Below are 72,089 nucleotides of genomic sequence, written 5' to 3'. Positions count from 1 at the left end.
GGCCGCACGCGAGTTACAGGGCTCCCGGCGCTCTCGGAGCCGGGTTGTAAGGGCGCCGCCATTGCGCTTCAAGTTGCGCATGCGCAGTAGGTCCCCGGCGGCCCGACAGACTCGCGCATGCGCAGGGCTAGCCGGGAAGGCAGGGACAGAGCAGGAGAACTTGAGGCGGCCATTAGGCGTTCGCGCATGCGCGGGAGAAGCGTGCACGCGGCCCCAATGGTATAGCAGCCCCCTGGGAACTACAATTCCCAGGAGGCATAGGGAGACAGGCACCAGGTGCCTGATAGTGGCCAATAGGGCTGGAGGAAGCTCAGCCCGGGAAAAGAGATATATTTCCCGGGCTTTGCATGAGTCAGTTGGAGCAGCGGAGCAGAAGGGGAAGGAAGGATGCAGGGAGTGAGTGCAGCTCCTGCATCCAGATAGGTACCCACACTCCAGGTAGGCCCCAACTCCCCACCAGGTTAGTGGGTAATTTATAAGGGACGGCCTTAGATAGGGAAGGTCACCCTTAGGTGTGTGTTGGGTGCAGGTTTGGCAGTGCCACAGCGGGTAGTGCTGTGAGCACTGACAAATAGGCACCGGGTGTACAGCGGATGCTGAGTGTGTGCAGTGGGTTATTGCTGGGGTTCCAGGCTGCGGTGTATGAGTGTTGCATGTTGACGCTGCATGTAATGAGTGCAGTGTGTGTGCAGCGTGTGTTACTGTCTGCAGGCTGACTGTGAGAGCTGTGTGTCGGCTGCAGGCGCGTTAGGATTAGTGAGTTAGCTAGTGGTTAGTGAGGTTTCTGGACTTGGGGTAGTAGGGGAGGGGGGTAGGTTATTAACCCCCGCAGGCCCTAGGAGTTTTCTCCAAGTCACCTCAGGTTGCGGTACAACAGGGACAGGCCCTAGGTTAGGGTTCCTGTCAAGTTAGTGCTCTGTAAATAGATAGGGAAAGAGCGGCGGTTGCTGTTCCCGGAAAGCAGTTGGACCCACGTTGGGGTCCACAGAGACTGTGTTCCCGAGGGGACCGCCCTAGCGGTCCACAAGTGCAGGAGTTCGGTTGGAGGAGTCCTCGTCGATTGACCCTTTGAGAAGATCGTTGCCGACCCGAGTACTGGAGTGCTCGGAAGGTATCAATATATAAGTGCACCACCGGGCCCTTAGCTAACTGTGACTGCGCAGTCACCCATTGCCTCTCTGCGGGAGTGTGGGACATTGGGTGGGGTGTTGAACAATGGGTGGGTTCACTGATGTTTGGGAAGCGTCCTGCGCGACGCAATAGGTGTTTCCTCTAGAGAGGGACACAGGTTACTAATTTGGTATGCACGTACGTCCTATGTTCATAAGTAAAGTCCTTAGTTATTATATAATCACTGTGTGTGTGGTTTCTGATTGGGTTCCTATGTAGGGTCATTCTACACTTCCATAGAATCCTACATAGGTGGAGGCGCTGAAAGAAGATCCGTTCCAGAGGATTCACTCCAGGCTCTCATTAGCGGAGGCTCAGACCTCCTGTGAGCCTGCAGGTATACGCACCACACCGGTAACACCACATGTTCTACTCACCCACACTATATATGAGATTGGGTGGGGTGGAATACCCGTTACATTTGGAGGCGCTGCTGAGAGACCACCTGGGGTGCCCTGTCCATTCTTTTTCCAAATTGTCCCGTTCCTATTTTTGTCGCCATGTTTGTGAAGTCCGGAGACGAGGTCCTTGCCTGGGCTTTGAGGCAGTATATGGAACCTGGCCAGGTAGTGGCGGTAGGAGGCATTCCCGCTCTTATACCCACGGTTAAAGTCCGGGAGTATATGTGTAAAATTCCTGGGTGGCCGTGGACATGTGTCTTAGAGGAGGAACAAGATCCCACGTCCACATGGAAAACCATTCTGTTTGTTGTAACTCACACTGAGGATATATGCCTGGCAGAGGCACCGTCCGCACTGTTCATGCCCGGGGGCCCCTCAGAAGGGTACCCCCTAGTCTATGCCGACCCAGCAAAATGGCGTCTCCCGACAAATCAGGAGAGCGCACGTGCTGCTGACTGCAAGCCTGCACAGAAAGATGTCGCAACATTCTGTCCGGGTTTGGCGCGAAAATCAGAGCCCCTCCCCTGTGATGTGAGTGACTCAGAGCAGAGCCAAAACCACTCCCCAGTAGAAAGTGCCCTTCCTTCAGATTCCACCAGGGGGAGCAAGCACGGTTATCTTCAACCATACGTGGACGCTGTAATAGACACTCTGATCTCTGAGGATGAGATGATGCATGAGGATGAGTTAGACTGTCAGGGGATACACCCTAATGTGTATGTGCCCTGGCGAGCGCCAGGAATAGATCTCCTTATGCTACTGTGCCCCTGCTTGCAAGAAGCCTATGACGAGGGAGCAGACTTGTCCCAGTTACCCTTAGACTTCAAGACCACCGAGGTGGATGGGGAGCCGTGTACACAATGCTTTAGCCCCACCTGTGACTGTTCTAGGGGAGCACTGGCGTGGGAACCTAGATGTGATTGCTGCGGTGCAATTTTCTTGATACCTATTGTACCCCAGCCTACAGAGCCAGCTAAGGAGCCAAGTGAACCCGTGGCGGAGAAGAGCGCGACTGCAGTGGAGGTACCGGAGCACGCCAGCTTTGTACCCACAACCACTGGCTGCATTTCAGGAGAATCTGGTGACTACCTTGCGGAGGATTCGATCATGATATCTTCCGGGGAAAAGGTGGAAGTCCCATCGGTGGCGATGCGCCTACCGGCGAACCACCCCAGCGGTGATGCAGAGGATACAGAGTCTGCTGTGGGTCCGTGTACCCTGGAAGAGGTGTATCCCGATGTTGCGGACCCTGCTGTGGGCCCGTGTGCCCTACAATGGTCAGTCCGACCTACTACAGAGGTACCATCGGTCCTAGGCTTTTGGACTAGTACCTACAGACGACAAGGGTGAGTCGACTGCCCCAGGGGTGTTGGGGGTGAGCCTCCAGGTGACCGCGGAGCACGATGGCTCCTTAAGTCTGGTCGCCCAGGCGAAGGGCTCCCCTCTGCATCGCGTCCTGGTGGAGGTGTCCTCATTAGAAGGTAGCTGTCCAGAGAAGAGAGTGAACCAGTGTCTACTGCCGATCCTTCCGGAAGAAGGGAAGCCCATCGTCAGCCAGCCGAGTGGTAAGGAACCCCCTTGTTCCCCACAGACTCCGATGGGGGGGGCCGTGAAGAAGGCCAAAGCTACGGTTCCTGAGCGGAGTGTGAGCCCGTGCGCTCCGACACAAGTGGTCCCAGGACTCCAAAGCTCCCGAAGTTCGAGTCAGTGAGTGGACTGTCCCAGAAGAGTTGGGGACAGGTCCCGATACCACCAAGGTGGGAACTGACAGCGTCCCCGAGGACCTGTTGGCCACCGTGAATCACCGCAGGGGTAAGGTGTCTACTCTTTCCCCCCTGCCAGGTGAAACCGAGACATTGTCCAGTGCTCGCTTCTCAGTGGAAGCCTCGCAAGTCCGTAGGGACAAGGACTGTGTAAAGGAAGATCCAGGGAGACTGGCCTCCTTTAAGCCCAAAAAGGAGCGTGCCATTCGCCAAGTAGTGGACCGTGGAAAAGGTCCTGGCCTCCTGGTCTACCGCATCCCTGCCGCGGGTGACCAGGTAAAGGTCTGCTTCAGAGACATTGTACTCTTCCTTCCACCAGGGGGAGGAAGTAGCACTGAACCAGTGACTATTACGCCAGAGTGTGCTCTCCGAGAGATTCACCCCGGGGAGGCTCACGGACGCAAAAGTGAGGTACCCCCATCTGATCAGTTAGGGGCACCCCACAAATGGTCTCGGCCAGTCTCGGGTATTATTGAATGTGATCTGTCTTGTACCCTGTGGTGTAAAGTTAACTTGCTAAGTGTACCGTTTATGCGATGCAAATTGTTATTGTGTATACTTAGGCCAATTGATGTCGTTCCCCAAGCGAGGGCGTTGGGTTTTTCACCAGGGGGAGAGTGTAGCCAGGTCTCCTATGGCTGTCAGCACCCCCCTCCCCTGGTGGGTGACCGCGGGTACCGCCGAGTCCCAAGGCGGCCCCGCGAGCCAATCGCGCGGGTGAGGGAGGTCAGGTCCTGGCTCGGGGGTTGCCAAGGCCGCACGCGCGTTACAGGGCTCCCGGCGCTCTCGGAGCCGGGTTGTAAGGGCGCCGCCATTGCGCTTCAAGTTGCGCATGCGCAGTAGGTCCCCGGCGGCCCGACAGACTCGCACATGCGCAGGGCTAGTCGGGAAGGCAGGGACAGAGCAGGAGAACTTGAGGCGGCCATTAGGCATTCGCGCATGCGCGGGAGAAGCGCGCACGCGGCCCCAATGGTATAGCAGCCCCCTGGGAACTACAATTCCCAGGAGGCATAGGGAGACAGGCACCAGGTGCCTGATAGTGGCCAATAGGGCTGGAGGAAGCTCAGCCCGGGAAAAGAGATACATTTCCCGGGCTTTGCATGAGTCAGTTGGAGCAGCGGAGCAGAAGGGGAAGGAAGGATGCAGGGAGTGAGTGCAGCTCCTGCATCCAGATAGGTACCCACACTCCAGGTAGGCCCCAACTCCCCACCAGGTTAGTGGGTAATTTATAAGGGACGGCCTTAGATAGGGAAGGTCACCCTTAGGTGTGTGTTGGGTGCAGGTTTGGCAGTGCCACAGCGGGTAGTGCTGTGAGCACTGACAAATAGGCACCGGGTGTACAGCGGATGCTGAGTGTGTGCAGTGGGTTATTGCTGGGGTTCCAGGCTGCGGTGTATGAGTGTTGCATGTTGACGCTGCATGTAATGAGTGCAGTGTGTGTGCAGCGTGTGTTACTGTCTGCAGGCTGACTGTGAGAGCTGTGTGTCGGCTGCAGGCGCGTTAGGATTAGTGAGTTAGCTAGTGGTTAGTGAGGTTTCTGGACTTGGGGTAGTAGGGGAGGGGGGTAGGTTATTAACCCCCGCAGGCCCTAGGAGTTTTCTCCAAGTCACCTCAGGTTGCGGTACAACAGGGACAGGCCCTAGGTTAGGGTTCCTGTCAAGTTAGTGCTCTGTAAATAGATAGGGAAAGAGCGGCGGTTGCTGTTCCCGGAAAGCAGTTGGACCCACGTTGGGGTCCACAGAGACTGTGTTCCCGAGGGGACCGCCCTAGCGGTCCACAAGTGCAGGAGTTCGGTTGGAGGAGTCCTCGTCGATTGACCCTTTGAGAAGATCGTTGCCGACCCGAGTACTGGAGTGCTCGGAAGGTATCAATATATAAGTGCACCACCGGGCCCTTAGCTAACTGTGACTGCGCAGTCACCCATTGCCTCTCTGCGGGAGTGTGGGACATTGGGTGGGGTTTTGGACAATGGGTGGGTTCACTGATATTTGGGAAGCGTCCTGCGCGACGCAATAGGTGTTTCCTCTAGAGAGGGACACAGGTTACTAATGTAGTATGCACGTATGTTCTATGTTCATAAGTAAAGTCCTTAGTTATTATATAATCACTGTGTGTGTGGTTTCTGATTGGGTTCCTATGTAGGGTCATTCTACACTTCCATAGAATCCTACATAGGTGGAGGCGCTGAAAGAAGATCCGTTCCAGAGGATTCACCCCAGGCTCTCATTAGCGGAGGCTCAGACCTCCTGTGAGCCTGCAGATATACGCACCACACCGGTAACACCACATGTTCTACTCACCCACACTATATATGAGATTGGGTGGGGTGGAATACCCGTTACACATATAAATAACAAATAATATAAATAACAGATCATGGGAATAAGTGCTACAGACATACTGTAAAAGTAACATTAAGGAAGGAGTCCCTGCTCCGAGGAGCTTACAATCTAATTGGTAGGTAGGGAGAACGTACAGAGACAGTAGGAGGGAATACTAGTAAGTGCGTCTGCAGGGGGCCAAGCTTTATGTATCATGTGTCCACAATTATCCAGTGCTATTAAAATGCTTCTTTAAGCAGATTTGTCTTAAGGTGAGTCTTAAAGGTGGATAGCGAGGGGGCTAGTCGGGTATTGAGGGGAAGGGCATTCCAGGGGTGTGGGGCAGAAAGTGAGAAAGGTTTAAGGCGGGAGAGAGCTTTAGATACAAAGGGGGTAGAAAGAAGACATCCTTGAGAAGAACGCAAGAGTCGGGATGGTGCATAGCGAGAAATTAGGGCTGAGATGTAAGGAGGGGCAGAAGAATGTAAAGCTTTAAAAGTGAGCAGGAGAATTGAGTGTGAGATACGGGATTTCATCGGAAGCCAGGAGAGGGATTTCAGGAGGGGAGATGCGGAAACAGATTTAGGAAAGAGTAGAGTGATTCTGGCAGCAGCGTTTAGGATAGATTGTAGGGGAGACAGGTGAGAGGCAGGGAGGCCGGACAGCAGGAGGTTGCAGTAATCGAGACGTGAGAGAATGAGGGCCTGAGTCAGAGTTTTAGCAGTTGAGTAACAGAGGAAAGGGCGTATCTTTGTGATATTGCGGAGGAAAAAGCGACAAGTTTTAGAAACGTTTTGAATATGAGAGGAGAATGAGAGAGAGGAATCAAGTGTAACCCCTAGGCAGCGTACTTGGGCTACTGGGTGAATGATCGTATTTCCAATAGCAATGTGGAAGGAGGTGGTAGGGCTAGGTTTGGGAGGAAGTATAAGGAGCTCTGTTTTTGCCATGTTAAGTTTCAGTCGGCGGATGGCCATCCAGGATGATATTCCAGAGAGGCATTCAGAAACTTTGGTCTGTATAGCAGGTGTAAGGTCAGGGGTTGAAAGGTAAATTTGTGTGTCGTCAGCATAGAGGTGATATTTAAACCCAAAAGATGTGATTAGGTCACCTAGAGAGAGTGTGTAAAGAGAAAAGAGAAGGGGTTCCAGGACAGAGCCCTGGGGTACCCCCACAGAGAGATCAATAGAGGAGGAGGAGGAGGAGGTGTTGGCAAAAGAGACATTGAAAGTACGATGGGAGAGGTAAGAGGAGATCCAGGATAAAGCTTTATTCCGAATACCAAGAGTATGGAGAATGTGAAGGAGAAGAGGGTGGTCCACGGTGTCGAATGCTGCAGAGAGGTCGAGTAATATGAGCAGAGTGTAATGACCTCTGTCTTTGGCAGCATGGAGGTCGTCAGTTATTTTAGTGAGGGCTATTTCAGTAGAGTGAGCAGTGCGGAAGCCAGATTGTAGAGGGTCTAGGAGAGAATAAGTGTTGAGAAAGTGATGCAATCGAGAGAATACAAGATGTTCAAGGAGTTTGGAGGCAAAAGGCAGGAGGGAGACAGGTCGATAGTTAAAAGGACATGTAGGGTCAAGCTTGCTGTTTTTGAGTAATGGTATAACGGTTGCATGCTTGAAGGACGATGGAAAGGTACCAGAGTAGAAGGAAGAGTTAAAGATCTGTGTGAGCATAGGGATTATAGAAGGAGCAAGAGGTTTTAGGAGATGGGAGGGAATGGGATCAAGAGGGCAAGTGGTAGAGGGAGAAGAGGAGATCAGCAGTGACACATCCTCCTCCGAGATAGCGGAAAAAGAGTCAAGAAAGGCAGGAGGCGAGTTGGGAAGCATTGTGGGATGGGAAGAGGCATCAGATGGGATGTTCTGCTGTATGGATTCCTCCTTTTCCTTAAAAAAGTCAGCAAAGTCCTGAGGTGAGATGGAGGAAGAAGAGGAGGCAGCTGAGGGTGGTCTGAGTAGAGAGTCAAAGACAGAAAAGAGACGGCGTGGGTTCGACTTGTGTGTGTTGATTAGTGATGAAAAGTAGGTTTGTTTAGCCTGAGAGAGGGCAGAGTTGAAACAGGATAGCATAAATTTGTAGTGAATGAAGTCTGCGAGCGTATGAGATTTCCTCCAGAGGCGTTCAGAGGAACGAGTGGAGGAACGCAGCATGCGTGTGTGGGAATTTAGCCAGGGTCTGGGGTTAGAAGGGCGAGGACGGCAGAGAGAATCAAATTTATCATATCCATTATACTCATGGGACTTACTGTCGTTCCAGGTTAACCTTAGAGCTAAGTAATGGCTTATTTGCTACAACTTTTTCAATATACTGTGACACTTCTTCTTAAATGTCCTGTACTCAGTTCATATAAACGGGGTTCAGAGGCTTCCGACTTTTCAGAATCTTAACAAGTGTGTCCAACATTACACTCTCAAGTTACCCTTGCTTTTTCACTGCACCCTATCTGTTTTCTCAATATCTCTTCCCCTCCCTCCAAAATCAGGTCACAAAGTATTTCTGCTATTTTCTATGCGACGCCCAACAGATATCTCAAACTTAACACGTTCAATACAAAACTTCTCGTGTTTCCCACCAACCAATTCCATCACTACGCCCACTCTCATATTATTGCTGAAAGGCTGATCATATTTACTTAAGGAAGATGATATTACATTGAATAATTACTAGAAAAATGGGAAGCAAAGGGGTTAAGCTGGTAGACTAAAGGGGCAGTGCATTCAAATGTAATTGGTTAAAAAATTATGCAATAGTGGGGTCGTTATTTTCCATAAGAAGATATCATGTTGCTAATTTTTTGCTGTGCACCTGGAAATCTCTAATAAATAGCTCCCTACCTGTCTACAAATAGCCTTTAGGATTGTTATCTTCTAAAAATAGAATGAGCGTTTCATCTGGGCTTCTAAAATATAGCTCCCAAAGCAGCGTCTTCATTTTCCATCGCCCTCAGACCACATTAGGGGAATGCAATGGAAATAAAATCCAACTGACTGTGGGGAAAGAGGGGCAATAGAATGGAGTCATGTTATTCTTTGGCTGGATGACATCTTGAACATCGGAAACAAATATTCTAGTAGTAATAATACTATTATACTCCCACATAACCCTTTCGTTTTTATTAAGCAGATATTGTGGTGTTGCAGCAGCAATCCAAGCGCCTTTTTTTAAACTTTTCATTAACAGGATTAAAGCAGGGGGTCTCTGTAGCTGAACCCCTTTCATTTCTGCTCCGGGGCCCCTGCTTACTGAGATACTTACCTCCGTAGGTGGTAGCCCTTCTGTTCGGGTGCAAGGGTTTGTATTATGGTGGCTTTTCAAAGCTCCCACTCCCTGCGGGCCAATAGGAAGCCGTGATGTCATCAGGTTCGATATTGGCCTGCGTGACATGAGAGCTTTAAACTTTAAAACCCAGCAAGCTTAGCCGAAGCAGGTATCAGCTCCCCCTATGGAGGTAAGTATCATAAAACAGAGGGTTTCTGGAGCTGAATTTAACGGGGTTCAGCTCCAGAGACCCCCTGCTTCAATCCCGTTTAAAAATTTTTTTTAAATGTTAATAAAAAAAAGACACTGGAGCAAATTTCTGAGAGGTACTGTATGTAACTGGAATTCTAGCCTAGAGATTACAATAGTGTAGTGCAGATCAGAAAGGGAAAGTGTAGCTGAGTGAGGACTCTTCCAGCAATACATCTGGCCACTCTCAAGGCAGAACCCCTGAAAGAGTTCTCAGACTCTGCTGCTTCACCACCCTGTTCCAGCGACCATTATGGAAGGAGTTAAGATCCTTGACCAGCTCTGAGCATTTCAAACTCTGCTCCTCAGCCATGACCCTCTGCCAACAAGCCACACAATTTCCCAGTACAATGCAGTGCCTGGCAAAATGTAACAGCAGAACCATGACCAGTGTGGCTGCTGCCGGATGTTCCAGCAGTATATCTGTCCACTCCCAAGGCGGCCCCCTGAAAATGTTCTTACCAGGCTGGTGCTTCACCAGCAACCAACGTGGAAGGAATTCATTCCCTGGACCAGCTGGAAGCATTTCCCGTATTTGGTTAAGTATTTCTGTGCTTGTTGTATTGTGTGGTTCATTGTTCGCTCCTGCTAAGTAAACTTTGGTTTATTAAATCATAGTCTAGTTATTGCATGGACTTCTTGTCGCTGGAGCCAGATAATAAAAACTATAGCAATATCTAGGTGATTACCAACTATTTCACTAGGTATGCTCAAGTCGACCATGGATCAGTGAGCAATTGGCGAGAATTCATTCTGACCAAGAAAGAGACTTTGAAAGTCGCCTTATCAAAGAATTACTGACGTTACTTGTAGGGTGACCAAACTGTTAAGCTGGGTCAGTCCTTTTTTTTGGACTTTGTCCCAGTTCACGACTGTCCCGTTTTTTTCGGCAATTGCTGGCTGTGCATGCGCAATTGCTGGCAAGTACCCATCGCACATGCCCAGCCAGTAATCCATTGTGCATGCATAAGAGCGGCAGGCAAGCACCCGTTGCACATGCATTGCCGGCAAGCACTGATCACGCATGCGCATGAGCCTAGCTGTTTGCACATGGGAGCTCAGCCTCACCGTTCACGCATGCGCAAAATTTGTACCGCTTTGTCCCAGGAAAATTATGGCCACCCTAGTTATGAGGTATCAGAAAATCCAGGACAAGGGTTTTACACAGCTTAGAACTCTGAGGGTCAATAGAACTCTGCTCAGTATCATGGAAACTTTAGATACCAGAGACAAAGGAAAATGAAGCCAACATGTACACCACCTAGTGTATGCATACAATTATATCTGTAATGAAACCGCATGGTACTCCCCATATTATCGTATGTTTGGTCTTGAGGCTAGACTGCCAGTTTACCTGTGCTTTGGTGTGTCCTCAGATAGTACATCATCCACAACATATATGCAGTACATACAAAGATTTATGAACAACTGCATGAAGCCTATAAACTCACTACTGACACATCTACCATCATAGTTGCATAGTTACATAGTAGATGAGGTTGAAAAAAGACGTAGGTCCATCAAGTTAAACCTATCCTAAATTTAGACAACAGATACTTTATCCTATATCTATACTTACTTATTGATCCAGAGGAAGGCTAAAAAAAAAGTCATATCATCCAATGATATCTCATAAGGGGAAAAATAAATTCCTTCCTGACTCCAAGAATTGGCAATCGGATTAATCCCTGGATCAACATCCTTCCCATGTATACTTATTTGGTATATCCCTGTATACCTTTCCCATCTAAAAAGATGTCCAACCTTTTTTTGAACAAATCTATTGTATCTGCCATCACAGTCTCCATGGGTAATGAATTCCACATTTTAACTGCCCTTACTGTAAAGAACCCTTTCCTTTGTTGCTGGTGAAATCTCCTTTCCTCCAACCTTATGGGATGGCCCCGAGTATTTTGTACTGCCCGTGGGATGAATAGTTCTTTTGAAAGCTCCTTGTACTGTCCCCAAATATATTTGTATATAGTTATCATATCCCCTCTTAGATGCCTCTTTTCTGATGTAAATAAATCTAATTTAGCTAGCCTCTCCTCATAATTTAGATTGTCCATTACCTTTATTAATTTGGTGGCTGTTCTCTTCACTCTCTCTAGTTCGATAATGTATTTTCTTAGGATTGGTGCCCAAAATTGTACTCCATATTCAAGGTGTGGTCTTACTAATGCTTTGTAAAGGGGCATAATTATGTTTACTTCCCTTCCACCCATTGCCCGTTTAATGCAAGATAAGATCTTGTTTGCCTTTGCAGCTACTGCATGACTTTGGGAACTATTGCTAAGCCTGCTGTCTACAAGCACTCCTAAATCCTTCTCCATCAAGGATTCCCCAATATATCTCCATTTAATTTGTAAGTTGCCTTTTTATTCTTGCATCCCAAATGCATAACCTTACATCAAATGGGGGACAAAGGACGCTATGACAAACACGTACAGGGCCAAGAACTGTATGTGGGAGACAGAGTCCTTATTTAGAACCCAGGAATATTAGGCCAGCACAAAGGCTAGCACGAAACTATCAGGCCTGCACGAACGCTAAAGGCTAAAGTTGTGTGGAGTACCTCAAGGATCGGTACTGGGACCCCTGCTTTTAACTTGAGGTTGGCATAGAGAGCAAAGTCTCCTTCTTTGCTGATGACACTAAATTGTGTAAGGTAGTATAATCAGAGCAGGATGTAATTTCTCTCCAGAAGGACTTGGAGAGACTGGAAACTTTGGCAGGTAAATGGCAGATGAGGTTTAATACAGATACATATAAGGTTATGCATTTGGGAAACAAAAATAAACATGTGATTTACAAATTAAATGGGGACAAATTAGGAGAATTCTTGATGGAGAAGGATTTAGGAGTGCTTGTAAATGTCAGGCTTAGCAATAGTGCCCAATGTCATGCAGAAGCTGCAAAGGCAAACAAGATCTTATCTTGCATTAAACGAGGTATGGCTGGAAGGGAGGTAAGCGTAATGTTGCCCCTCTATAAAGCATTAGTAATACCTAAATATGGAGTACGATTGAATATGGAGTACGATTTTGGGTACCACTCTGTTAAAAAAAGAATTATGAAACTAGAAAAGGTGCAGAAAAAAGCCACCAAATTAATAAAGGGGATGGAAAATATGATTTATGGGGAAAGGCTAGCTAAATTAGATTTGTTTACATTAGGAAAAAGGCATCAAAGAGGGGATAAAATAACTATATGTACACATATATCCGGGAACAATACAAGGAGCTTTACAGAGAGCTATTCATCCCAAAATGTAGTACAAACGACACAGGGCCATCCCTTAAGATTGAAGGAAAGAAGATTTCACCAGCAACAAAGGAAAGGATTATTTACAGTAAGGGCAGTTAAAATGTGGAATTCAGTACCCATGGAGACTGTGATGGCAGATACAATAGATATGTTCAAAAAAAGGTTGGACATCTTTTTAGAAAGGAAAGGTATACAGGGATTTACCAAATAAGTAAACATGGAAAGGATGTTGATCCAGGGAGTAATCTGTTTGCCAATTTATGGAGTCAGGAAGGAATTTATTTTTCCCTTAATGTGATATCATTAGATATTTCACTGGGATTTTTTTGTTTTCCTTCCCCTGGATCAATATACTGTAAGTACGGATATATGATAAAGTATCTTTCATCTAAATTTAGCATAGGTTGAACTTGATGGACATGTGTATTTGTTCAACCTTATCTACTATGTAGCAATGTAACTACGTAACTAGAAAAAAAAATGTCACGGGAGACCAGACGAATACACAGGGATCGAAGTACCAGAAATAATGTAGGATTAAATAAAACAATGTTTATTTTATCCTGTGCCAACAGGGAGCAACATGGTACAAAACAACTCACCAGAAACGTGATTCTATGGGGGCTCCTAGATTGCTAGGTTCTGGGAGTTGCCAAAACGAGCTTACCCATAATGTCTCCAATGCCGGAGCTCCAACTGGTGGCCCTCGAATATCTGACAACACAGGCGACCACTCATGCCGACCCGCACCCTCCCCCCCAGAGTCAGCCACAGCAACCAGGCAAATCCTCATCCCCAGCTTTTCTACAGCAGCTTTGTCCACTTCGATGAGAAAGATCTCATCTATGGGTTCCTGTGGCAGATGAGGTTATATTCAGATAAATCTAAGGTTATGCATTTGGGAAATAAGAATATACAGCCAATTTACAAATTAAATGGGGATAAATCAGGAGAATCCTTGATGGAGAAGTATTTAGGAGTGCTTGTAGACAGCAAGCTTGGAGTATTGCCCAAAGTCATTCAGTAGCTGAAAAGGCAAACAAGATCTTATCTTGCATTAAATGGGGAATGGATGGTGAAGTAAACATAATTATGCCCCATTATAAAGCATTAGTAAGACCACACCTTGAATATGGAGTACAATTTTAGGCACCACTCCTTAGAAAAGATATTATGGAACTAGAGAAATTGCAGAGAAAACCTATAAAATTAATAAAGGGGATGGATAATCTGATATATGAAGAGAGGCTAGCTAAATTAGATTCTTTAGATTAGAAAAGAGGCATCTAAAAGGGGATAGATAACTAAATAGAGTACAAATATATTCGGGGACAATACAAGGAGCTTTCAAAATAACTATTCATCCCAAGGGCAGTACAAACGACACAGGGTCAAACCTTAACATTGAAGAAAAGGAGGTTACACCAGCAACAAAAGATATGGTTATTTACAGATAGGGCAGTTAAAATGTGGAATTCATTACCCATGGAGACTGTGATGACAGATATGATGGATTTGTTAAAAAAAAACCAAAGGTTGGACATCTTTTTAGAAAGGAAAGGTATACAGGGATATACCAAATAAGTCAACATAGAATGGATGTTGATCCAAAGAGTAATCTGTTTGCCAATTTTTGGAGTCAGGAAGGAATTTATTTTTTCCCTTATGAGATATCATTAAATGATATTTCACAGGGGATTTATGTTTGCCTTCCTCTGGATCAATATACTGTAAGTACATAGCATAAAGTATCATAGGATAAAGTATCTCGTCATCTAAATTTAGTATAGGTTGAACTTAATGGACAAATTTATTTTCAACCTCATCTACTATGTAACTACTGTATGTAACTACTGTATGTAACTAAATCATACTTGAAAACATCTACTACCAATTGGATAACTTGTAAGATGCCCGCCCCGTGATATTGTCTATACTCCCATGATAAACCCTAGCAAAATGATAGACTAACTAGAAGTCAAGGTCGATTGGATAAGCCACCCGATGTTCTAACTAGGAGGGAAAATTATGACTTTGAGGATGAAGGAATGTTAGGGCACATCCAATATTATGGACTTCAGTGACACTGGGCCATCCATGTGGTCGTCTTCCACACAGCACGAATGGAAGAAAGGAACATCTTTTTAGAAAGGAAAGGTATACAGGGATATACCAAATAAGTCAACATAGAAAGGATGTTGATCCAAAGAGTAATCTGTTTGCCAATTTTTGGAGTCAGGAAGGAATTTATTTTTTTCCCTTATGAGATATCATTAAATGATATTTCACAGGGGATTTATGTTTGCCTTCCTCTGGATCAATATACTGTAAGTACATAGCATAAATTATCATAGGATAAAGTATCTCGTCATCTAAATTTAGTATAGGTTGAACTTAATGGACAAATTTATTTTCAACCTCATCTACTATGTAACTACTGTATGTAACTACTGTATGTAACTAAATCATACTTAAAAACATCTACTACCAATTGGATAACTTGTAAGATGCCCGCCCCGTGATATTGTCTATACTCCCATGATAAACCCTAGCAAAATGATAGACTAACTAGAAGTCAAGGTCGATTGGGTAAGCCACCCGATGTTCTAGCTAGGAGGGAAAATTATGACTTTGAGGATGAAGGAATGTTAGGGCACATCCAATATTATGGACTTCAGTGACACTGGGCCATCCATGTGGTCGTCTTCCACACAGCACGAATGGGCCCAAGATGTATTAAGGGCTGCCAGCCGAGAACTGGACTCTGAGGCCGAGGAATTTATCCCCTTGACTCCCCCGGAGATTGAAGACTACCAAAACTCAAGCGGTCTTGAACAAAGTCATACTGCAGACAGAGTAGATCAAGTGCAAGCCATAAAGTCAGGGCCTAAGGAAAAAACAGTTAGAGTATAAATAATCACAGGTTTACCCTCCACAAACCAGAAGGGAGACCAGGCCACCGTGTCGGTTAATGTATGATTCCCCTGAGGTGTCCACTGAAGTGCCAAGATGGGGGCCCATATGATGTGTTGCCTAGGTGAACCCATGAAATATGGAACCTGGTGGTGTACATTAGGTGGGAATTGTAAGTATATGACATCACATGCTCCTATATTGATCGGTGCATAAAGAGGATCAATTGTTAGTTTAGAAATGTTATGTTACATGTAGTTATTTTTAATATATGTATATTTTGATAAAATTGATGGGGACATCAACGTTTTCAACAGGGGGATAGGACACAACAACAGCAGTAGCATGGGGGAGAGAGCTTCTTTTATTCAACCAGATCCACAAAGTCTTAAACAAATTATGTTTCTGCGGGTATAGCTATCTATACATGCTGTCCCCTAGCCGTGTTCCTCTCTGGTGTGTACTGCTGGGAAGAAGCCGATGACAGAGCAGCAGAAGATGGACTACAACTCCCAGAAGCACCTGATGCTGACATACGGACACTTGACAGGACAGCCACTGAGGGGACAGGAGTGGAAAGGTTGAGAGATCAGTGAACCAGGAACTGGAGTGGGAGAGAGAGAGAGGAGAATGAGGAGAGGGAGAGACCCTGGAGAGACCCTGGATAGAACAGCCCCTGTCCCCAAGAGCTGCTGCAACCTGATAACCAGGTCCTGAGGAGTATAACTCAGGGGATCTGACTGACTAGATAACATGCAGACTCCCCGAGTGGAGCTGAAAGTGGGTCAGCAGTCTACCAGACTAAATGAGTTTGAGTAAACAGAGAGGGGATCTTGATTACAGACAAGGGTACCAAAGTCTTTGTGAAAAGACAGGCCTGATTATAACAGTATCTCTGATTATAAGAGCTCCGATGTTTATGTTAGCACCTACACATCGGGTCCCCCTTGCAACACAGAGTCATGGGGACTCTGAGAGACATTGACACACAACTGCATTGTGCATTACCACTATTGTGGTTGTATGTATATGATCCTCTCACAGAGGATCACAATTATGTTTATATAGCTGTAGTTATAAGGGTTGGATATACAGTAAATACTTTTTTGGTTATTCATAGCCTGGTGTTGTGTCCTATTGTCTGGCCTTTGGCCACATGCTCAGCTAGTGAGAACACACAGCAATAACGGGGAGTAGAACTCAGGCCCCCGCCTCAGCAGTAGAGGTTAGTCTGCGGTAATGAAGAGAGAGGTTACATACTAGACAGAGAACGTACAACATCAATGTTAAAAGCATATTATGCGAGTGATCCAGTGGTGATTGCCATTTGTAGCCCACAACAGGGAGATCAGATTAGCCATGTCTGCCAGACCTCCTTGACCCACCAGGGAGGATCTGCAGATATTGTGAGTATCAGGACACAGCTCACTGTTCCCCAATGGGCACAAGTGAGAGAGTTGTTTAGGGAGATATCGCGTCCTGTTTACAGAAAAGCTGGGCAGAACCAGCCAGCAACGTCCCTGGACATTGCCCGTAGTCTTATCCCTCCCCCAAATAAAATGGTACTGCTCAGTCCTGTTTTTTCTACATACTCAATACTCAACCCGTTAGAGGTGCCTATCCTATGCCACGCATGAATTACCTGTTAGATGATCATGTGGAGGCTAATTATCTGACCACTATGGATCTGAGTAGAGGGTATTGGCAGACCCCATTGATCTGAGAGGCACGGGAGAAGTTGGCATTCATTACTCCGATTGGCTTGTACAAATTTTCTGTCATGATTTTTGGGATGAAGAATGCTCCGATTACCTTCCATCACCTGGCACTCATTTGCTGAAAGAATGCAGGGGTACACCTGGGCCTATTTAGATACGCTAGCTGACTACAGCAGGACATGGGACGTTCCTGGGGTATGTAGAAGTGGTACTAGGCCGAATTAGGGTGGCAGGTCTCCCCCTTGAACTCACTAAATGTCAGATCGGTGTGTTTGAAGTAATTTACCTGGGACAATGAGTGAGAGGCCCGAGTCCGAACTGACCAAGTTAGCCACCATAGTGCAGTAGCCTGTACCTAAAACACATACTCGCATTTCTGGAGATGGCTGGCTATTACTACAAATTTGTGCCCAGTATAGCACCATCGCCAAGCCCCTTACCCACAATGTGATCTGGTCTCCCAAGTGCGAGATCGCCATTGACATTAAAATAGCATAGAGTGGTTTTAATGTACATGCTTTTACAGAGAGGGAGAGACCTAAAACCAAACCCTACAGGACTACAATAGTAATTAGAATGAATGATGAGGAGAAACTGTCGAAGCTTTGAAGTTCTCACACGTCACTCCTTGCTGATCCCTCTAATTTCTCATGCTTCTTCCAATTTAAAGGAGAATTCTTATAAATAAAAGGGGGCAGCGAGATTACCAACCACTGCTCAGACAGGAAGGTTATGAGGTTGATAGAAGAAATTGTAGAGATTGATGGGAACAATCTATGGCATGTATAGCATTGGGGAAACTACATGACATGCATTCAGAGAGGCTTCTTCAGAAGGGTTACCTGGGACTTGTAATATTTCCATCATACTGTACCTTCTCGATATCATTCCAGCTAAAATCACACCCACGTGTCCAATCCTTCACATCCAGAGGGGACTGCAGCACAATGCAAAAGCAATGGCAGTGAAAGGGTTAGTTACCAATGAGTATCCAATTCTGGCAGATTCTGCAAAACAGGACTATGTGATGACGCCCATACAGACACGATTCCTCTGGTAGGATATCTGGTCATTGCCAGGCTCTTCAACAGAAGCATATGTATTCCTTTTGGTGGCTAATTGATGTGCCACCTTAGATCAGGTTATCTTAATATACAGCAAAAGACTAGTTGAAGCTATCCCTGTTTGCAAATATATGTACAGAAGCACAAATAGTTAAAAAAATAATGTACAAATACTAAAAATTCTTGTTCTTTGGTACCCAGATGTTGTTTTGGTGCAACCACCTCTTCTGCCTCGAATACATTGCTGGCTCATGTAAACCTATCCCAGTTGAGCCTTCACGAAATTTGCTGCGGTAGCTCTTTAGACTAGTTCCTTAGTGGGAGTTACAATTGGTTACACAGATACCGCGCAGATATATGCAACTAAGCCAAAGTATCACACCTAAAGTGCATTTGGGCCCCAGAATGATAGCAAAACTGGAGTCAGGTCAATATCCAACATGTCACTCACAGGTTAAAAAGAATCTCAGGGCAATAGGTAACAGACAGACTTATTATGTTACCATGCTGCTCTTGTTATTGCACGATTTGACCTTGGCTACATTGTTCCACTTCTCTGTCATACCATCTCCTTTTAACTGAGTGGCAATAATGTTTGTGCAATTTAGTAAAGTATCATGTGCACAGGATCCCTTCCTTGACAGTATAATTGGGTGCAATCTCAGTTATTCTTTATTTATGGGGGGTTTTTTTCCCATGACAAAGTGATAAAGGACGTTATAACAGAAGTGTCTACTTCCATTTCAATGCGAGGGGGTTTGGTGAAATATTACAGAGCTAAGATCTATTTAAAAACGAAGTCACAACCTTTAAAGCAGAAATACTTAATTCCTCCTTTTTTTATTTTCTTTTAAGATAAGAAAAAAACCCACTGAAATTGCACACAATTATACTGTCAAAGAAGTGAGAGTGTGCGCATGATACTGTAAAAATGTAGAATTATATATGGTCATATGCTTTACATATTCATTCTACATTTTTACCTAAGCTAGCAATCATTTGGTGCTCTTGTTATCAATCTGTAAAAATCATGATTGTGTGCCTAACGAAATGGCTGCCTTCTAACTTTGTGCTGCAGTCCGTGAAATGCTGCAGTTGATATGTAACATTAGATTACTAAGTGTAACACATTATTGTTGCAGCTTTCAGAGTAATAGACATTCTGTTGTTTGGAACACAACAAGTCTGTTTATGATACTTTGTTGCCAAAGGGCAGAACTTAAAAAAGTGTGTGTCTAGGCCTGTTTCAAAAGAGGAAGTGAATATGACTTTCTAAATGGTTGCTATAGCAACCAAAGGATGATCAGTACATTGAAAAAAAATCATTCAAAATGGTAATAGGAGTAAAAGAAAAAATACAGACAGTGTTATCTAATACTACAGAACTGAATTTTTTTGTTTTAAACATAGGATTTTTCACGTTTTGTTGCTTTAAAGGACATACCTTTTTGCAATTGAAAGGTAAACAAAAGATAGAGGAGTTAAAAATGAACAATCATTCTGAAATAAAATGGTAACATTTATTACAATATTACAGTTAGGGCAACACATGGACAGTTAAGAAGATGTATGTATCCATGTGAGTTATACTGATTAAACATTGTATGGACTGCAGCACTGATTTCACTATGGGTAATAGGTAAGTTAGATAAGATATTTGCCTTAGTTGCATCTGAATATTTACTCATACATATCTCAAAACATAACATGTACACATTTTTCTGTAAACTCACAACTAAAAACATACAATGCAAAGCATGGTCCATCTATTATTTCATGGTTTAAGCCTTCAAAAAGTTTTCATAATAATTTAATATATAACTAGCTGTACCCGGCGTACCATACGCCGATCTAGCTGATCTTAAAGGCTATTAATTAAACATTACTCTTTGTTGTCACCCCTCCTTGTAATGCCTTGCTGGTCTCTTGTCCCCCTTTCCTCACCTTACTCTCTCCTCCATCATGCCCTACTCCTCCCCTCCCTTTGCACTCCCCGCCTTAATGTTTCTCCTCCTCTCTGTGCACACTACACTCCCTCCTCTCCTACTCATCTCATCTCTTTCCTCCTCTCATTGCTGTCTCTCTGTTTCCTCCTCCTACTCACTGTGACGGTAGGGGCAATCTTATAATAAAGCTTAAGCCCCGCTGTTGCCCCTATCCGCCTGGATGGATGTACAGGATGTCCCTGTAAATCCATCCCTCTGTGGCCTTACCTGGAAAAAGATATATGTATATATATATAATAATGTATGGGTAAAAACCTTATTACATGTAAAACTGTAGTGTGCTTGATGCAACATGTATTTCTTTGTTCCCTGTGCATTTTAGGCTGGTAATACACTTACACAGCCTACACGCCCAGGGATCTGGGTTTAGCTGGTTTCACAAGGGCAATGGAGAGTGTGGATGGGCTGGCCTCCTATCTGGAAGTCATTGTCTTCCCCAGACAGAGAGGTGCTTATCTCATCAAGGGATGGCAAATCTGCATTTAGAACATGGGCAGGGAGGCGCTGTTCTCATTGGCTGGTTTGTAATTCCTGCTCTCCTTACATCGGTCTCCCCATCACACCCCCAGCCCGGATTAGCCAACACAGACGAGCCCTCGCACTGTGATTGGTCCCACACAGAGCATCCACTCTGGGATTGGTCGCCACCCTTTCTCCATGATTCATATGGAGACGGGAACCTAGAAAAGGAGCAGCCGATCTCAGTTCCAGAGATCATTCCTAGACTGGCGTGGAGATGGACTAAATAGTGTTCTCTGAGGTTGTGCCAAAGACACCCAGGATGAGGCTGCGTGCCTTTTTGAAGCATGTGATTTAAACTTGCCTGATCCCCACAGGATTTGAAGCAGCACTGTGTAAGTCATTTTGATGGCATCAGGCACCTAGGACCGAGGACGTCCCCTGTATTCCTTGTTTGGTGTGAATATAGCTCTGTTGGTGATATTGTGTTGTGTCTGTTGGCTCTGGCTGAAATAAACACCCGTTTATTTGATCTCTGTGTCCTGTCTGGTGCATGATCCCATGAAAGAGTCCTGTGACACTCACCTTACTGTCTCTCCTCCCGTCTTTGCTCTCCCTTATGCCCCATGTGCACACTGCTCTCCATTACCTCCTCCTCATCCATCTGTCTCCTCCTCTACTTGCTGTCTCTCTCTGTCTCCTCCACTCCTTGCTGTCTCTCTCTCTCTCTCTCCCTGACTTCAACTCTCCTTGCTGTCTCTCTGTCTCCTCTCCACCTCCATGCTGTCGTTATATAAGAAGACCATTACCTTTATTCAATATGCACAGTAGCTGTCTTCTCCTTGCTAGGGCATCTTGAACCCCCGAACCCAAGGAGAATATGGCTTCACCGCATATTGATTGAAAAAAGGAAGGGAAGATATGACTCACCACAATTAAAAAACTAGAAACCTTTTTTGGGTATACCATAATAACAGTTCAGGCACCCCAAAAAAGGGCCGTATTGGAGATGCTAAGCCTAGCCGTTCTCTCGGTTCCTAGAACCTAATATTAGTGTCACATACCAAGTTAATAACTATAATCTAGTCTAGTGTAAAGTTTCAGATATCAACAACTAAATTGCCATGGGGAGGAGGCCAACCCCAAAATGCCAGTCTTGTTAACTCCTTTGCACAGAGAAGACCTACATTGGATTGCTCCTACAATAAAAAGGATTAAAGACGCATTGCAGACATCATTGGTATTTAAAATACATCAGTTGTGTAGTATTAGAAGTACTTACTGCATTAAAATAATAATAATGAAACTCTTAATGCTATTTTAAATTAGTTTTAATATACTGAGCATCCTTTGGTTGCAGTACCAGGCTCCGGCACACCTCTGCTTGAACCCAGCAGTGCAAGAGCGTTGGCAAAAAATGATCACAAACAAGAAAATGTGGCAGTGTTCCCAGCAGGAGACTGTGGTTATGGTGAAAGCTGTAACAATAGACAAATGTTGCTCTTAGTAGTATAAAGATATATTGTAGCTGCTGTGTTACACTGACTGAAGGATTGCTTCAGAAGCAGCCATTACATGAACCCAGCGAGCAGGATATTCACTGATCGGTCACAGGAGAGCAGATTGATCGGCAGCTTTGGTCATTTGCTTTCATTAAAGGTACCCAAATGCTGCATATATTAAAACAACTGAAGTCCTGTGAGGAATGATGCTTTAATCCTCCACCTCAAAGCTTTTAGATCAGAGAGCAAAAATATACCCGAGATGAACAATGTGTTGATGCTATTCTGGGCTCATCTGACACATCACATTGCTTTTTAATTATGAGGCAAGTTATAAATCTCAAGGTTATGTCCCTGTGTTAATAACGGCCAATGTAATTATTCATAGTTGTACAGGTGGGAGACCGCTAGTACATAACAGCTTCAATATTTATGTTTTAGTAGAATACAAATTAAATTCCAGATATACAGTAGCAGGCTTCATTGGTGCGTTATGTTGCAAAAACATTGCCAATGAAACTGCGAAATATCCTAAAAGGACTGGTTGTTTTTATCTGGGTAACAAAATCCCGCACTGAATCTGTCAATGCAACTAGAGCAGGGGTAGCCAACAGGTCAGGTTTTCAGGATATCCCTGCTTCAGCACAGGTGGCTCAATCAGTAGCGCAGTCAAAGTTGAAGACTGCGCTACTGACTGAGCCACCTGTGCTGAAGCAGCGATATCCTGAAAACCTGACCTATTGGTAGCTCTTGAGGACTGGCCTTGGCCACCCCTGAACTAGAGGTTGTCTCCCTGGTTTACAATTCGGCTTTTCTGCACCCCATCACTCATCCTTGCACTGTAGACATTCCAATGGAAGTGTTAATGCCTGGAGCACAGTAAAGGGACTTGATCACGGGCAAGTGGAGCTGACACTGGAATTCAAACAGGATTCATCCACTTGCCGCTGTACTACTCCTTCTGCCACGTATTAAAGCTGCAGCTCAAGCTGCCGTTTTTTCCATTTTTTTTTTACATTTCCATTCAATAAGTGCATCAATACAATCTGACCACTGACAAGTGATTAGCTAAGCTGCAGATCGATCCGTTCTCCTGTCATCGATGGCCGAATCGGGGGGGTTATTTAATTCACTGTAAGGGCTGCAGAAGATTACCCAAGATGCAAAGTTCTGTGAGGAAGATCATGTGACCAGGCAGGCACTAGATACAATTGGTGCACTGCTAGAGAGAGGGCAGGGCTCAAGAGCCAGAGCCTGTCTCAGGAGAGGAAGGGGGTGTGACTTTGTAATTGGTTTCTATAGAAACAAAAATGCTTGCTACATTAAAATACATAAAAAATGTCTTTAAATTTTTTTTTTTGTAAATGCTACAAGTAACACACATGTAGGGTATTGCTTGAACTGCAGCTTTAATATCCTAAATACCACATTAGGACAATCACTGCCGGAAACCACGCCACACAGAAAATCTTCACATTTTCATCCTTTTAATGTAACCTTTACCGAGGTGGCATAAACAAGAAAAGAACACACGTTTTCGGTGGTCCGTCTCCCTCCATCGGGTATATAAAATAATGATTTGATGCCCCTAATATACATTCCGCTGCCCGGGAAACACGAGTCGCTGACGCTGAAGTGTAAACAACACACATCGAGGCCGAGATCGCTTACTAACTACCAGATAAACACTTCATACACATAATCAATTCCGCCTATTCATTATGGCAGAGAATAGTAGAGAGAGAAAAAGGTAACTCAAGCTTCAGAACATGAGATATATAAAAAATAATCCCACTAGACAAAGTGAAAGATATTGTATACAAATCTGCACACAGAAACACAATTAGCTATACGCATAGAAAGATAGGGAATACTTACAATACAGTTATGTAATATAAAAATAGCAACATTTTCACTAAACACTTGACAAATACGTCCTCCTAATTATACCACATTATCTAAAGACACTTCAGTTTGTTTCTTGAAAGCGTAATTATATGAGTCTGTTGTTGTTTGTCAGCTACAGTATACTGTATTACTCTAGCAATAGCCCAGCTTTAATCTGCTATAAATAGACTTAAAAAGGGTCTATGATAAAATGTCAAAGTGGTCAGAAAAAATGCCACCCGCTGCATCGTTTTTGCCTTGTGTGACTTTGTGACATTCTGCTTGTGACTTACCCAATCCCAAGTGAGAGATAACTCCTCTTAAAGCTGCAGACCAAGCAATATCCTACAGTACATGTGGTTTTTTTTTTTAAATAAATCAGTTGTGTACTATGAAAAAACACTTGTAGCATGTTTTTAAACATCTCTGATTGGAAGTCCAGAAATATCTAAATGATCTAAAACTAATATAGAGTTTGTGTTTGCTTCAATGAAATATCTTAAGTCCTTATGTCTAGAATATGTGTTTAAATACCAAGAAAGAAAGTACTGTTGTTTAACGATATATATTGTGACAAACGGCTTACTCCGGGGCTCCGCCGTCTGTCCGGGACTGTTAGAACACGGTCTTTTAGGGTAGGTTAAATGATGAGACGTCACGTACTGTTCCTTTAAACAGGCTATGCCTGGTTTATTCAGTCCCAGGCACTGAGACTGCCACAGTTTAAACAGAAAACAAAGCCAAACAAAAAGCTGCTCGTCTGAGCGATAACTTAAACTTAGATGTCCCTGACTCAGAGTTGGAAGTGGCTTGTCCACTTCCACCAACAAAATAAGTACCTTTGCAGTCTTTAGACAAACTAACAGAATGAATGAAGCGATTTGGGAAAGAGGCTTTCTCACCCCTCTGCAGTTCAGCAGCCTTCCAGGCTCTTGGGCGGGGGGCCCAGAGGAAACAGGAAACAGGTCTTATATACCTGAACTCTAATCAGCATGACAGGTGACAGAAAACAGGCAGCAGACAAACTGTGGAATGGAGTGCCTGTACCACGAGGCTGCCCTGTTCAGCTTAGACAGGACAGAAACTGTTCAGTATCCTGGGAGCCCTGTATATGGAGTTTATTACCAACCCCTGGTTTCTGTCACATATCCTCCCCCCCAGCTCAGACCTCGAGGGGTGAGCGACCATGGATATTAGGGAGTGCATCCTTGACAACCCGTCGGCATTGCCATGTTTGTGCCCCGACCTGTGTTCCACAGAAAATTTAAAGGGCTGTAGGCTTAGGAACCACCTGGTCACCCTAGCGTTCTTCTCCCTATTTTGACACATCCAGGTAAGGGGTGCATGATCTGTGACCAATCGGAACTTTCTCCCCAACAGATAATACTTGAGTGTCTCTACAGCCCACTTTATTGCGAGACACTCTTTCTCGACTATGGAGTAATTTTTCTCCTGGGGATTTAGTTTCCTACTTAAATAAAGGATGGGGTGCTCCTCCCCTTGAGACTCCTGGGAGAGTACCGCCCCCAGCCCTACCTCAGATGCGTCGGTTTGGACTACGAACTCTTTGGAGAAGTCAGGTGTGACCAACACTGGTTGGGCACAGAGAGCTTCTTTCAGGCTTCTAAAGGCCTGTTCGGCTTCGGGGGACCACTTTACCATTAGCGGTCCTCTTGCTTTTGTGAGGTCGGTTAGTGGGGTTGCCTTAGTTGCAAAATTGGGAATAAACCTCCTATAGTAGCCAATTAACCCCAAAAAGGTCCTTAATTGTTTTTTTGTGACTGGCCTTGGCCAATTTTGTATCGCCTCTACTTTGAGTGTTTGTGGTTTGAGTAACCCTCTACCAATAGAATACCCCAGATACTTGGCCTCCTCCAGACCAATAGTGCATTTAGCGGGGTTAGCAGTTAGTCCAGCAGACCGAACTGCATCGAGCACAGCTTGGACCTTTGGAAGGTGGGACTGCCAATCTTCACTATGGATTACCACATCATCCAGGTAGGCGGCAGCGTACCGAACATGTGGTTTTAAAATTTTATCCATCATTCTTTGGAATGTGGCGGGAGCTCCATGTAAGCCAAAAGGCAGCACCTTATATTGAAAGAGGCCGTCTGGGGTTGAGAAGGCTGTTTTTTCTTTTGCCCTTTCTGTGAGGGGAACCTGCCAGTACCCTTTTGTTAGGTCTAGGGTTGTGAGATATCGGGCTTTGCCCAGTCTCTCTACAAGTTCATCCACCCTGGGCATAGGATAAGTATCAAATTTTGACACCGCGTTTAGTTTCCGGTAGTCATTACAAAACCTTGTTGTACCGTCTGGCTTTGGGACTAAAACTATAGGGCTGTTCCACCCACTTTGGGATTCCTCAATTACGCCTAGTTTTAGCATTTTTTTAACCTCTAAACTTATAGCCTCTCTCTTGGCCTCTGGGATTCGGTACGGTTTAAGGTTAACTCGGACCCCCGGTTCAGAGACTATGTCATGTTTAATTACGTTAGTTTTACCTGGCTGTGTAGAGAAGATTTCTTTGTTCCTTCTCACTAAACTCTGGACCTCTCGTTTCTGATGCACGGACAGTGTTTCAGCTATGCTAACCTCTGGGTCAGTTTCTTGATTCTCTGACGGACCTGGGGGTACTAGGGTTAACAAGACCTCTCTATCTTTCCAGGGCTTGAGTAGGTTTATATGGTAAATTTGCTCAGGTTTCCTCCTACCTGGCTGCCTTACCCTATAATTTACTTCTCCCACTCTTTCCAAGACCTCATATGGCCCATGCCATTTAGCAAGGAATTTACTCTCCACGGTGGGAACCAGAACTAGTACCCTATCACCTGGAAAAAAAATTCTGACCCTAGCACCCTTATTATACGTATTCCTTTGTGCTTCTTGAGCTTTCTCCATGTGTTCCCTCACTATGGGTAGGACTGCAGCAATGCGGTCCTGCATTTGGGCAACATGCTCTATTACACTTCTGTAAGGGGTAACCTCGTGTTCCCAAGTTTCTTTGGCTATATCCAGTAAGCCCCTTGGATGTCGGCCATACAATAGTTCAAACGGGGAGAAGCCTGTGGATGACTGGGGAACTTCCCTAATGGCAAATAACAGGTATGGTAACAAACAGTCCCAGTTTTTCCCATCCTTATCGACCGCCCGGCGTAACATGCTCTTTAAGGTTTTATTGAACCTTTCCACTAAACCATCTGTTTGTGGATGATAGACTGAGGTTCTGAGATGCTTGATTTTTAGGAGTTTACATAGCTCTTTTGTTACTTGGGACATAAATGGTGTTCCCTGGTCAGATAAGATCTCTTTAGGAATTCCGACCCGGGAAAACAGAAGTACTAACTCTTTTGCTATGTTTTTAGCAGAGGTGCTACGTAGGGGAACTGCCTCCGGATATCGGGTAGCATAATCTAATATTACCAATATATGCTGATGTCCCCTAGCAGACTTTATTAGGGGTCCTACTAGATCCATAGCAATCCGGTCAAATGGTACCTCTATTATGGGAAGGGGTACCAATGGGCTGCGGTATGCCTTGAACGGGGCGGTGATCTGACATTCTGGGCATGAGGAACAATAGTTTGTAATTTCTGCCAGAACCCCAGGCCAATAAAAGCTTCGGAGAACCTTTTCTTTTGTCTTTTCCACCCCTAGGTGTCCCCCCAATGGATGACTATGTGCGAGGTGTAATACTACGTTACGGAATGTCCGTGGTACCAACAATTGTTTAGTTGTAACTGATTTTCTTTTATCAACCCGATATACTAGGTCGTTCTCTACCTCGAAGTAGGGGTAAGCAAGTGACCTATCTGGTTGGCCATGAGTACTATTCTGGTCCCGTATTTTTCCCCTTGCTACCGCTAATGTGGGGTCCTCCCACTGGGCCTTCTTAAAACTCCCAGGACTGACCTCTAGGTCAGCGAGGGTCTTGTCCTGTACTGGGGTGGTAAGTGCCTGATCAACATCTTGATTTGGGGTATTCCCTACCAAAGTAGTGATGGGGAAGGGAATTTCACAGCACTCCTCCTTTTCCCCTTTCTTATTTGGGCCCTCGTCAACCTCCATTTCTGAAAAAGGGAAAGGATTTGTTTCTTCTAACACTTCGTTATGGTCTGCTATTGAACTCTGGGCGCTATTCTGAGCTGGGGACCACATTTTTAGAAAATGGGGAAAGTCGGTCCCTATTAACACATCATGTGCCAGTTTGGGTACAACACCCACCTTGAAATCTAAAGAACCAAATTCTGTTTCAAAAAAAACATCTCAACAGTGGAATATTCATGATTATCCCCATGTATACAACAAATTGCCACTCTTTGTGAACTGTTTACCTGTTTCTTCTTAATGGGCAATAGGTATTCGGACACTAGTGTGACCATACTCCCAGAGTCAAGAAGTGCCCGAACCCTCTTACCATTAACCTTTACAAATGCCCACAGATGGTTATTCAAGGGGTCCTCTGGGCTAGGGCCCATACATTGGGACAACAGCGAATAAGGTTCCACGCTGTTGCATTGCATGGGCTCATCATTTAGTGGGCAGATTTTTTCTGTGTGGCCCCTCTCATGACAATTTACACATTTAGGTACATAGTCTGTGTCCCACTTAGAGCCTTTTCCCGGCTCCCCATGTTGGCTATTGCCCTTAGTGTGCGAACCACTGTTGCTGGTGCTGCGTGAAGGTGGTCGCCGCTCTTCAGCTCCCCTTAACCCCGGTACCCTTTTACCGTCTCTGGAAGAGTCCTGGAACCTCGGGTAGTGGGGTTGCTCCACGACTGTGGGTTGCGGGTGCTCTCCTGCTGCATTGTACCTTTCTACGAGGGCCACAAGCTCATCCGCATTGTGGGGGTCACTCCGACTGACCCAATGGCGTAAGGCAGAGGGAAGTTTCCTCAAGAACTGGTCCATGACCAACCGTTCCACGATGTGGCTTGCTGAGTTGATCTCGGGTTGTAGCCACTTCCGGGCGAGGTGGATGAGGTCATACATCTGGCTTCGGGTGGCTTTATCCATCGTGAAGGACCATGCGTGAAACCTTTGGGCGCGAACAGCCGTGGTTACGCCGAGGCGGGCGAGGATCTCGAACTTCAATTTTGCATAGACGTTAGCTTCGGCTGGCTCTAGATCAAAGTAAGCCTTCTGGGGTTCGCCGCTTAGGAAGGGTGCGATTAGACCAGCCCACTCAGCTTCTGGCCATCCCTCTCTCTGTGCCGTGCGTTCAAACGTGAGAAGATAGGCTTCCACATCATCCGAGGGTCCCATCTTCTGAAGGTAGTGGCTTGCCCTGGTCATTTTCGGAACTGGGGCTGCCGCTGCCAGTGGAAGGTTACTGATAGTCTCCCTCAGGATCTCGAGTTCCTGCTGTAAGCCCTGAGCGAACCGCTGTTGCTCCTCTTTCAGCAAGCGGTTTGTCTCTTGCTGGTTTGCATTCGCCTGTTGCAGGGCTTCATTCGCGTCTCTCTGGACAGCGACATTGCGTACCAGCGCACTCACCACGTCTTCCATCTTGTTTGGAGAGAGAGAAAAAAAACCTTTTTTTTTTTTTTTTTTTCTTTAAAGTTCTTTAACCCCCAGACCTTTTAGTGTTCTGCCCGCATTCTCCACCATATGTGACAAACGGCTTACTCCGGGGCTCCGCCGTCTGTCCGGGACTGTTAGAACACGGTCTTTTAGGGTAGGTTAAATGATGAGACGTCACGTACTGTTCCTTTAAACAGGCTATGCCTGGTTTATTCAGTCCCAGGCACTGAGACTGCCACAGTTTAAACAGAAAACAAAGCCAAACAAAAAGCTGCTCGTCTGAGCGATAACTTAAACTTAGATGTCCCTGACTCAGAGTTGGAAGTGGCTTGTCCACTTCCACCAACAAAATAAGTACCTTTGCAGTCTTTAGACAAACTAACAGAATGAATGAAGCGATTTGGGAAAGAGGCTTTCTCACCCCTCTGCAGTTCAGCAGCCTTCCAGGCTCTTGGGCGGGGGGCCCAGAGGAAACAGGAAACAGGTCTTATATACCTGAACTCTAATCAGCATGACAGGTGACAGAAAACAGGCAGCAGACAAACTGTGGAATGGAGTGCCTGTACCACGAGGCTGCCCTGTTCAGCTTAGACAGGACAGAAACTGTTCAGTATCCTGGGAGCCCTGTATATGGAGTTTATTACCAACCCCTGGTTTCTGTCACAATATGTACATTGTTTCTTTCTGTTTCTGATGTGATACCATAAAAATAATAACAATATTTGAAATACAAACCTCTCTGAATGACTTTTTTAATGTATTATAATGTAACAAGCATTTTTTATTTCTATAGCAACCATTTACAAAGTCACATCCCCTTCCTCTTCTGAAACAGGCTATGCCACACCCCTTATTGAGCCCTGCCCTCTCTAGCAGTGCACCAGTTGTACTCTATGTAGTGACTGCCTGGTCACATGATCTTTCCCACAGAACTTTGCATCTTTGGTCCTCTTCTGCTGCACTGACAGCCATTTAGTGAACCCCCGAGCCGAATCTTCGCTGATCGATCACAGGAGAACAGATCGATCTGCAATTTAGCTAATAACTTATCATTGTGTGGATTGTATTGATATACATATTAAAGAGATTTTTTTTTTTTTAAAGGACAGCTTGGACTGCTGCTTTAACATTTAAAGTAGTACTGGTACCAACTGTACAGTAAATACACTGGAATATTCTAAGAGAAATAATTGTACTTTTCACTCTTTCCTGTGCGGTTATCCCACTTTTTAGTTTAGTTGACAAGTAGAGGGCTATTCTGAGAGTACAATTAGAATCATGGCTGTTCCATCTCTAATATGGAACATCCATGTATGTGTGCATTAATCAGATAAATTAGATGAGGCCAGTTTGTGTTAGCACTATACCAGCATTCTGTCCATTCTGCCTGACTCCAAAAAGTCAACAGATACAAGTGTAAATAAAAAATTATTGTACTCCACTGGTAAATAAAAAAGCAGGGATACATTTTCATAGGTACTGTTAGGACTTGCATACGTACTGGTCATGCCATGAAGTGGCTGCAGGCTAATAACGCTTTGGCCAAAGGGTTTAAATAAATGACCCTTACTCATGAGAATACTAGCATTGAAGTATTGAACTAAGTCTTTTGTTAAATTGGATGTAGCGTTGGGTATTTTTGTCATTTGTTGTATACATTTGACCATAGCAGGGTCTTTCCCCCGGTCCCCCACCCCCCTCGCTTACCTCCGCTACAGCAGGGGACCTTGCTGGCAGTCAGGGAGGTTGAGGCGGTGGCTGGAGATTCGAGCCGGTTGCCGGGAGCTTTGTGGCGTACCCGGCTAGCGGGGGTCGCCATCTTGAACTGCGCACGCATGGTCGCAGCAGAATGGCTCCCATGCGCAGCGGCCATTAGGGATCTTCGCACATGCGCAGAAGCTGATGTACAGGGCGGCCATTACCCATAGAAGTCCGCAGGGGAACTATAGTCCTCAGAAGGCCATAGGGTGGCAACATCAGGTGACACACAGCAGCCAATCGCGCGGCCATATTCCCCTGCTTCGACATTTGATACATTTGGCGAGCTGTGAGCCACGCCAGTCAGGGCTGAACGTCAATAGGGTAGGTTGTGTATGTGCAGGTGTCTGTGGCACCTGCACAAGGCCAGAGACCCCCTGTTAGGCACCAGCTAGGCCCCGACTCCCCTCAGCTTGTGGTTGCTGCAGGGACAGGCCCATGAGATAGGAACACTGCCCCTGTAGCATAAGTGTGAGGGACACAACCAGGATGTGGCTGCATCCTGGCCTATGGTGGTCTGGGACCAGATCCCTATCAGCTGCACAGAGACACTCTGCATGGTGGCACGTCCACGCGGGACACCACCCAACGTAGATGTGGAGGCTCCACGGAGGACATCGCTGAATCCGCGGATCCCATCTTGCTGCTTGGCGTGCCCGGGTGCAGGGAGCATCCGGTAGGTACCTCACCTTCACAAGTGCACCAACGTTACACACGTAGGGGGCAGTGCTGTCTCACACATTGGGTTGCTCTTTGTAGACACCAGGGTGTTTGGGTGCCCAAGGGCCCCATTAGTACTTTGGGGACAGTGTATCTGAGTGTGGGCACGGTGAGGGGTTACGGCCCTGAGAGGCCTGAGTGGTGTTGCATTATATGCTTTATTCTCCTACGTTCAGTAAAACAGTTATATTATACCGGTATGTATTACTTGTATGGTCCTGCACATGGTTATCCCACACTGATAGGATCCCGCGCAGGTGAAGGCGCTGTCACCTGACGGATCAGGTATACCCCAGCCTCCAAGCAGTGGGGTTTCAGGCCTCCTGTGAGCCACAGGTAAAGCAGCATACACACACTAGCCACCATATCTCCCAGGGAGTGGGGAAATGTGCGCTACATATGTATATGATGTGGTGGGTTCTGGGGTTAGAGATTGCTGGGATTGTGTGTTTATTCATTTTAATTTTCAACTGGTATCAGTGGTTTGGAGGTTTATGCCCCATCCTCCCAGGGTTTAAACTCACTCCACCCCAAGTAGCAGGTTTTTTCATGTTCCTGTGTCGACAGACCTATTGTGGCCATTCTCCCTCCAGCAGAGGTAACTGAGAATTTTCACAGTTAGTTTTAGGACCTGCATATTGGTTAAACTGTGAAGTGGCTGCAGGCTTATAATGCTTTGGCCAAAGGGTTTAACTAAATGACCCTTATTCATGAGAATACTAACATTGAAGTATTTAACTATAAATTTTCTCACATTGGATGTAGCATTGGTATTTTTGTCTTTTGTTGTATACATTTGGCCACACTCAGTAGAACTCCTTTTGATACAAATATATATATATATATATATATATATATATATATATATATATATATATATATAGTAGATGATGCAGAACAATAGGCACTCCGTCTGGTTGAAACAATGTGGGTGCAAATGCTGTATGGTATAAAATAGGCAATACGATACCATTTGAAGACGAATATCAGAGGCAGCACTCAAGGTAAGTGGTCAAAAGAAATTTGTATTAACAAGACATCTTATCCAACGTTTCGGTCCTCGTGCAGGATCTTTCTCAAGGTGATATTCGTCTTCAAACGGTATCGTATTGCATATATATATATATATATATATATATATATATATATATATATATATATATATAGTATGATGTGGTGGGTTCTGGGGCTAGAGTTGGCTGGGATTGCGTGTTTACGATTAATACCCTATAGTCCTACCACTTAATTACTGACTGATACACAAAAACGTGGACAGGTTAGTCAATGCTCATACAACTAATAGTTGATGAAAGAGATTTGGGGAACTGTGTGCCAGTGAGTTGTGGAGTAGTGTTAGTCACAGGGGGTGAGGTGGAGAGGGCAGTCTCTGTCAAATGGGCAGACAGAGTAATTGTGTCAAGCAGCATTGGGGTGTCATGGTCTGAAATGGAGGAATCAGGGGAGATTGGCATAAAGGGTATAGGGGAGTCAAGGAGGGGGCAGGGGAGTCAGTGTCTGATAGGGGAACATACACTGACTCTCCCTGTATACACACACACACACACACACACACACACACACACACACGAGATTCAGCCAGTCTCAAATCTAGCTTATTTCCCCCCTAAGACAGCATTGTTTCTGTATAGGGGAAATATGCCCTGTGTTTACTTTAGTGTGACATCTATGTACTCTTACAATTGACATATTGATTGAGAATTTATGTAGTTTGTGCAGCCTGTTACTTTTTTGGTTGAAAATACATTTGGATTTTAGTGTATTTTTTTTTAGGTGCTTTGCTGTATCATCTGCATATTTGTCTACATATGCCGATATGTGTGTGCCTATTCATGTGTGTCTATGAAAAAGTATAAAGTTCTTTAATTACACATACAAAATAGTCCAAGCAAAACTGCGTTTCGCAACTAGGGTGCTTTCTCAAGGAGGAAAATGAACCTAATTTGGAAATAAATATTTCATGCCCTGCAGCACTGGTGGCTCCTGCAAGCTGGGTCGGATGGCAGCATTCAGGCTTTTCGCCTCGTGGCCACCCATACCCAATAGCCGTCGGGTGCTGTGGCCCTGTCCAGATCGAGGCAGTGCAGGGTACAGGCCATTGTGTAATGAGATGGCCAGTCCCCTCCAAACAATTTGTGCTTAGGACCCTAAAAAACCTAGATCCATCCCCGATTTGAGATCACTGATTCTTCTTTTCATTCCTTTTATTGCAGCGTGGTGTACAGCAGGTGGACCCAGAGATTTGCTTTCAGATCATATGGACTTTTATTCCATCATTTGAACCAATAATGCCATTAAGTGTTCTACACATGGATACTTGTTGGTAAAAAGCTCACCAGCTTATCAGTGTACGTACAAACACAATTTTTACAGCAATAAAACATGTTAGAAATGTATTTCGTAAGTCCGACACCATTTGAATATTTTTATGAGAGTAATACCATTGTCAGAAATTGCATTTTTCTGTGCTTTTCTGCAGGAACACTACCAAATTTGAAAACAAATAGAGCCAGATTCTCGTTAAACGTGTCAATTATTGTAAAATCCAATTTTGTATGCAAGCCAGGAGTTTTAAGTGTCCATAGATAAAGGGTGCATGCAATGAAACCACTAACTGACCAACAACTATTGACACCAAATTCTGCATTTCTGAGCCTGGACCTAGTTTGTTTTTTTGTTTGAAGGAATTTAAATTTAATGAACACATTTACTTTGATTTATATAATGCAACATTTGAAATGTTAAAATTTTTGCAGAAACAAATATTTTGTTCAGACTGTCCCACACTGGAAATGTGTCTTGTTCAGACACAATAATAGTTTCAGTGGAATAATCAAGTAAACTCGGATTGAAAAAAAAAAAATACAATCATAAGGGATGAGATTTTACTCATTTGTAATAAGAATTTTATTTACACTACAGGGTTGTATCGCTATTTCTTTTTACCCACCGTAACTTTTTTAAATGACTGGTAACTTACAAACAAGAATATCCTTGAGTCAATTGGGCTCATGCATTACATAAGCTATTTATTTTTAGATGCATTTCAGATCAAGTGCTAAAATGTACAGAAAAATGCTTTGTGGCACAGGCTGTTCCCTGATATGTGGAAATGTTTAGTTTTCTGGCATTTAAAAAAAAAAAAAAAAAAGTAGGACAATAAGCAAGTTAAAAGGAAATAGCTACTATCATAGGTAATACGTTGCAGTTCACTATATGGATACACTTCCCCCAACAGTTTCAAACTCCTACAAGTAGCAAAAACATGTACTTGATGTATTTATTTGTGGCGATTAGTTGACATTAGATTTTCTGTACAGCTGTAACCAATTGAGGTCCATGTAAATTCATTTGCCCCCATTGAACTACACATGTATGGTATGGATCATATCTTTCCCGTTGGCATGTGTGAATGAATGCCATTCTCTACGTTCTGTAAAGGGGCAGTCTCCCTCAAAACAGTGAACTATAGACTGGTACGTTTAAGGGATTTAATGTAGTTAAATACGTCGGCAGACAAAATTAGAAAAACAGGTGGTGCACTGCACACAGTGACAAAGCTTGAACACGGGCACGAAATGCGTTGGTTTTATTTTCCACCTTTTAGTTCTATTTTACAGTTTGCAATGTGCCAAACATTGATCTAATTTTTGCACTCCTTTATCTGTTTCTCTGTCTGCCATATCTACACGGCAGGGAGCACGCCAACGAAGGCCCCACAGGCTGGATTCTGCTAGTACTGTGCATACCCCAACCAACTTGGGAGCTGAATTTCCATCAGGATGCAAGATTATTCCCATCGGAGGTGAGGTCCGTGACCCACCACAGGCATTCAATAGAGCACATATTTACCCATTAGACTTCCACAGTGTTTATTGATGGACATTCAAGTAGACTCACAGCCATTACAAAAGGAACTCTCCAAATTACAAAAACACATGATCTCTGGATTTAATGGTATATTTTCTACCGCATGTGGTTTCTGAAGCAGATATTGGACTTGTCTTTTTTTTCAGTTGATTGATTATAATATTTTATTTAGAACAAAATTCCACAGTAAACACGTGTTGGAGGGTTTTTTACAATCTAATGTCTTAGCCAGTCCTTAAAACTGGACCATTGTTTGTTGTGCCTCGTGTGTGTATAGTCATTATGAAGCCATGATTCATTAAATAAACCAAACAGTAGCTGAAACCGTTGAACCAGAGTAAAAGCATTCATTTTAAACAGAATGCAAAGTGTGTAAAATGCACTTCAAGGATTACAGAAGTTTTCCAAGAAAGCCTGTTACATGTATATGGAACTGACCCGTCAAGGAAACAATCAGATACAATATTTTTAGAAAACTTGTTGACATCTTGAATTAAAATAATCTTCCAAGAAAAAGGTCACCAGTCACTTACATTTTGATAACTTGATGTGCATGAACTACCTTATCATGGCTATGTAATTCCTCGTTCTAGAGGGCTTTCCAAAAAAAACCAATTCTGTCCATTACTTTTATCCATATCTTTCAATCTACAGAGACCACTTCTCAAAAGCTCCCTGGCAGCGAAACTGGGGACAAAAAATTCCACCAGTGTTAAATAGACAAGTCCCATTAGTTTCAATAGTATATTAGAATTTTGTAAATATGGTAAAATATTGTTGCACCAATTATGAAGCCAATGCTCTAGAACTTTCCATTCTACACTGGGGAGGTTTTGCTATATGGCCCCAACGTATTTCCAATGTGAAGAAAAATATATATTTTTATAACAATTTACAATATTGTCACTCGCTTCCAATTTATTACGAAGGCAGAATCTACAAATGACCTCAGTAAAACCATGTTTTTTGGTAAGAGGTGTCATGGTACTGTGGTACAGTATATGTTGCAACTCATGCACAACTGAAAATCCAGTGGGTAACTACCAACATGAATCCCAAAAGTGTAGGCACTCACAGGGTCTTGTAATGTACACAAATATTAATTGCATAAAAGATCAACTTTTTGCCCACTCTTGGACCTTTGTCAAATTAGAAGTCCAAGAGTGGACAACAATGTTGACCCTTAGCAATTTTACATATTTGTCTTTATCAGCAAAATGTTACATGGAAACTCAAATGACTACCAACAGGAGAAAATATTTAACCCCTGAAAACCAAAAGATAATTTTCTTTAATTAGAGGCGCATCATAGGCCTTTTTCAGGGTGAACCTTAAGGCTTCAGTGAAGGATGCCTCTTCATTGCCATCAATTTTACCCAGACATGGAAGAGCCCCCCCCGTCTTTGGCTTTTGTTGATTCTAGTGCTGCTATGTAGTGCAACACACACACACACACACACACGGTCTAAGTGCAGACTTTAGCTTTGCAAATAAATAGCGACGCTAGTTTGGAAAGCAATTTCAAACTTTTATTTACAACTGTCCGTGACAAAAAAAAAAGTAGTTTGAAAAACAAAAAAAAACGCTAGCTTCTCCCTGAGCCTCAAAAATTACAGAAATATATATATACTATTATACAACAGATTTTACTGGAGTGCTTTTGTTCGCAGATACATTAGTAACAACTGGAAATATACAATACTTTCAAAAGAGATGCAGACAAATTACATATGGAGTAGGCATGTCCCCCTCACAAGGATTAGACCCTCAGCCTCAGGGGGTGTCAGCTGAACACTGTTTGAATGCTTGCTGGCCTCTAGAAGCAAAGTGATCGAGATGATCTCAAAACCAGCCACGTGCTCCATGCTGACAGATATTACAGCTGTGTCAAGTTCGTCTGGCTTCAAGAGCACATTTATTGTGCCAAATTGATGGGCTGCAGAAGGCCCTAATGATGTGTCCACTGCTCACTATAACACTCCATGATGGGACCGTACAAGAACAGGTGTACAAAATAGACCCGATGGTCTGGAGACAATTCAGTTGGTGACAACAAAACGTTTGGAGATGCAGACAACATTCATCAAGACTCTAATGTCCATGGACATTGTACACGTGTCATTAGGAAGATACACATGAAAAAAGCTTTACATTTGTGTCGACAGTTCAAAGCACAGACAAGTTATTGCTATATATTAATGAAAAAATATAAATCAGACAGACCTACAAAAATGGACCAGCCGACACTGGTGTGCAAGCAATCTTTCCTCCATACCCACCAGCATTTTAAACTCTGAGGTATTTTGCAATTCAATGGATATTGTAAAACTCGAAACAGGATGCATATAATAGACTATTTGTGTGAAGGGTAAGTAATGGCCGCTTGAAAGCCTGCACATGTTGTATACTAGAAGTGGGATTTCACTATGAAAAAGAAGGGATGTGTTTATTTTTAGTAATGTCAGCACCTATCGGATGCATTCAGACCATAAGTCTTTTCAACAGATAATAGGAGCTCTTTCGGGGGAAGCAATCAAGATTACCCCGAAGCTCCTGGCACACATCTGACTGAACATGAAAAATATGCTTTGATGACTCGAAAGAAAAGAATGCCATTTCACCCAGAACACCCCACTAGCCGAAAGCTTTGCCACGAGTTGCATTATTGTCCCTAATAATCAGCACACCGTAACATTTTGAGAATGATTATTCAAAAAGTGCAGTTAAGCTTGCGCCATCAGCTGACATCTATGTTTTAAATGTTAGTTTTACAGAACATATTTCCTCATTTTGGCAAATATCTCCGTTTACACTTAATTATTGCACTAACTAAATAAACACCAAGATTGCTTTTCCCCCCATTGGCACACATCCAAATCCACCTCTGGCTGGAACAATTGAAATGCATGCCCTGGGCACAGCAATGGTATGAATAGGAGATCTTGGTGCTGTGAACACATTCGGTGCAAAGCCGTGAACACCAAGTCAAGTGGACAGGAAGCTCAGTAAGTGTTTGCCACACCAGAGTTCTTCTCTGCACTGGTTTCCACGTCTACTTCCCAGTTAAAATAAAAACCAGACAGAAACTAACAAGTTCTACCTTGCACGTCCACTGACACTTGTTTTTGAAAGTCTCACCTACTGTACGATATGTGGGCACAATACAATAGTGTTTCTTTGTATGTATTACAACCGGCTTCTAATGAACACCCATTTATATCAAATTAATCTCAAAGTAATTTGCGAATATTGGTTCCTGTCATTTTGATGTCATACATAAGGTGTGCCTGTAATATAATGTAATAAGCCAAAGAACCACTTTACCAGCAAATTGCTTTGGTTGCAACATTTAAAATGACATCACTATTGTTTTGCTCTGTGCATTTGATTAGCTGCAAAGACTCCTATACAACTGCTGCTAAACCCGCATGAATCAAATGCAGAGGACTACTATACCCATGTTCTTGGAGACCAGACAGTTTCCTGCTGCTTCTTAAGCTTACTCCCTCTGTACAGTTTGTTCCTTGCCTCAGTAAAAAAAAAAAAAAACCTCAGATAGCGATCTCTAAAATAATGAAAAAACAGCAACCGTGTGTTAGACTTCCTGCTTTTCATCACACCGAGGGTTGTTTTTTCCTCAAGAAGAAAAAAAAATTAAAAATCTTGCAGGTGCATCTTTGCATTGGTCACCTTTTAACAAAAAAAATCTCCCTAACTCATTCATAAGTCAAGCCATTTGCGGCACATTCCTCCAAATGACAATCGGTTTAGTTAGGGTGCAGATACGTCATTACTGCTCCTTGTTCTCTTTCTTTGTTTCATCACAGTTGACATCCTTCTCTTCCTCCACCAGGAATTCTTCTGGGGGCCACCGTAGTTCTCCACTCTCCACGTCCCCTTCTGTGGGCTCTACGACAATGGAAGGGAGTCGGTCCTTCAGCTTACAGCAGCGATCAAAATCCGAAGGGTCTGGGAAAATCTGAGTGAAGAAAGGAAAAAAAAACGTGTGACCACAAAAACCTAATGAATTATTAGGCATTATGCTACAAGGACCAGACATGTGAATGTACTCACAAGTGATATTTTTATTTCATGGACTGCCAATTTCCCAATAAACCAGGGAAAGCAGCAGAACAACCTTCCACAAGACTTTAGCGTTTGACGATTTATCAAACCGAAGGAAATTCCAACGCAACAATAGTACAAATATATTACTCAGCATGTTTTTTTGTCACAGGAGTGGAAATGTTCTCTTGAACAGCTGCTAAGGAAGCTAATCAGACAGGGTCACATTTTTCCATTAAATCAGGATATTTGAAGTAGCATAAAGGAAGATGTTGCAATTTGTCATTTGAGCAATACATTTCTATATTGCTTTACCAAGTCAATGTTTAAGCTACAGAAGGAAGAGGTGTGGGGGGGAAGGGGACTGTTTTGCATGGTAACCATTTAACAAATACTGTAATAATCAGCAACAGTCAAATCTTATCAAGATCAGTTTAAAATCTGGCCTCTGTGTCAAGAGGTATCCAAAATTAGACTGATGCCTAGGGGGCAGTCAATCATTAGGGATATATTGTTATATTGTACTATAATACCCAGCACAAAAGCACATGAACAGATTTTATGGCAGAATAATTCCATATACACTTTCCGATGCACCAGCAATCCTGAAAAAATAAATCATTGGAAAGCATGTTATGTGGAAAGGCTACAATGATACGCACATGAATATTCATGACATGGAAGGGAAAGGTAGTCCTAAAACACTAAACTATTCATCCTACACCATGAAACCACAACGTAAAAATGGTATCCTCCGCTTCCTTCTTTACTCAATCACCAGGTCACAATGGAAATCGGGTTGTCAAGCTTTGTATGGATAGTCTTTTGTCAACACAAGGGCAGACTGTTGGCAGACCCATTTTTACTCCAGTACATTCTCCGATTTCACTGTAAAGGAAACTGAAGAGCAAACCGAGCAAGAAACGGTTAGCAGTTTTTTGGTAAGCTGGTCTGTATTTCTATGGCCAGGTAGGTGACCTGAATCTGACACTGCAGAGAGAAGACTTGGCACAGGTAGTGGAAAATTCTAACACTGAATAGCCCGGCTGACCATGCCTACAGTGTAGCACCAGAATTCACATAAAATCACGCATGAGTCAGCAATATCTGCAAGAAAATGGGCAAGATCAGACAATGATGACTAGTAATTTAATAGCCCCAATTTGTATTTATTTTTTACTGCGGAAGTTTGCAACAGCATTAGGCCGAGTCAGTAGAAGGACAGGCCGCGCTGAGCCCCTGCATCCTCAATGAGGATGCCTTGAGAGGGGGCTCACGCGAGCGTCCGCAGGCGTGCTGAGGCGCTGGATTTTTCAGCCGACAGCCAAGCTGTTTTTCAGAGCGCTGTCGGCTGAAAACATCCAATCAGCGCAGAGCAGCGTCAAGGCGCTGTGACGTCGGTGCCATGACGTTGACGCGTCGCGGGCGATTGGCCAAGCGATGTCACTGCCCCGCCCCCTCAATCTCCCCCCGCCTCCGATCGCGCCCGCTGGCTCGCCTGCATGGGCATGAAATCACGCAGATCTCAGCAGGCGAGCCTCAGCGTCAGCGCGGTCCAGCCTGCTTCCCCTTCTATGGCCCCAGCCTTACGTGTATGAAACTGGACTTTTACAGTGCATCTAACTGGGATTTTTAATGCACCTCACACCCGCAGAATTTATTAAAGAAAAGATTACAGGCAAACTCCCCTTATAACTGCTCAATAAAGTGACCTGCAACACCTCCTATAACAACTCCAGAAATTGCTCACAGATGCCAGTGGGGCAAAGTTAATTTAAAGCACCATTATACACCAATTAAAATTGAAATGGACTCAACTTGCCAAAGTGTGGCACAGTTATCGCCTTCAGCCCTCACCCAGGCATTTTGGCCTCAGGATAAGTTTGGGGGGAAAAAAAAAAAAAGGTCACAATGAAATGATCAAATCTGAAAAATATTATGCTGTTCAATGGGGGGAGGGGGGAGGGGTGTGAAGGGAAAGAAGAAATAAAAAAGAAAAAACTTTTGAAAATGTTATGACTTTAAAAAATGAAAAATCCTCTCCTATGGCTGGACGCCACCAGCATGGAATACCATGGCATTAGCAGGAAGGGGCAAACACGGCCAAGTGATGTCTTGGAGATAGACGGACATACCGTTTGCATAGACAACCATGTCTGCTTTGAAGCGTTCGTGTCTCAAACAGTTACGGTCATTCGCGGCGCACACTCCCCTCTTCCATGCATCACTATTACACGTTTGGAAAACAGCTCTTGTAATGCTTGTAAAATACATGTTGCACGGTGGGAAGGTTTAGGGTAATGAGCACGCGGTATAGGGTCCGTGTCTGAAATCGCTGTGCGCGGTATTTATGAATGAAGCTGCCAGTCGGTGAAGCAGGAAGGCTTCACATGCACATCTGCTTTATATCACACAAAGCACCAGGCTGTTTAACATTCCCTAGAGATTACACAGCATCAACTAGAGCAGGGGAGATCAACTCCCGTCCTCAAGCCCCTGCCAACAGGTCAGGTTTTCAGGATATCCCAACTTCAGCACGGGTGGCTCAGAGGCGCAGTCTGATTGGGTCTTCATTAATTAGCTTTCTTGTTTTGTCAAATGCCAATGGTCTTGAGTGCATGGCAGCACATGCCAAAAAAAGGAAACCAGCGCTACAGAAGTGATGACTCAAGGATACGTTTTCAGCGGAAGCTTTAACCAAAAATATAATAAGAGACCTGGGGCTTCCTATTGGCCCGCGTGACGCAGGAGCTTTAAACGGTGCCGCGATACCACTTAAAGGCAATATGGGGTCCCCCTGGTTGCAGATACTTGCCAGGAAAGGTATAGAAATACAAGCCGAGTGGGATTTTAACCTCCATTTTGTTTCCCCATGGAGGGTACTATAATGGTGCTCTCTCCAGTGGTCGGTGTCTCAGCACCAGAGGCCACATTTTCCATCCACGCAAGATTAAAAAAAAAACAAAAAAAAAACAAAAAAAAAACATGAAGGCACAAACACGAGGTCGTGGGAACTGCACCTTTAATTGTATTTAAAAGTACCACTGGACTGCCAATTTCCTTTCTCTTGTTTACATATTACACATTCCTGTAGTGTCTGGTTATGGCGAAACCAAAATACAAAATCACTTCAGTGCCGAAGGCAAAAAGCTAATGAACATAGCTCAATTGATGATACATGTTTCAAAAAGGTCAGCTGTGTCACTTGGCTTACTGCAGCCACTGCATTGAATCCTTACCAAGAATTACAACGGAAGGCTGCACTTTATTAGGTATTGAACTTTTTTGGATATTAAAGGTGCAGAGTAACGTGTTCCTGGTTCAATCTGGCAGACAAGGCTTTGGAGTATAAATCTATTTTATTAGAGTTGACTTTTTATTTTATAGAGAAAACCTAATCCTGTTTAGGGCGAGGTAAAAAGATGTATTCAGACCAATGAAACTTTCTTCTACACCAGTGTTTTTCAACAGCGGTTACTATGAAGCCTTGGGTTCCAGGGGCATGTAAAGTGTTCCCTGCAATTTATGTGAAAATAGTACAAAATACAGAAGAATTCACAATGCATCTGATCTCAGACGCGCTATTAGAGAGGATTGGGGATCCTTACAATGCATCTGATCTCAGACACGCTATTAGAGAGGGTTGGGGTTCCTTACAATGCATCTGATCTCAGACACTATTAGAGAGGGTTGGAGTTCCTTACAATGCAGCTGATCTCAGACGCGCTATTAGAGAAGGTTGGAGTTCCTTACAATGCATCTGATCTCAGACGTGCTAATAGAGAGGGTTGGGGTTCCTTACAATGCATCTGATCTCAGACGCGCTATTAGAGAAGGTTGGAGTTCCTTACAATGCATCTGATCTCAGACGTGCTAATAGAGAGGGTTGGGGTTCCTTACAATGCATCTGATCTCAGACGCGCTATTAGAGAAGGTTGGAGTTCCTTACAATGCACCTGATCTCGGACGCGCTATTAGAGAGGGTTGGGGTTCCTTACAATGCACCTGATCTCAGACGCGCTATTAGAGAGGGTTGGGGTTCCTTACAATGCATCGTATCTCAGGTGCACTTTTTGAGTTGGAGTTCCGTAGAATCTCACTATATAATTAGATGATTCCTTAACAAACAAAAAAAAAAAAAAAAGTTGAAAACCACTGTTCTGTACATTGGAGAAGAAATGACATCTGACAGCCCCATGCAGTGTTTCATGCCTACATGAGAATTTATTGGCTCGTTTATAACAAAAATCTTAAAAGCAGATGGGGGAAGGAGAGTCAAAGCTACATTCTTAGAAATCTGCTATGCCGGAGGCCTTTCATGCACAAGTGAGCAATTCTCATTAACATGGCAATATGCGAAGGTTGCAATTCCATTCATAAATTCCATGCTATTTCTAGAAAGTCTGATTGTAATGCAGAGCTCCGACACATACATATATAATGGAGTGACTCAAGCACCCACAGGTCTTGTTCAAGACGTGCATACATTTATTCAAGTGCTAGGTCAACAGTTCAGGTCGAGCACGGGCATGAGAGGTCTGTGCCGGGACCGAGATGCTGACCTAGTACTTAAAAAAAAAAAAAAAAAATCTATGCACATCTTGATCAGGACCTGCGAGTGTCAGTCATTGCATTCCACTGGGTGTTAAATCCTTAAGATCACATGGGCGACATCACTTCTGATCGTGAGAACCGTGCATTGCCCAGATACACATGAAAATGTGAGTGAGCCATTTCAATGCAAATATAGGCATCATAGCAACATCAACTGTTTCACTAGATTTGTTTTGCTATAACCTGGTAACCACCCAACAGTGCCCTGGCTTTTCATAGGAGAAAATAGCATCATGTTAACCAAAGCCCTCCGTGCCAGAACGCCGATAGTGTAGTTTAGCAATTTACAGAGCTCCGATCACACTTATAATCCTCCAATACTCAAACTCTACCAATGCACGAGCAAAAATCTCCTGATGCTCACGGAACAGCGTTAAGGCTACAAGCGTGCCAAGTATTATGATATTCCCTGGACAGCATAAGTGCAATAATCAGACCAGAAGGCAAAACATATCCCCCTCATTAAGCAATGTCATAACGAATTTCAGACATTGACAAACTGAGCAAGAGAGTCCATGTCAACTTATGGCGAAATGGAAAAATAAGTTGACCCCCTTCTGGCAGCAAGGCGGGTAATTAACATCTCATTGCTAGTTAAGATGTGAAATAGAATAAAGTGACAGCACTTGAGGATTTAACACCTTTGTCATGCTTCTTTCACGAGTTACGTTTCGTAGCTTCGCAATAGTAGGCCTAAAATCCTTGCATGGGCAAACGCACATCACCCAGTACTTTGTTAGGAATGTGCAAACAAACCTAGGTGGGGAAGCAGCATGTTCAGAGTTACAATTAGCAGGGACCAAGCCAAGAAGGTTTTAGAAAATAAAACATTTCATTTGTAAGGGTCCACAGGGGAAAAAAAATGTTTGTCATATTTCTCAGAGTCCCCCAAAAATATCACAATGCGGGAAGTGACCTGGGTGGAAATCTAGAAAGGACAGATTGGACAGGCAATATTGTGGAGCTGACTACTTGATGCGCACCTTTAACCCATTCAGTGCTAGAGATTACATGCTTTTTGGACCATTCAGACTTACAATGCAGTATGAAAGTTCTTGTTATAATTCCATGCATTGGTCTCAGAACAAGGTCTATTCTTTAGAAAGGAACACAGAAGAGTTAAGCTCATTTACATTTGTGATAAATACAGTATTTGCAGTGACCAGGTCTTCATTATCAGCAACAAAACATTCTAATTCATCATATAAAAGCAAAAGCTGTTTTCCCCTATTTCAGTATGCAGAAAAGTATCCAAGAATGCCCCAGTTCCCAAGAAGTACATTAAAGAAAGCCTATTACAGGCAGTCCTCGGTTATCCAACGGAATCCGTTCTGGAAGTAGCGTTGGATAGTGAAACCATTGTAAAGTGAGTCCCATGTTAATCAGTGGCAGTGAGCGTTGGATAACGCATTCAGGCTTCGGATAACGCATTCCGGCGTCGAAAAACGGCCCATAGGGTTGCATTGTAAAGCGTTGGATATGACATTCATTGTAAAGTGAAACGTTGGATAGCGAGGACTAACTGTACTACGAGGGAAACACTACAGGCATGTTTACGCGGCACTAGGGTGGAGGGGGTTAGGAGAATTGTGTATGACTCCCATTTTCCCAAATTGACACAGTATTTGTATAGAAAGAAGTCCCTCTTTGAGAGCATCTCAAACCTCAGCGGCTCTACAACATACCTGATAGGAATCTTTGCGGGGGCTTAATCCAATCTCATCCATAGGCTGAGTGTTCATTATTACTTCAGTCATCTCTGCTGATCTCAGATAATCAGTGCTGAAAGAAACACACTAGCATCAGTTAACTCATCCAAACAGATCAACTGTCCAAAGAGGCGACATTAGTCTTTAAACATGATAGAAATTACTTTATCGTACCCCACGTGCATGCGCATTTAAATACAGGAGATATTAGCAAGCACTACCATTTTTAGACAAAGTTCTTGATTAGAATTAATTTAATCAGATTCATATTTTCATTTATGGGGGTTTTTTTTTTAGTGCTTGGAAGAGGGGTGTCCAACTCCAGTCCCCAGGAACTGCCAACAGGTCAGGATTTCAGGACCTCCCTGCTTCAGCAGAGGTGGCTCAAATTAAGGGGTATCCTGAAAACCTGACCTGTTTGCAACTCTCGAGGACTGAAGACGTGGCCACCCCTGGCATCGCATGTTAACCCCTTCATCTCCATTACAATGCTGCAAATCAATCTGGTCCTCTATAAATAACCATGTTTGATTAAACGATATGTGGCACACCAAGGGGGTATTTGATGCCCCCCAAAATCGGCAAACCTCTGTAAAACCCATCGAAGTGAATGGGGGGGGGGGTTTCATTGCAGATTAAAATAGCCCCCCAGTCAGATTTAATGAAGCCTCTTTTGAACCAGGGCAAAAACCAGTGCAAAATAATCGTGCCATATTAAATCAAAGGGAAAACTCCAATGGGATTCTTTTAGAGAGATATTTGTACTGGGTGTGCAGTGATGGACAGGGGACCAACACAGGTAGCAGTCATCCAACAATGATAGCAAGAGCCAATGAACTTCTCTGGGACAATGAATGCCACTGCTGAATGCGTGGAAGCACGGAGAGCAAGAGTTTATGGAACATTCAACATATCTACACTGCATATCTTGAGCTCAAGTTGCAGGAATACTGAGACATAAGACTACTTTACTTCATTGTTAGAAGCATTCATCTTTTTAGAAATGTATTTGGAGTATTTCTTGAATGTATCTCTTCATGCTTTTATAGCCTGCTGTACATAGCGATTCAGTGCTGCAGTACGGGTTCTCTTAGGAGACACACGACCACAGCCTGGAAGGATTAACATTGCGGTGGATCCGATAGCGTGAACCCCCTGCAGCGCGATCCCGGCTCACTATCCTTCAGAGCACCAACCATTTCCTTTTTCTGCCACGGTGCTGGGGACAGTAAATCTTGCTACATCTGTATTTGTGCACAAACAAGATTTTCCGCTTCTAGGTTTTTTTTTCCTATATTTGGAATGGTTTTGCAGACAGGAGAGAAAAAAAACCAAGGCATTTCAGAGGAATGTACAGTGGTATATAAACCATATTTACCATTGTCCATCCTGTGAAATTAGAGGTATTGTAGTACACGAGAGGCATTACTCCATGCTATTTGGAAAAGATGCACATTCACGTCATGTGTTCCTTGCATTAAAGGCAGATTAGGGCGGTTTCAAATTATACATGTTTGGGTTGTAAATGTTCAAATTGTTTTGTTTGTTTTGTAATTAGAATGCCAACAAATTAATAAAAGGGAGTCACATTTTGGAGGACGCAGAGAAATTAAACTTGTTTAATTGAAGTGCACCATAAGGTGTGTATAAAGTGATGCTATGTACAACAAATGACTAAAGCCATCAAACGTCAACAATTTTCCTTTATTGGGGATTTCAGTTTCCTAAGGAAGATAATTACATTGCCAAATTGTCTCAGTGGCTTTAGCCTAGTTTGTGGGATTGACCCTTTAATTGTGTAAGCAAATGAGCAACTCAAGAGACCCTGTTGGTGAGCAATTTATATCCTCCCTCATTGGAAGCGGGACAGCCCTGGCTAACCCATTTCCAAAGTTAGTTTTCCTGCATGGACGGCCACCACTCTACCTCGGGTAAAGCATGTTACTGGCTATGGGACTATCCATTATAGAATGTCACGGGTATCTGGTGCAAAAAAAAAACAAATATGTAAAACTGGTCATCACTAATCTGCTCCCTTGGATGGATTCCACCCCGTCTACTGTAACAGTTTTAACTATTTCCATTCTGTTAAGGAATAGATTCCCTTTTCGCCCAGTCTGCTGAATTAAAGAATATCAGCTACTTATGTTTATCTGTGACTAATTATTGCTTTATAACAGCTAAAACATTGCACAAAACATAAACAGATCCCTCCAACTTTGAGGCCCGACGAGGTTAACCAACATTATCTAAAGATCATAGTCGCCTTTCAAAAGGTGTAGGTGTCAACCAGCTACATTATCCCATTAATCAGGCTGCTATCCTTTCTCTTGCATCCTAGATCACTTGCTCCAAATGTCCAATTGAAAAGAAACAACTCAAATGTATATGCTGCATATTTGATACAAATCACCTGATGGGGAAACATTTCAAAGGATGCACCTCTCATTCTCTTCTGCCTTCGTCCCTCTTATTCTCCACATCCGGACTATTTCTATTATCAAGTACTGCAGAAAGACTGATGAGCAGTGATTTTCCACTTACAAATTATTAACACGTTTGCCTTGTTCTAGGTTAAGATGTCTGAGACGGTAGCAGGACATTAGACCTCATATCGGGCAATCCTGACAACTCCATAGCCATTTACTTCTGATTTCAAATGAATGGAGATGAAATCTTTCCAAGCAAGACAACATCTTGACAGCATTCTGAATAGGGCAATATGATATTTTTAAGAGAAAAGCATCAATTCAGCAGTTATGGTCAGCATCAACCTTTCAGCTTGATCAATTGAAGGTCTATTGAATTTGGGGGAAGGAATTTGTTTTACTCATTGTATAATGATGCAGTGTAACTTGATATGTTACAACCCCCATACCGAGGAAACAGTCTATATCTACATTGCATTAACATGCCTTAAATGTTGACTGTTGCCCAAGCACATCTCAACATACAGTAAAACTCAAATGCACTGATCCAGCCTTAAACCACTAGTATGAAAATATAAAACTGCAGCAGCTGGTTATTACTCAGCTGTAAAGACCAGCAGAGGCGGGCACATATAAGTCATTCAATGGTATATGCATCAGGGTTACACGAAGTACATGTTTTCTATAAGAAAAATGTCTGTAATACAGATATACGTCTATAGAACACAGCATTCCCATTGTAAATTCGAATAACTTGCCAGAGGATGGAAATGTTCTACATTTTTCCCCAATGTGCAATAACTTGCACTTCTGTACCCAGGTCAAACACCAATCCCACTGCTAGACCCAGAGATAGGTTGTAATGTCTAGGTTTACATTCCAGTATCCACATCCCACTGGACAACCTAGTACACCCTCAGCAAATACAAGAATCTGAATCCAAGTCATCCGTACTTTAGGACGTACATATGATGAAAGCACTTTAACCACCAAGTTATGTTAGAAAGCAACGCTATTGTCCACAGAGGATAAAAACTATTCCAAACATTCACAACGGATGCATTCCAACATCAGTGATGCATTTACCATGGTCAAATGTGAGATGATCTGTCTACCAATGGAAATTTGCAACAGGACTTCTTTACTTGATAAACACACACACTTGTGGTAAGGATCCAAGTAACGAAATAATGCTAGCCATTAAAAATATATCACCACAATCTAAAAACTTTTTTGGCAAATAAGCACTAACCAACTATTTTATGTCATGGACATGTTTACATTTAGCTTTAATGCGGAAGAAGAACATTTACAGCAGATATAATGATCAAGAATTAGGGCAGGGTGTCACCATCCTTACAGGGAGACTAATACCAGCAGCTCAGCTGCTAAAGTTATAACCCATTTCTGCGCCAGACTGGCTTGCAATACCCTGCTCACGCACAACAATGTATGTGGATCTTCAGGGAAAACAAGATAATTCTTGATCGAAAGTCACCAGAGAATGCCAAGAGTAAATTCCTTTCAAATTCCAATTAACGATGAGTAATAGCTGTATTATACATTACACGCCGGTGACATTTACCTTCTATTGTAATATTGCAAAGCGTTGCGTAGATTGTGGGCTCTATGTAAATCAAATGATGCATACAAAACAGGCACCAGTACAGGAAGGCGGAGTTCTAGAAGCTTTCCAAGAACAAAGGCAAAGTGGAACCAGCCTGACACTTCAACCATTTATCACAAACTGGCGTCAAAGGTTTAGTCACATGGAATGCAGCTATAGATTGAAAACTTGTCAAATTGCTCACCCGTTCTATTCCGGTGTCAAAACTATTTTGCATTGTTCCTATAATGAACTGCCAGCTATATATTGGTGTTTGTACAGTGCAGAATAAATGTGCAACACTTTGCGCAACTAGTACACAGGACATGAGGCATGGAAGGAGGAATCTATAATCAGCACAAAATTAAGAAGTAACAAGCGGTAGAAAGGAGTCCTACAAAAAGTTGTGATGTTCTATTGATTTTTTAAACAAGACATCTTGGTGGCCAAGAGAAGACCGCCCAATATCAGACCCAGCTTCACTGGGGTGAGATTACACATGCAGATCACAAGACTAATGGGCCAATGACAGACAGGGTGGACAACTCCAGTCCTCAAGGGCCACCGACAGATCAGGTTTTCAGGATATCCTGGCTTCAGTGGGACAGCCACTTGTGCTGAAGCAGGGATATCCCGACATGTTGGTGGCCCTCGAGTTGGCCACCCATGGGCTAATGAATCCACCAACCGAACCGCTTAGCATGTGACTGGTACAAGACGGGATATGGAGGAGCGGTGCTGTGAAAGAATCCTGCATCCCTTACTGTTCTGTATGATACCCGCGGACATCCTTCACTAAACAGACAAAAAAAAAAAAACAAACATGCCCAAAGCCATGTGCCAAAAATACACAGTGCAATACCTACATATTCTCTTGAAAAAGGGGTCATTTAGTTTAACCCTTTGGCCAATTAACAGACCCAAGTAATCCAACAATCATTAATTAACCAATAAAAAGTCCCATTCCCATCCATCTAGTCATCTTAAGAAGCCAATTGAAGTTGAAAGACAATCACACACAAGGTTTAGCCCCAGAAAATCCTAACCATTAAAGCGAGAACAGCAGGGACGACTTGCTGCTGCTGCTCCGAGCAGCGATGGGTCCCACAGGCAATTCTTGCTTTCACATTTGCTCATCTAACTAGGATAGTAGCTGGATCGGGAGGAACTTGCAGGCTCGGGGGTGGGTGGGGGGGGGGGGGGTGGGGGTGGGGAAGGGGTACAATTTATGTTGTCTCTTATTACCAATGACCTTGTACTTCCCGAAATGCTGGCAATATATTCTCACAAAGTCCAAGTTTCACTTCCTTTGTTCCTCTCTCTCCCCCTCCCCTCCCCACGCATACCCCACCCCCTCCCCATACTATGAACGGGACGTTCTCTCATTCTCTCCAGAGGGGGAAAAAAAAAAATATATATATATATATATATATATATATATATATATATAAGATACCCTTTCCAGGCAAAAAAAAAAAAAAAGTACTCACCAGTGAATGGGATAAAATACAGACATGAAGTCCTGAGAGGCTGGAAAATGTCCTTAGTTAAAGAGAAAGCACTGTGGGGTGTGTGGGGGTTTTGCAGCAGATGGGGTCTCTGTGAAATGATTGCGAGCTGCAGTGCACACTACGCGTCTCTTGCACACTATGCCTCTCTCTCGCACTGACCTGCAGCACTGACTCTTTGAGCGCCTCTGCGCTCTGTCCCTGCCTTTTATAACGTAGGGAGGCGTGGCTCCCGCGGCGGCACGCCCACCTCCCATTGACGTCACCAAAAGCATGAATGGTCTGTGTTCTTGCAGCTCATCCCCTGGATACAATCAGCTTTGTAGATTCTACGTGCAAGTACATTCATGCTCACTCATCCCTCCCATCCAATCAATGCACACAGCTACCCACAGAGATGCCTAAGTCCCCTGCATCCACGGCTATTTATTCATCAGTTGTTGTTGGGGTTTTTTTTTTTTAATCCCTAGGTATCCTCCCTGGGCCAGTGTTTGTTCAACCCTATGAGGTCTTATTTTTAAATCACTCTCTTGTGTCACTTCTTCCCTGTCTCCCTCTTGCCGAGGCGTATTGCAGTGTGAGAAATTGTCTCCCAATCATATAATGCGCTATTCTTAGTCACATGCAATCCATTCACACCCAGATTCACGTTTGCAAGGCAGATTGTAAATGCCGTTTTTTTTTATTATTATTATTATTATTATTATTATTATTATTATTATTATTATTATTATGCATGGTTGGGGCTTGACGTGGTTTAAACCCCACGGTGGTGCTGGCAAGATTTTACAAGGGCATTTCAGAACAATGATTAACATGGCCATCTATACAGGGATTATTTATTAGAGCTCATTATGACTTGATGCTGGTGCAGGCGTAGGGTTATGATCAGATAATGTATGATCTGCAAATCATTATGAATTTGTATATTTAATAATAATAATAGCATGTTCTTGTATAGCGCTGCTAATTTTACATAGCACGTTACAGAGACATTTTGCATACACAGTCCCTGCCCCGTAGAGTTTATAAGCTATGTTTTTGGTGCCTGAGGCACAGGGAGATAAAGTGACTTGCCCAAGGTCACAAGGAGCCGACACAGGTTCCCCTGCTTCACACTCAGTGCAAATGAGTGTCTTTACTCACTGAGCCACTCCTCCGATATTTGACTTTCTCAGCACATAAAGCAGCCCTACAAAGACCGCAGTGGCTGCTATTTAAAAACAGGGACAAGAACATTTCTGAGTAATTGGATTTACCGAAATTATATTTTGGGTGACCTTTTTTGATAAGAGGGGTATTTTTGAGGATGCCTGGAAATTCTGAGAGGGGTATCGCTTGAACGAAGAACAGTGCTGCACTGTGCAAAAACAGAACAATTCAGCAGTCAATGAGTTGATCAGGCTAGAAGCCAAGGCTTAAAATAATCACAGGCGAGGCGGGGAAAGAAAAGACAGAAGGATCACTGAGTGTTTCATCTCTGCTTGATTCAATTTGCCAGGCTGGCTTTGCTTCCCAAGAGGAGGGGGAGAGACTGGTGTCGCATGCTGTTATTTTCCACTGAACTCTAATATGATAAACTGTGGAGGATTAAAAGCCCCAACTGGTGCGGCGAATCTGCGGCTTAAAATAACTTCCAAATAAGTTTAATTAGGTGAAAGAAATCGCTGAGAAACAGGGTGTCTGCAGCTGTGAATATGATGGAGTTCAACACAATACTTCTGCAATCGCTCCGGATGGATAGGAACGGTGAATTCAAATGGCACATTATTAAGTTGAAAAATACTTGTGTCTGGAGCTAAATAAAGGCAGAACAACAAAATGTCTATGTATTTTATGCCATTTTCCAACAAATTGCATTTGACTGTCTAGGCACTGTGAACATGCATCTATTATTATGTAGTACTTACCCCTTTTTTGCCACAGGGGCCTGCTATGCAATGCATGTCTTCTCTGGTTAAAAGAACCAATTTCCACATAGGCAGTCAATGTTTCTTTAGTAACTTAATAATATCCTTATAAAAGGATAACTCCATGATAACATCTTGATCCCCAGCGTTTATTTCGTTAGGTACCGCTAAGGTTGAACCGTTGATATTTAGATTTTTGGTTAATATTATCCAGAAATTGAGTGAGTTATAGTCTGATGATTTAGCTCGATAACGTTGTTCCCCCAAACCAGATATATAACCCCATGTCAACTGTTTGACAATGATGCCTTCCGGTCTTTCTTCCCCACTTAGGCTAATGCATTTAGGCATCTGGGGTGTAAATAGGGCCGCACACAAAGAGAAAGCCTATATATATGGTGCACAGCTACTAGGAATAAGTATAATGGCCGAAATGGTTGTAATCAATAAAACATAACTTTTTATATATCGCTGTACATCATGTGTCATAGAAATAAAAATAAGTAAACACTAACACTAATTCAGAGTTCGAACACTAAATATGTACTCCCAATGAGTGAATGCGAGTGTTGTTTATTAAAACATATTAAGATAACCCCACGGGCAGATCGTGTGACTCCTAACTGGGAACATTGAACATTGCCCAGTGTGTAGCAGCTTGGTCTGAATCTTTGCTGAATTTGAGTAGATATACTCAGTATGGAGCACAAAGCAAACTGTGTGAGCTCAAATGATTGGTATCTATCTAGATACCAAGAACATGAATCAGCCCGGGAAATTATGTAAAAAAAGCACTGAGCAGTGCTGCAGGCTGTCTGACATATATCCTGGAAAGATTTGTGCATATATCCCAGAGTATCATAAGAGATCATTCTAAGGTTTTTTTAAGCACATTAATTCAAGAACACACAATCACTGCAAGCTTGAACCCCAGCACCCACCACATCATATATATATATATATATATATATATATATATATATATATATATATATATATATATATACATATATATATATATATATATATATATATATATATATATATATATATATATATATATATATATATATATATGGGACCATGTTATATGGTTTTGAAGCAAAAGGTGGCACTGTGTGCACATTTCCATGTCATTTCCCAGAATCCCTTGTTGCAGTGGAAGCAGTGTGCTGGGTGATAATGGTAAAAGGCAGGGTTGCAGACCTGTCTAAGGCTAAGGCCCCACTCCCTCAGTCAGCGCACCCGCACTGCAGACAGGCGGCGTTGACAGGCAATTGACCGCGATATGTAGGGAGCCGAGAGCCAGAGCGGGAGGGGGGCGGGAGGGGGCGTAGTAAAACTTTTCAAAGGCCTGAGATCGTGGTGCCGTCCACCCCCCCCCCCACCATCACCCCCACAAACAACACATACACACAACACATACACACATACATACACACATACATACACACATACATATACACTCACACACTTTTCCCCCGCAGCTCCTTCCCTGCTCCCGTCCCAAGCCGCCTCCCATCCGTAGCTCCTTCCCTCCCCTCCTTCCCTCATTGGCTGACTGCCGCACCACGTGACGCGTCAGAGCTGCAAATCACTAGGAGCTTGCAGCATCGGCCGGCTGACGCGTCACAGCACGCAGTCAGCCAAGTAGTAAGGAGCCAGCGGGGACCTCCACACTAGAGGAAAGGGGCTGGTGGTCCGCTGCCGCGCGCGCCGCCGGAAGCAGCGGGACCAAAGCCTAAGACATGCAAATGAGCACACAGTAATATTTCCATTTGCTATTGCTATATATATATATATATAGATATATATATCTACGTCAAAAGGAGTGCTACTGGGTGTGGCCAAATGTATACAACAAAAGATGAAAATACTAAGTATTTAAACTATGTATTTTGTCACATTCAATGTAGCATTGGGTATTTTTGTCTTTTGTTGTATACATTTGGCTACGCCCAGTAGCACTCCCTTTGACAACAACAAAAAACCATAGAATTCAAAGAGGCTGTACTTTCTTTTTCACACCACTATATATATATATATATATATATATATATATATATATATATATATATATATATATATATATATATATATATATATATATATATATATATATATACAGCCTCTTTGAATTCCATGGTTTTCCATATCAGGACATAATAACAATCATCTGTTCCTTATCAGGTCTTAAAATTAGTTAAATACAACCTCAGATGAACAACAACACATGACATATTAGACCGTGTCATGATTTATTTAACAAAAATAAAGCCAAAATGGAGAAGCCACGTGTGAAAATCTAATACATGTATGTACAGTATCTCTTTCAACTTGTGCACTAGGAACACGATTGGGTCACCTGGCTCTGCAGGTTGGCGTCAGATTGGCAGCCCTAATCAGTTTTACGTATAAGTAAATCTCTCATGCAGGCGTGCTGAGAGGTTGGCTGGGGCCCTGTAGGAACGTAGGCTCAGGGCTATCTATTGAGTAGGGAGGAATAGGTGGGGGGCGGGGAGAAGTTTAGTTCCCCAGGGTAGAGGGAGGTGCCACGGCACATTCATTCAGCGAGAGGGGTGCTGCAAACCGAAAAGTGGATGCGGATGGCCAGGGGCCTAGCATGAATTGTTTTTTTACTACGTCTCTGTTAGTTTTCTGATACACCTTTTCATTAGGCTGACGACTTGCTCAAAATCACTAGCAGGCTCTCGCAGTTTTATGTCTCCCAACACAGCAGATTTTCCATCAAAGGAAATTGCTCCAAAGAGAAGGACATCTGAAAAGAACAGGACTTAAATCCGTTGCCTCGACCGGTAAAACAATTCAAGAAGAACAGTTGGCAACAACATACAAAGGTATTACATGTAAAACAATCTTAGAGGCCATAGTCTAAAAATCTGTCAGGGTGACTTTAGTGTGGCTATACAGCACAGCAATATTATAAGGATTGCTCCATCTGGTCCCTGGCCAGTCCTGGGTATCTCCTGTCCTTCTCCCTTGTTATAATAACTATGGCAAAGTGACTCTGGGTGGTATAACTCTGGTTGGATCTACACCTCAGTATTTTCTAGTGTAGGGTTACTCGATAGGATACCAGGCACTATATTCTCAGTCCTGTGGGTTGCAGTAAAATCAAACACTAACAGGTGTAAGCACTATCTCCCTATCTAAGTTTGCAAGGAGGGTTCAGGTTAGACAGGGGCCTTTTTAGAGCGCTATGATCTGTTAGTACAGTATTCTAAAGTGCTTCCCCCCAAGATATGGCCAGAAATGGTCCATGCCCCAGATCACAGCCAAGTATTCATGTTCTGTCGTAGAATATTTTGCCTCCAACGTTTGATTACCATAACCAATAACTACTTCTCTGCTAAGCATTGAAAGAGAGCTGCCCCTATGTCTAGGCCATGGCCTGAATCATCTTTGTGTAGTTTAAAGGGCAATTCAAAGTGTGGCAAATGGAGAACAGGTGCAGATATCAATCTGTTTTTTTAAAGCAACTTCCTCTTGGGCATCAGTTCATAGAACAACTGTGTCCTTATATGCTAAGGCAATCAGAAGCTCAGTGACAAACAAACCATCTAAAGTAATCAGTAAGTTTTGTGGGTGAGAAAAATCACGATCAGATTAAATCCTTTCAGGATCTGGGCCTAACCCATTCTCTGTTACTTTGTGGCCCAGAGAAGATATCTCTGCACAGTATCTAATAATTGAGTTGAACAGTCAGACAAGCCCCAACACATCTTCCCCACACTGAGGTCATGTCCACAAGATATTCTTGAAATAAGAAAACTCGCGTAAAGGCGTGGCACTGCAAACATAGAAGGGCTGGAGGCAATGGAGTAAAATAGACTATTTAATGAGCATAATGAAAACAAACAGAAAGCAAAGATCCTCTGACGCATTTCACACCGTGTGGCGCTTTTCCAAAGCATCAGAGAATCTATCTATTATGCTCATTTATTAGTCTATTTTACTCCATTGCCTCCAGCCCTTCCATTTTTGCAGTGCCTCGCCTTTACGCAATTTTTCTTACCTTCCATGGGACTCCAAGGCTGAGGCACGCAAGCAGGAAAGCAGATTTACCCAGTGGATGGTACCGCGAGTATGTGTGTTCCTCCATACGGAGCAGGACTTTACATATTCATCGATACCTTGTTTATTAAGACAGTGTGGTCATGGTCTCATTGGTGGGGGGTCAGTTGGTTTGGGATTGGGGACTCACCAGGGACGCTTTGGCTTGCGGGGGCTTGTTGCTGGTGTAGTTTCTTTTCTTCCTTCTTCCTGCCCACCCCTCTCCACTTTTCTGTCCAGGACACAGGTTGATGCAGAGTCTGCATTCATTCCATATGTTCTTGGCTTTCCTCATACACCAGAGACCTTTGAAATCTCCACTACCAAATTCTACATTGTTCTACTGAAACTTTACATACATACATACATACATACATACATACATACATACATACATACATACATACATAACAAAACATTATTCAACTGTCTAGGATTTTGAAAGCACCAACTAGGGATCTCTTTTCTCTATTTGTTCATATTGTTTAAATAAAGCTGAAGCAATCAGAATATCATCCAGGTACACAATGCACACTCAGTACAGCAATCCAGATTAGACTGTTTTTATGAAGCACTGGGAAAGTGCCACAGGGAACAGAGGCATTGCACAATCCAAAAGATAAAACAAAAGATTGAAAAAGCTCATGATATATGACGAACACTCTTTTGAGGCAGGATACTTGATCTACACTGGCGACCAACTTTATTCTTACTTGGCTAGCTCCGCGAATTTCAGAGGACCCCGGTGATGTGCGGTTTTGTGTCGTTTTTTCCCGGTGTATATAGCGTTGCCAGTGTAACAAATGTACTGTAGAGGCTTGCTGCACTGTTTTTTTACTGCCTGGTCGCGCAATTGGCGTAGGAACTACGGCAATTGGCGTGGGAACTAGGTCAATTGGCGTGGCAACTTTTGTTTTAGGGCACCTAGAAATAAAATTTATTTGGCCCCTACATGTTAGGAACCCCCTCACTTGACCCCAACAGGGTCCCAGCAGTAATGGCGGCGAGAAAGGGTCACGCCGGCGAGGAGGGTTCTACCATTGAGCGCAATGGCGGAGAAAGCTTTGAACCGGCTAAGTCAGAATGAGCAGAAACCTGGAACCCACAACTCCGGTTCGGTTCGAGCTAGAGGGCCCATATTCGGTCACCATGTAGTCCTAGTTGCGGCAGGATTGCATGGCAAATTGCGACCATCTCGTGGCAACAGAACGGAGTCAGAGTGATGTTAAAGTTCAGGTTTCTGCCATTGACTTGCATGGCAGAAAAAAAGCCACTTTGCTAATGTGCTTTTAAACTGTCTTTTGCTATCTCCGGTTCCGGGGGTCTTGGAAGGCTGATATTTTGCCACTATGACAAGGGTCCTCCCGCATGAGGACCAGGTAAATTTCAACACGCTCAGACCCATACAACGGGTTATTTTACATTATATTCGCGCAATTGGCGTGGGAACTACTTAGGGCCGCGGTCAAGTTCACGGGCAATTGGCGTGGGAACTTCTGTTCTAGGGCACCTAGAAATAAAATTATTTTTGCCCATAGATGTTAGGCTCGGTATACCACTGTCAGTATACTGTGAAAGACAAATAATGAAACGATACTGAATATGTAGAATAAATGCATATTTTTATTTAATCAGGGTTTATTACACAGTATACTGTACGGCCGGAAAACATCAGCATACAGTACAATATTATCCATCGAAATCCCCCCATTAGCCGTTTTCTTTTCTGAGAAAAAACAAAAAGAAAAGTTTTAATGTACAGTACAGTACAGTAATGGTCAGCCCCCTAAAGAAGTACTCAGCCAGCCTCACCAAAATAATACGGCAACAAGACAGTACTCACCATTGAATTTCCCATTCAGCTCTCGCCGGCGCCGGTCCACAGCCAGTCCAGCTTTCTTCATCATCCACGTCGATAGTTGGCAGCGGGACTAGTCCATCTGTAGTCAGCAGGTGAGGCTGGAAATCGCTTACAGTAGGTACATGCAAGCTTCATCAAAACTGCACGCCAAATACAGCTCAGGCTCAGGCTCAGGGTTGTCACTGACAGTGGGACCGTCATTGGAAGCCGGTGCTGGTGCTGGTGCTGGTGCATTGCTTGGCAGCGACTGTCGCTTCTTAGTTGGTTTTAACATGACCCTTCGCCTTTTGCCGCCTCCATGATCATAGATACGGGAAAAACCCGGTGATACACACCAATAACCTCCAACAAATTGGGGCTCAATACGGTGAAAACAGGGGTCACTACATAACCTTTTCCTTACTGCACGCTTCCACGTATGAGGAGTTGGCGAAAATTTGTAAAAGTCATATTTTTCGATAAAATACTGATAAATTTGAGCAACTGTTGCCATCTTATCCTCTGTTGCATTAATCGCGGCCCATATCAAATACGCGTAACTTCTGTCAGGTTTTTGGAAAGCAGGCTGCACTTGAACACTCATGGCGGGTGGGTCTCTGGAGAATAGTGTAACACAAACTGAAACTGGTCTTTGTCTTTCTTTAATATGAAAAGCCTAAATTGATACATTTTGGCAACTCTTCCTTCAGTCTCAAGGCCAAGGCCAAGTTACAATAGCACACTGTGGTACAGTATCTTTTTTAAACGAAACACCTGCAACCCGACACATTACTGATTCGGCGCATTACAAGTCATGAATTTATGCCATCTGGCGGACACGCGAAGCATTGCAGCCTAGTAAATCCTGAACCATTATTAATTAACACATCAACCGCGCGTCAGCCGGGCATTCGCCTGGCTGGGAAGGCAAAAGGAGCCCGGCATGCTCCAGGTGAACAGCGTGGCATTCCAGGAACATGCCAGGTAAAAGCCAGTGATTAGTAAGAATAAAAGCTGCCGCAGCAGTACCTCAATCTGCCTGTACCCAGAGGCTCCTATGAGATACTATGACTGTCTGTTGAGTAAGCAGGATGTAACTGTTAAGCGGTACCCCATACGCTGGTGAGGTGGCTGATATGATAGCTGGGGTAGAAAGGTCTCAATTCATGTTTTATCAACAACTCTATTTCGTGCAAACTCTCTATCCCATGCCAGGTGAAGAGCAAGGAATAAGTATTTTCCATCAACAGTGGAGATTTCTTGTAAGGTAAGCACACCATTCCTGGGGCTAATGCAGCCATCACTTCTCTGATAACAGTAACTGCTACACCTGTGTCTAGAAATGCTGCTACGCTTTGTCTATTAATCAAACACAGATGTATCCACATAGCTGTAAGGATTCTGCCCGATCCGTGCCGGGGTTTGCTCCAGTCCGGGTTTTCCAGATTGCCTGCCCTTTCTTCTGAGTTCGGCCATTTTGGTTACTGGCAGCCTGCTACTTAAGGCTACAGTTCCTTGTGGTAGTCGCCGAGCAAAGTTCTGTTTTCTGCAGCTCCGATTGATCTTCGCTGTCATGCACTACCCTTTTGCCTATTTGGAATCCCTGTTGCTGACCCCTGACCATGACCCCGATCTCGCTGCCTTCCATCTGCCCAGACCTTTTGCCCGTCGCCTGGACTTTGCACCACTGCTGCCAGCCCTGACCTCTGCCTGCTTACCGACTACAGATTCTCAAACAGGACTCTGTCCCTGGGCTCTGGTCGGTTATTCTGCATTCCTACCTCAGCCCTGGGGTTCCGCTTCCTGATTTGAGATGAGCACTGTCACAATAGCATTGTCCCCATTAACAGAATATGTAAACAAAGTGGGTGGGTCACAATGGGATTGAATATGGGCAGGCTCTGAACATTCCCCATAGGTTTACTTTCAAATGGCATTGACCCCCCTCCCCCGCCCACTCCTCCCCCCATGGCTGAGGTGGAAATCAGGCGTTCTTGATGGCACGCGATTCCTCTATTTTCAAACCGGTGGTGTGGATTAAATGCTGAACAGTTTTGCTTGAACACACTGGCCCTCCCACATCCATAACACAAGACTGGCATCTGATTTGACTACCTTGATGTGTACTGGGAAGGTGTCATTGTTTGGTCACAAAGCTAGTTTCATTAGTTCCCCATCCCGACTCTTGCGGTCTTCTCAAGGATGTCTTCTTTCTACCCCCTTTGTATCTAAAGCCCTCTCCCGCCTTAAACCTTTTTCGCTGACTGCCCCGCACCTCTGGAATGCCCTTCCCCTCAATACCCGACAAGCACCCTCTCTATCCACCTTTAAGACCCACTTTAAGACACATTTGCTTAAAGAAGCATATGAATAGCACTGTGGATAATCCTGGACACATGATAAATAAAGCTTGGCCCCATGCAGACGCACTTACTAGAATTCCCTCCTCCTGTCTCTGTACGTTCTCCCTACCTACCAATTAGATTGTAAGCTCCTCGGAGCAGGGACTCCTCTTCCTTAATGTTACTCTTATGTCTGAAGCACTTATTCCCATGACCTGTTATTTATATTATTTGTAACTGATATGATTACAACATGTATTACTACTGTGAAGCGCCATGTATATTTATGGCACTATATAAATAAAGACATACAATACAATACAATACAAATTTGACATCTACCTCATTGGTTTAGAGAACCAGATCAGTCACGGAATCAATAACTGGGTGCCAAAGAAATAAGAACATGATGGACAATGCTTTGCGGGATAAAATCAATTTGATGGGTTTCTAATTGTGGGTAATGAAGGGTCCTTAACTTTCAGAGCAGATCACATACCAAAGCTGGCAAGGACTCATGACATGATTCGCCACGTGTCAGATGGGAATTGCTTGTAAAATTCGGTCATCCCTGTTCCTGTAGGTAGCGAGTATGCGTTTCTGAATAATTTTAGGAATGTGTCCCAATCTTTAAAATGGTCAGAACCACATAGGAACCATCAACCTAGGTTCCCTGTCCAAAAAATAAGACGTGTGAGACAGCAACCAATAACACTAAGTCCCCTGCAATATAACTGTAATGTCTCCACACATTGTGTCCGTGATGGAGGTCTGGTATTGTACATTGGTATGTATTGATTTGCATGCAGTCCAAGTGGTCCAGAGACAGTTACCACCTCTACGACTTGCTTTTGTTTATCAGTTCTTGCAGTGTTTAGGAATCTTATAGGATTGGCTACTCCTTAACATGTCCGGATAAGAGAATCTGAGTCTCGATACCAGGTGTAGCTTCTCCCATTAGCTTTGTGGGTTTATAAAGCAGTAAAGCATTCGAATGACAAAGACAAACTTTTTAATAACTAGCAATAGACATATTATGGTGTGTATGTATAATTTTATTTGTATAGTACCAACAGTGTATGCAACGCTTTGCAACATAATAAATAATACATTATAATCAATGGGGATAAGTGCAACAGGTAAATAACAACATACGTCAAGGGAGACCCTGTCCCTAAGGCTGCGGCAAGGCAGGGAGCGGGAGCGCTAGCGCTCGTGCGCAGTGACGTCAAGCGCCCTGCTCGATCGATTTGTGGACAGCCAGGTGCGCGTGTGTCTGGGGGCACAGCCACGATGACACCGAGCTGGTTCGCCCTCATTGGGCGAACCGCTCACGTGCCACGCTTGCGGGCGGCAAATTCAAATTTGCTTGCTTTGCAAGCATCTAAGCGCCAAGCAGGCACAGGTGCTTAGTCACACTGGCCACACACATTGCCTCAATGTGTTTCAGAGCGGCCAGTTTGAGCGTGCCACCCCGCTCAGCGCCACCCTGGCCGAGACCTAAGAGTTTACAATCTAAGTAGTGCACAGATTTTTTGCTGCATCACATACTGCACCGACACACTTTATTCGAGCAAATACCCGGTATGTACCTGGCAGATACCTGGAATGCGCCGCTCCTCACCTCTGACAAGCCCCGTTGCATTTGCCTTCCCAGCCTGGGTTCATGCCTGGCTGATGGGCGGCTGATCTGTTAAATGATAATGATTAGGATTTAATAGGCTGCAATGCTTCGCGTGTCTACCAGATGGCATAAATTCATGAATTGTAATGCAGTTTATATATATATACTGTGCAGTATTGCAGCCAGCGGGAATAAAATGCTTCAATCCCTGCTTGGAAAATAACTCAATGCACTCGGGCAGAAAACAGTCACAAACCTCAATACACCCGGGTATACCCGAATTCGTGGGACTAGCCAAGCTCGAATAAAGTGTGTCGCCAGTGTAAGTCCACTTGCCTCACTGCCTGGTTTTCTTTCTAAGTTCCTTACTGATAACACTGCTCAATATGAGGTATCTTCTACAACCTTCCATCAATGATTCCATCTTATGCAGCGGGCGTATCTCCACAGCCTTCGTGTCTGCAATTTCTTGCGTTACTGCAGTGGTTTGGGCCTGCAAGTTGTGCGGTTTGAGCTGTCTGATGTGACTGTCTGTAGCAGCTCCCAGTTTTACTTTCTCTTTCTCTGCAGTCATTGGGTACGCAAATGTCACAGTCAAAGATTTTAGAAAGTAATAATTCCCAGGACTATTCACGTTGGGCTCCACTGTATATGTATGTATGTACCGGTATGTATATTTGTATTTATACAGCTCCAGCAAAAAGCATGCATCACTTTACAGAATGTGATGTTCTCAGCTATATTTCTGCGGTTGGGTACATTAATCAACACAGATCTGTCTAACCAACTGTTTACTGTAAAAATCCACAGCTTTTTCAGCATAGGCTCCAGTCTCCTACTCAATACAGGAAACATTACCTCTGCCATCTAGTGGCAGATTACTATATAGCACTCTGTGTACTCAAGTTATGCTCATAATCATAGCCACATATATTACCCTTCAGCTATTACCTCCCAAAGGGTTAAGGATTACATTACAGCTACCCCCTTTTATGACAGCAGTCCTTTGATTGTTATACTTGTAGCCATGCCATCTGTGGCTACTAGTTTGCTTCCCTCCTGGCAGTAAGCCCTGGTACAAGCAGGCCTTGCCAGGAGTTGAATTGGGGTTTTTCCCCTCCTTGGTGCTGCACTTGAGGAAAAGTGGGAGGTGGTGACATCAGGCCTGGGCATGACCAATCATGGGACAGACCTGATGCCCCCCTCCTGGCTGTACTTAAGGGCAGGTACCGCCCAAATTTAGCAGTGCCTTTCCCCACTTGAGGAAAGCAGATCACACATTGAAGGGGCTGAGTATTGGGCCTTCTCCAGTTCTTTTCCCTCCGGGAGAGAGTGAGTGTGGACCATACCTCTGCCTCTGCTAGGGAGGGAGGGAAGAGCTAAGATGGCTGTCGGTGCCCTTGGCCTGTAGTGACGGACTAGTGATCATCTGACAGTGGTAGCTGATAAGTACTGCATCAGGCAGAAGCCTACGGCAGATGGAGGTGCTGCACTGCTAAAGAGATATGTAGGGTAGGAACCCCAGAAGCCTAGTCCTGTGTCCCCACTACCACCGGCGGACGACTCAGCCGTCCTGTTACCAGCAGGTATCATGCACCACATGACCAGTAATGGCCAAATCTCCCACCTCCGGGTGGGGGAAACGCCGTTACATATTCTACACTCCCTTAATTGATATGACTGTAGAAAAATACCAACATAAAAAGGAAGAGGTAAATGATGTGGCAGGATTGCCTCGTGGTAGGGTCAGTAAGAGTCCAAACTGTATGTTTTAGGCTTTAACCTTCAGTGGTTTAGTTTTCACACCTATAACAAGTAGGCACACTGTCACTTTAAGGCAAATCAAATTATTAAAATAAAAACCTACTGCCCTTTGGGAGACAATCTACACAAAAGTGTCTGACTAACACACTGGCTGGCTAGCCCAGTTTGCAGCTTTAACAATACACTCATGTATAGAAAACATAATAACAAGTCTTTATCTGTTGTTGTGGGAACTCTGTTCCAAGAGAGTCCAGGAAATCCCTCTGGATACAGCTACACTGACAGGACTGTGGAAGGCCAGTTCCTTGAAGATAAGTCCCGCATCCAGCAGGCTTGTTCAGTTTCATGGAGAGTTTCTTCCTGGGTGTGTGTCCTAGGCAGTCCCAGGCGGTCCCAGCAGACTCTGCTTCCTGCAGGCCTGGAGGAACCAACCTGGAGAAAGTCTCTCTCCTGGCAGGCTGCGGACAGACTTTTTTAACCCCCCTTGCAATCAGTTCGGTCTGCCTTAATTCTCTGCACCTGCAGATGGCCTCTCCAGAGGAGTTTAGCCTCCTGCACGCAGAAAAGTCCACATACTGCACCTCACTCCAGCATACAGAGACAGTGACTCTGTCACACTGGTGATGCTGGTAGAAGGTAAATCACTCAGGCCCCTATTCAATATGCTGTGAAGAGGTTTCTCTTTGCTGAAGAAGGAAACAGAGCTATTAAGATGAATTGGAGAAAACATTCATCTAGCATGGGGATATATTCTAGACATCTGTCCCAAAACATTGGAGGAAGGGGCCTGTCCTTCGTGGCCCAACTTTCCTCCAACGGGCTATCCCCCTGCAGGTAAAAGGCCTGCATAATTCCCCATGCTCAACAAGTCAGGCAGTACCCCCTATCTCACTCAAGCAATGACCTGGGCCTCAGATGACTTGTTGAGTATTGAGCTCTGTCAGCAGGCCTGAGCCTCTATTTTCGAAACGTTTTTGGCATTTCTTTTGTTGTATAATTTTTGTAATTGTTATAATAAATCATTCAAATATCACTTTTACAGTTGACATATTTTTGGGGGTTCCTTTATTGTCTCAAAATCATTGCAAATATTATTTTCTAAGAAATAAACTATAACTTTCCACTTCTGGGTAATCTGTAGAGTTTGCTACACCTACAGACCAACTTTTATACAGGATATTTAAAAAAATAGTTATTTAACTCTCATCTTGCAAAGAATCCAGCTGAATTAGATACCGCTAACAGAAATGTGGAGAATATCATGTTTTCTGTATCTACTTGTGAATTCCAAATACATTTCAGGTTCCATTAGCTTTGTTAATCCTATTATTATATTGCAGATTGTGATCACTTTTAATGAACTAACACAAGAGTTTTTCATGAATGTGGTTGCACACAAGCTTCCCAGTAGAGATGGACGAAACGGTAAAAATGCGTTTCGCGGAATTTACCGAGCTTTCCATTCAAAATCCGTTCCGCGGTGTAAAATCCGTCAATGGATTGTTCCTGTTTCAATCTGTGCAGATTAATTTTAAAAACACCATTTGATACCATCCACTTGTGGATTTTACCAATCCCTCTGGGGTTTAAGGGTTTGAAGTTGAAAATACAATATTTAGAGTCTGGCTTGTCATGAATCTGTGGAAACTTCAAAGGGGCTTGATTAAAGTTGGGTGAGACAAGTACAAAGAGAGGTTTTATGCTATGTTAACACCTTTTGCAGGCTTAGTGAAAAAAACTAATATTTTCTACAGATAATAAAATATGTGGGAATAAAATATGACCCCTGTGACAACTTTCTATAAACCTGGTCTTTTTAGAACGAGCTTCAAAGCATTCACTGGATGGGTTTTTTGGATGGCATGGGGGCGTGGCTAAAGAAAGTATCAAACCAAGAGCGACAGTATTAAAAAAGAGAATATCCTGTGATGTCATCTCCTCTGCCTAATAAGAGTTACAAATCTGTAATGGTATCACAGAACGGCAGGTCCTGACATCACACACTATAGGTCTAGCAGGTACTAAGAGACAGATATTAATTTGTCACTTAAATTTAGGCTTAAGATGGTCATATTTAATCTTATTGCGTCCGCCATGAGCGCCTGAATATATTGATGTGAATCACGTGAGTGTAAGTAAAACTTATGGAAAGTTATAAATACATTTAGATATTGCAGGGTTTAGGTAAACCGTAATTTTGTAGGAGGGTTTTTACTCTGTCTAAAACTGTCAATCTCACAACCGATTTATGACAGGGGTGGTCTTATGTTGTTGCAATAGGAAAAATTGTCCTTAAAGTCTGGGGAAAGATTATGAAAAATGAGAAGTCTGCAGAGGTGTATTTGGGACCAAATACGGGATTTCTCATCGCATCTTCTCTTTCCAGTGACCTCTCTGGGAGAAAGGATATGACAATGGCGATTGTAACAGGGGACTTATCCCTGTTCAAAAATGTGCCTCTAATCCAGCAGTGTGGTGGTTAACTGCTGGTAGACAATTAACCAACACCACCTGGCTGATTACAGGTGTCAGAAAAGCCCGCCTCTGAGACAGGAAGGGAGATTCTTCCATAGCTCACACGTGAGCTGACCTGACCCAGGAAGCAGAAAGACAGGGAGTTCCCTAGTCCACAACTGGGCTGACCTGTGGAACAAACAGATGTCTTGAGCTGCAAACTGACAACAAGACAAAGGGGACAAGATTCTAAACCTGGATCCTGACATTACTTTAGCACACGAGGGTGCGGACACCCTACTGCTACACGAGACAGAAAAGACTTTTCTTATAAGACTGTTCTCTATATCTATATATAAATGTCTCTATGATTTGGGCTGGTGAATCGCTGGGCTAACCACGCAGTTAAAGAGGGCTGGACTGCAAGTGTAAATATACTCCAAAGTGGAGCAGATTTTGTTTGCTGATTTTCACATGTTTGCTGTGTTTAAAGCGACAGGCGCAATAAAGCCTTATTTTAATTTCACCTTAAAACAGTCTCCATTGCGTACCTCTGCACATGTCCTCTTACAGTGATGTATAGCGTTTTCTTTTATGTTAACTTTTTTATTTTGAGAAACTGTTCTGCACTTTATAGTAACTGTATGTTCTTGTAATACTTTTTTCTGTAATCAAAGCACTGTATTTTTATATATATTAAAACATTTAATAAGTACCGTAATGCTTTGGGCTCTGAATTTACTGTTGCACGCTCTGGAGAGAGTATTTAAGTTTTCGGACACATTTTGCTACAATGGATTTTTGCTGTGTTAAAGTGCATACTTTTTTCAGGGACCTTGCATACCCCAGGTGGTGGCAGTGTATAGATATGATTGCAATTGAGTAAGGTGTTAAATTTAACTCATTGAAGGTACCTTGCGTAGGCAAAAGGTGAGTTGGCTAGAGTAGCCATGTGTATTAACCCTGATTGCATATCTAAGTCACGTGCTCACTTGTGTGCTGTTCGTGACGGTGGTATATTGGGACGGATTTAGGGGAGATGCTAACTCATTTGAGGGACCTTTGCGAAGGTGAAGGGTGGGGCCGCTTGCGGGTTGTTTATTAACCCTTGTCCTGTAGAGGAGATATTGTCCATTTGAGGGACCTCTGTGGAGGTGAAAAGTGGGAGCGCGTGCTGATAAGGGAGTCGTACGTGACCATAGATTCAGCTTTACGTGGATTGTGGAATCCACAGTTTGGATTGCCAATGATAAAAAATATCCGGTAAAGGTGGATCACCCTTTTTGAGATTGATCTGCAGACCAAAGCAACTGGCCGATCCACGGCGGATCGAAATCCACCCAAAAAAGGCACTGATCTCTTCTTCCCAGATCACATCAGTCTTTTTAACATTCATGAAGAGAAACAAATAGCACAAAATCCTGACTGTAACAACTGCACACTCGGAAACCATTTCAGTCTGTGACGTTATGGAAATGCCCCACAAGACGTCCATTCCTGTTTTTCGTAATTCTTCGTTTGGGATTCTTGTGAGATTCCTATCACCTTCTGGCTGCACTTCCATTGGATCATCTCCTTCAAGAATATATAATTTTAGAAATGTTATTATATAAAAAAAATTTCACCTTTTCACCTTCCATTTGCACTAAAAGCCACAAAATATGAAGTTGTAGTGAGATATCTTAGCGATGAGTCACTACATTTTAACTATGTTATGGAAACCCCTTTCTGAATTCACTCACCTGCTGTACTGGAGTTCCTCGTAACATCACCTTTGCACTGCGACCACTTTTATCCATCATTCACGGAGCTAGTTAACAACAGGGCAGCCAACAGGTTTCCCGGGGGCCCAGGACTAAACTTTTAACCTGGGCCATGAATAAACCTAAAAGGTATCACACTCTACAGTTCTCTAAGGACCAATACAGCAACTAGGATTTTAAAATGTAAAATTTAGAAATTCTACAGGACATAAACATTTGTTATTAATATTTCCAATTCAATTACATTTTTTGGTAGAGGGAAGGTCACTATACTAGGAGCTGTGCATCAAACTCCAAAAATACCATTTGACACATGCATTTATTCGTGGTAATGCGTGAATGTGCTTGGTCCATGTTGCTCTACTTATCAGGAGAAATAAGGCGTTACAGAAGAGTAATATTCATTGGATGTGTCAACTTCTGTGTGTAATAACATTATTGTTATGTCTTTTTTATAGTGTGCAAATTCCTCCTTCTCATACTGGTATTCTATCATTTGTGATGCAATAAAAACATTACGTCTGAACTCATCAAACTAGGAATCAAATATTTGATGCCTTATTACCAACCTGACATTGTGAATGGCATTCAGTAAAAATGAGCACTTTTTGGGGCGGATTTGGATCCGCAGACGTCTGGTTCCTTTGTTCTGCGGATTTCAGCGGATCTATCTCAAAAAAGTTCGATTTTGCGTTTTGCGGATTTTTTTTCCATTTTTATTATGATTAATACACTCCGCGAATTCCCCAACCCGTGGACAGATTTGTAGAATCCTATCCCGTGGATTCAGCAATCCGCCAAAGAATTTCTGCATCTGCAGGTTTGGATTCTACAAATCGGGTCCAATGGCGGTTTTTGATGAATCCACATGGATTGAAACCACCCAAATCCGTTGTAGGTTTTACACCACAAAACAGATTTTGGGGGTAACATCAGCGACAATCCGGGAAACAGATTTGTGTGGATTCACCCATCTCTAGTGTTCAGTCTTGGTTTTCCACATCCTCATAAAAGACAACTTGAATTAGTATCGACAAGAACTGGACCAAAGTCTCTAGATGACATGGAGGCTGGTTGGCTATTTACAGTAGTAGAGGCAGCAAGCAAAGGACATCAATGATTGGGTGCATGGTGCCTCATACAAACGCTCTTCTCTTTCATTGTTGATTTGAAAACACGATTTATTGCAACGCTATCAAATTTCTGGAAGGCAAAACTGGGACAAGTTTACATGAACCATACACTGGAGATAGAACAGGGGGGCTGCTTTATTTAAAAGAAAACATTGTTGTAACAAGTCTTTCATGCTGTCTGCTGTTATTCGTGACCACATTTGGATTTTCTACAAACCTATGTAAACTGGGTCTGTTCCATCAGGAAGTTTGGTAGCTTTCACCATTTGATTGTGATCTCTGTACATAACAGCCCTTAGCATTTACAGGGATGTTAATTTTTGGTTCCACTTTTGCCTTTGTTTTGCAACTGGTGGACTTTGATAAATAAAAGAAACCCCTGAGAGGGAATTTGAGCATGGGTGTTTTTTTGTCTTCCTTGTTAATTCTCTGTCTTCTTCCAAAGCAACATTATTATTTCCTTTCTTGTACATTTCTCATTTACATTCTAAGATTGTATCATGTCTATGTTTAAAATGATATGCTTAACCACATCAATAATTTCAACAACTAGTAATATCACACATACCTCCCCGCTGACCGAATGTTACTTGTGTGACAGTAATACAGTCCTGTGTTTCTTCAGATACTTTCCTTGGAAGCCAATATTTCTTCCCAGCAGCGATGGAAAGACAGAAAGTACAATGGGAGTGTGGAATTAAGGCGTGTGCTGTCTGCAGGCAACTCTCAAGTCTTCTTTTAGGCTTCTATTTGATACATTGTAAATCTGAAGGAGAACTTACCCCCATTCATTTGAATGGAGCTGAAATCTTCTGCAGCACAGAGAAAATAGCTTCACATCATGTCGAATTCAGGCTTTAGTTCCTTACAGAGCAGTGTTACTCATCCTAAGCATTTCCCTGCAAGAGCTAATGGGGCTATGGTGGGAATGTAATCCATGGAACAGGCTGCTCCTATGGGAGAACTTGACAGCACTGGGTCAGATATGACAGGACACAGCTCTGCTACATAACTATGGGCTAGATTGACTAAAGGTCAATATCTCATTTACATACACAAAAAAAGGCATGACATCAGCTTTAATCAGCGCTTGCGAGGCAATTGCAGAGAGTTAGGAGGTACTATAGTTTTCTACCATATGGTTTCTTTGGTCATCTTCTGCTGCACTGACAGCATTTAGTGAACCCCCGAGCCGAATCGTCGCCGATCGATCACAGGAGAACGGATCGATCGGCAACTTAGTAATTACTTGTGTGGATTGTATTGATGCACATATTAAAGGGAAACTGACTTTTTTTTTCTTTCTTTTTTTTTACAGCAGCTTGGACTCCTGCTTTAAGGACCAAATTTAACTAGGCAATACGTTTTGTTATATGTTAAAACCA

At 43.5% G+C, this 72,089-nt stretch overlaps 1 protein-coding gene across 1 annotated transcript; it reads right to left on the bottom strand.

Moving 5' to 3' along the window:
* Positions 1-37,376: 37,376 nt before the first annotated feature.
* LBH (LBH regulator of Wnt signaling pathway) lies at positions 37,377-52,003 on the bottom strand. Its single transcript, XM_075595440.1, has 3 exons — positions 51,783-52,003; positions 46,234-46,330; positions 37,377-39,848 (listed from the first exon to the last, which is right to left on the bottom strand). The coding sequence occupies exons 1-3, from the start codon at positions 51,806-51,808 to the stop codon at positions 39,660-39,662; spliced, it is 312 nt and encodes a 103-aa protein (XP_075451555.1). The 5' UTR covers positions 51,809-52,003; the 3' UTR covers positions 37,377-39,659.
* Positions 52,004-72,089: the final 20,086 nt, after the last annotated feature.

The sequence above is a fragment of the Ascaphus truei genome, chromosome 4 (assembly GCF_040206685.1).
Source record: "Ascaphus truei isolate aAscTru1 chromosome 4, aAscTru1.hap1, whole genome shotgun sequence".
Lineage (NCBI taxonomy): Eukaryota > Metazoa > Chordata > Amphibia > Anura > Ascaphidae > Ascaphus > Ascaphus truei.
The sequence above is the reverse complement of the archived record's forward strand: the minus strand, read 5'-3'. Positions and strand labels throughout refer to the sequence as shown.

Coding starts and splice junctions, on each gene's coding strand:
- LBH (XM_075595440.1), bottom strand. CDS start 51,808: ATGTCTGTATTTTATCCCATTCACTG. Junction 46,331..51,782: donor GTATTTTATCCCATTCACTG/GTGAGTACTTTT, acceptor TGTTTCTTTCAG/CACTGATTATCTGAGATCAG. Junction 39,849..46,233: donor CCCGCAAAGATTCCTATCAG/GTATGTTGTAGA, acceptor TTCTTCACTCAG/ATTTTCCCAGACCCTTCGGA.